The 52,563-nt window shown below is 40.1% G+C and overlaps 2 protein-coding genes across 3 annotated transcripts; both read left to right on the top strand.

Annotated features, from left to right (window-relative positions):
- Positions 1 to 12,145: 12,145 nt before the first annotated feature.
- LOC114107849 (zinc finger protein 266-like) lies at positions 12,146 to 31,109 on the top strand. Of its 2 annotated transcripts, XM_071602895.1 has the most exons (8): positions 12,146 to 12,385; positions 21,499 to 21,639; positions 24,132 to 24,277; positions 25,035 to 25,123; positions 26,091 to 26,217; positions 26,794 to 26,877; positions 27,916 to 27,974; positions 28,558 to 31,109. In XM_071602895.1, the coding sequence occupies exons 3-8, from the start codon at positions 24,172 to 24,174 to the stop codon at positions 30,415 to 30,417; spliced, it is 2,325 nt and encodes a 774-aa protein (XP_071458996.1). In that variant the 5' UTR covers positions 12,146 to 12,385; positions 21,499 to 21,639; positions 24,132 to 24,171; the 3' UTR covers positions 30,418 to 31,109. The 2 variants fall into 2 exon arrangements, with proteins under 2 accessions (XP_071458996.1, XP_027811117.2); XM_027955316.2 differs by lacking the exon at positions 24,132 to 24,277.
- A 5,442-nt stretch (positions 31,110 to 36,551) lies between these two features.
- Positions 36,552 to 50,956, top strand: LOC114107853 (zinc finger protein 266-like). The gene is given in 11 exon segments (XM_027955327.2): positions 36,552 to 36,604; positions 44,495 to 44,572; positions 44,762 to 44,914; positions 46,087 to 46,284; positions 46,970 to 47,096; positions 47,838 to 47,924; positions 48,642 to 48,724; positions 49,497 to 50,234; positions 50,236 to 50,313; positions 50,315 to 50,671; positions 50,673 to 50,956. Coding segments are annotated over 8 exon segments (1,755 nt in total). The 5' UTR covers positions 36,552 to 36,604; positions 44,495 to 44,572; positions 44,762 to 44,914; positions 46,087 to 46,236; the 3' UTR covers positions 50,910 to 50,956.
- Positions 50,957 to 52,563: the final 1,607 nt, after the last annotated feature.

Here is a 52,563-nt window from a genome sequence, read left to right on the forward strand (position 1 = left end):
AGCGTTTCCCCTTGAGGTCAAGTCTGTTCTTGCTTTGGTTTTTGGCAGGTCTTTTAAAAGTTTTTGTATTGTGTATTGAGTCCTGGTTCTTTTGTGCATGCTAGGCAAGCACCGTATCACTGAATCACTCCAGCCTTAAAAATTTTTTTTTAAAAATATTTATTTATTTATTTTTTAGTTTTCGGCGGACACAACATCTTTGTTTGTATGTGGTGCTGAGGATCGAACCCGGGCCGCACGCATGCCAGGCGAGCGTGCTACCTCTTGAGCCACATCCCCAGCCCTAAATTTTTAAAATTTTTAGGATAGAGTATTGCCAAGTTGTTTGGACTGGCTTAGAACTTAGAATTCTCCTTCGTTAACCTCCCAAGTAACTGGGGTTACAGAAGTGAGCTAGTGTGCTCAGCTAGTGGAATAGAGCACTCAGGTATTTTTACTCTTAACATAAAGAGAACAGGGCTGGGGTTGTCATTCAGTGGTAAAGCATGTGCTTTGCATAAGTGAAATTCTGGGTTTGATCCCCAACATCATAAGAAAACAAAGAAACCATACCCTCCTCACAGGCCCACATGTGGGCTTATTTTCTAGTGAATTTCTGCTAATGATCTCACACAGCTCTAATTAAGGTATTGGTTTGATTTCAATTGCATATGGCTTTAAGTAAGGGAGAATCAGAGTTTAAGTATCAAAAAGTGGACATCATTGTCATTTTCAGAGACTTCTTGCCTGCTAGATGCTATTTTTAACCTATTGGATTTTGGAGATTTATTTATTTGGTGATACTCATTAGTCTTTGCTAGTCAAACATTAGCAAAGCTGCAAAGTATGGGAGATGCACATGGTGTGCCAGTGTGCAGAGAGAAGTGTCCCAGAACCAGAGCTTCCAGATTGTCTATGAACTGTGTATTCTGGGCACAAATGTGGGCCAGGCACTACTGGAGCATCTTTCACCCTGCAGCAGCTGGTTGTATCAAGAGAAGTACCCGCCCCCCGCCCCGCCCCGCATGTCCTACCAGTGTGTCAACATATTGGCAAAATATGGTGTATGTAAAAGATAAATGCTTAAAGATAGTAGTAATTAATTCCTGAAGGTGAATTTGGAGTGAATTGAATAAATTGACAATGAACAGTGCATTTTTCCATTCAGCATGCATATGCACCCTTGTACGCATATTTGAATACCTTTATGTCAATTAAACAATAATTTCATTATGGGGATTGAACTCAAGACCTCTTATGTGCTAGGCAACCACTCTACCACTGTGCTGCACCCCCAGTCCACACATTTATATTTCTTACCCAATGAGGCTCAAAGGAAGAAATTCTCTTCCTTAAGTAAGGTCTAGGTGTTCCCATCAAAGGCCATATTGATTTCTATTCAAAAGTCACATTCTCATTGAGTATTTCGTTACCTGAAAGACTAACCACTAATAAGTTTTGTATAAAAACAAGCAGGAGTGAATGATCTGTTTATATAAACATTCATATAAAAATATCTGATATAACAAGTAAAGAGAAAATATGCAAAGTCATTACAGTTCTTTTTTCTGGAATTAGACTCTTAAGTTGCAATTTATATACCTGGTGTACTTTTTCAATGATCATTTCCTTGTTTCCTTTTCCCTCAGTGAAAACCTCAGCTATTTCCAAATCTTCATATTCAAAGGATCTACACCTTCTATATGCCTGCCTGTTCTCAGATGTAACTTCTTGTTGACCTTTTTGTGCATTATGGGTATACAAGGAGATTCCTTACTGAGATTATATAGCAGTATCTCCATTTTCCTTTGGTAATTGAATCTGTCAGTCCATAAGCATCCCTCCCCCACCCCCCACCTTTCCTTGCCTCTTGTTTTACTGTTATTTGAAACCCAGAATGGCTAGGGGGTTATCTTATTATCCAATGTATGAGACTATAATTGTGCCCACTAGAGGAAGTGTTCCTTATTAGGAACTAAGCTCTCCAAACTGACGGTGTTCTGTGTTGCTGGGGTTGGAAGTGGTAATTCTCTTAGGGAAGTCAGTAGATGAGTACACATGTTGATGCGCACAGAAGCATATCTAGGAGAAAAGCAAATCCATCTCGTGAACTTGAGTGTATTCCAGAGATGAAGAATTTTACCTATTCACTTTCATCATGCGAGCAGGCTGATGTTATAAGCCTGCCACCAGGTGGCTCCCTAGTCAAGTAGGGATCACTGACATTTGGATAGTTGATGGTTTCTACTTTTGGCTGATTAGGCACAGAGCAGTAGTGTCAACTGTGCCAGTGTTGGTAAATTGAAATCTATATGGTTGAGCCACAAATATCCTTCATGCTGACCTTATAGTTATTCCTGGGTCCATGGAGCAAGCTCTGGGGTGGCTAGATAAGGTAACTGACATGTACACACTACATCAGCCCATCTAATTATTTCTTTTGGTGGCTATTTACATGGGGCACAAGTACTTATACAGCCTGTCCTTTAATAGAGCTATATATCTATACCTATTCCTTTTCCTAACCTTACTTGTCATCAGTCTTGTTCCTAACAAAATTTTAAGCCATCTGGTAATAACTTTGGCAACAGCGATGGTTCATTTTGGGAATCAGCACTACTGGATTGAGGGGTGCTTAAAGAATTGGTAAAGCACACTTCTGGATGTTTCATTTTAAAATGCCTTCCTTCCTTCCTGTTTTGAGGTACTGGAGATGGTACCCAGGGCCTTGTATATACTAGGCAAGTGCGCTACCACTAATCTACACTCCCAGCCCACTGCTGGGTTTGTTTCATTGCCAATGTTTTTGAGAAAACTGGCCTGTCAATCAGTGAAGTGAGTGAGGAAGACCTATTCTCAGTTTGGGCAGGCACCATCCGTAGACTGAGGGTCCCGATGAACACAAAATTGGAGGAAGACATAGTCTCCCCCCACCTCTCTCCGCCCTTACCTCTCTCTTTCCCTCTCCCTCTCACCCTCACCCTCACCCCTTTTCTCCAGTTCTTCCTCTCTGAGCAGAGTGCATTTTCTCCTGCTGTTGCCCTTGAACTTAGATTCCAATTGCTTCCATCTTTGCCATCAGTGGCTCTCTGGCCTTTTGACTTGGACTGGAGGCTGTACCATCTGTCTTCTAGGCTCTGAGTACTCTGGCATCTGGACTGAGTTTTCACTGTGGTCTTTTTTGGCTTTGCAACATGCAGATGGTCATTGTAGAATTTTTTTCAACCTCTTTGGTGAGCCAATTCCCTTATCAGTTCCATCATACATAAAAAAATCAGTTATGTTTCTCTAGAGAAACCCTACCTAACACAGCAGGTATTCATGAATCAATATGTATGTGTGCTTCTGGCCATCTCAATGCCAGTATCAGAGGACAAATATACTGCTTGGTTCCCTGCTGCTGGGAAGATTTGCCATTAGTATAGGGTCATTGTTCAATAGTGCTTTAGTGCAGACCCATCTGGGAATTTGGCTTTGTGTTGGTCCTCTGGGCATCACGAATACCCCAGGAAGCCACAGGCATCAATTGATGGAGAAAAGTAGGGCAAATGGAATGTGTTGACCAAGTCTTTACCAACTGCTCATACAATATACTTGTACTCACAGAAGCAGTTAAGAGTTCAGTGATGACTATGCAATTTCCATTTCATGATAGAGTGCTATTACATATGCCCAAATTAAAGGCTTGGTGGGGCAGACAAAATGCAGTTCATGATGGGAGCTCACTTCCTTGGTCATTTGAAGTTCCATGGTTAGTTGCTTCATCTCTACAATTTGCCAGTAGTAACGTCTCTCATTGTTTATCTTATTTGAGTCTTCTGTTTTAATCTTAGGATAGCAGAATGTTTATCTTATTTTTTATTTTATATTGCTATTTTATTCAATAACTGTTGTTACTGAATTTTATTGAACCCAGGACCTCACACATGCTAGGGAAGTGCTTTACTACTGAGCTACATCTGGTTCTTTTTATTTTGAGAGAGGGTTTTCTTGCTAAATTGCCCAGGCTGGTCTTGAATTTGTGATCCTCCTGTCTCACCTCCAGAGTAGCTAACTACAGGTGTGTGCCTAGCTGGTTACAATTTTTTATTTGTATATCCCTTGAGAACTTTTAGCTGCTATTATTTTTATTTTTAATTATTAATTAATTAATGTTGGTACTGAGGATTGAACTCAGGGACACTTAACCACTGACCCACATCCCCAGCCCCCTTTTATTATTTTTTTTTTTGCATTTTATTTAAAGACAGAGTCTTGCTGAGTTGCTTAGGGCCTCAGTAAGTTGCAAAGGCTGGCTTTGAACTGGCAATCTTCCTGCTTCAGCCTCCTGAGCCACTGGGATTACAGGCTTGTACCACCACACCTGGCTATTATTATTTTTCACAACTTAGTCTTTTAGTCTTCATAATAACTAGATGATATTGGAACAATCACTTCTGTTTCCCAAGCCTAATTAATTTTTTCAGCATTCACGATAATGGTATCTGCTGTGGAGTTTTGTTAGGATTATTGTGTGTGTTTATCTCTAGTGTGAACTTTCAACACATAGAAATGCTCATTAAATAGTAGCTGTTGTTATTAATATGCATGTTATACAGTATACTGTTTTTAGTGGCTTCATCTTTTATTACCAACACAGAGCTAATGTATGATTTTTACAAATTGTTAGTATTTTGTTGATTAATGATCAATAACTATAGGAATCCAAATAATCCTATAGTCAGAGGAACTGAAATTGCCACTATCTACTTAGATTCCCATGACCCTGACATGTCCCTGTAATTACAAAAGGGGGTGTTCAGGCATATTTAGTCATCAATCTTACAGGATGGAGGCCATGGGTTTGTCACATGGCAAGTTCTGCTGATGCTCTTTTCAGAGAATTTGCTTGGGAGTCCCATTGCCCAGGATAGATTTAAATGGCCTGAATAGTCATGTTGCTTATTCATTTCAGAGATGCTGGAGTGGACCATACAGGTTTGTTTGGTAAGTCAGCCTCTGGTATGTGTATTTGGGCTTTAAATGCTGCATAATTTTAGTCATGAGTTCTATCACAGTGTGCAAAAAGTCATGTCTCTCAGGGCTTATGGTTCTTTACCTGTAAAATGCTATTATACTTTCCCTGATGGAAGCACAGCTCACCATGCCTTTTTCTGGCTCTAGGTGAGGCAGACTGCTCTGGCATCATATGACATAGTTTATGTTTTTGGGTTTTCCTAAGTGTGCTGGATTATATGGGAATTTCAAACTAGGATGGAATGACTTCCAGGCATATGATTGCAGAATTATGGTCAGTTTTGGGTTCTCAGGCCTTTTGCTTTTCCAGGAGGTTTACTTCCTAGAGATCCAATCTGCTTTCCTAAAGCAAAGACAGAGGCAGAAAGGAAGATGGCTGACTGCCAAATGATTATCAGGTATGGGGAACATGCATGCTTGTATGAAGTTATACTCTTGCATCATAGGTGGACACATTTCTCTCTACTTAGACTTTCCAGAGCTGCTGCTGCTTTTGTTATAACTAACTGCTTTCATTATCACTAAAGTTCCTGAGCCATGGAAAGAGTCACCATCTCTTACATGAGCCTTTTCCATGAATGCACCTTTCCTCATGTACAGGATGTCATCTCATCAAACCCAGCCTGATCTCTTGGTTAAAGGAAGAAGAGTTGAATATAGTGGAAGGATACATTTTCCAAGGTGTTTTTGGAAAATATTTCTTGTCTTTGAGTTGTTCAGTATGCTTGGAAGAATAATGAGGGAACTGTTTTAAATGCCATTTGCATCTGAAGGGTGAGGCCATTGGACTGGAAGTTTCAGGATATATCTAATTACTCATTGTTGATGTTTCTGTACATGAGTATACCTTTCCTTTCACATTCTTGCCAGAAATTATTTGTATTATTGAATATTGCCATTCCAACTGGAGTGAAATGGAATCTCAGTACAGTTTTGATTGTATTTCCCTGACTGTTGAGGATGTTGAACATTTTTTTCATATATTTGTTGTCCATTTGCCGCAGTCTGGCTGGGCACAAATCACGAGCCACTGAAGCAGGAACAAACTTTATTTTTAAACTGCAGGAAAACACTTCACACAGCTCCCGGGGAATCCTCCCAAACGCCAGGAGGCTTGTCCAGGAACCCCCAGCCGGAAATATCTCTCCCGGAAATCCCTCCTCCTGCACTTCCCCAACCAATGGGAACTCTCGGGGAATCCCCAGAAATCCCCACGAGAACTCCAAAATAGTGCGAGAACTCAAAAGTTGCAGCAGAGGCAGATAGTAATGCCTCGCCTGTCAATCAATACTGCTGGCAAAATGCCAGGGGCCATACAGACTCAGCCGTGGCTCTCAGCATCCATTTATATTTCTTTTTTCAAAAAATGTCTGTTTAGATCTTTTGCTCCTTTATTGTCTGGCATGTTTTAATTTCCAGAACATATAAATAACTAAAAAAATTAACACCTTTTAACTTCTTTAACCTACCATTTTGATGAATAAATTCTCACATATTTCTCTGTTTAATTTCACCATGAGAAATGTGCCTTAACACTAAAGGGACAACAAATAGGACTTTTTTTGGGGGTTAAAAATATGAAAAAGGGTTGCAAATGGTAAAACTGACAACAGATACTTCTTATTTTCCTCCTTTAGAGAAGACTTGGAATTCCATGATTGAAATCAGCACAAATGAGAGAAATTTGAGAGGAGTATCTTTCTCAAACAGAGAATAGTGTTTCTGGAGAGATCCCCCAAACCAGTGTTTCTACCAGGTCACATTGCCATCTTTATCATAGAACACTGAGTTTTAAAAACTATTTCATGAAAAGCTATGGGAATCTTTTCAAAATTACAGCAGATGTCATAGAATTCTTCATAGGACTTATGAGTTCACATTGAAAGAAATTCAAAGGGTAAGGACTTTGTGCATGTTATGAAAATGGGAAAAATCATCATTATTGCCATCATGTTTCTCTCCTGAAATGGGTAGAATTTATTCATCAGTCTGAAAAATCCTTTAAAGATTATTCATCTCTTTATTATCAGGGAAGTAGTCACATGGAGGGAACTTGGCAATCAGTTTGGAAAGTCTTTAGTGACACTCATACTTCTCACTACAAATAAATGTTCAAAGGATAGGGAACAGTTCTGAGTATAATCAGTATGGAAAAGATTTCAGTCAGGCTCCAAATGTTGCCTACCAGAAAATGTGCACCCAAGACAAATCCTTTGAGTACCATGTCTGTGGGAAAGCATTTGTCAATCAGTCACACCTTCAGGCCCACAGGAGAACTCAACAAGATAAAAAGAATTCAGATGGAAGTACTATAGGAAAACTTTTATTCATTCCACAAGCTGTATGGTGCATGTTCAAACCCAGGTAGTAAAACTATCGTACAAATGTGGGGAATTGGAAAATGTTTTAGATATTTTGTCCACCTTAATATTCATATGCAATCCCACACTGAAGAGTGTCAGACCTGTTGACAATCTGTAATTTCTGGTACAGCAGAGACGCTTAAGAAAGACACATGCACACACACACACATTCAGTAGAAAACGAGCACCGTCTTTACTTTTTTCTCTCCTTCTTTTATACAACATTGTTAATTAAAACAAGAGGAAAGAAAAAACATCCTTTCGTCAGCTTAATCCTTACAAGCATGGATAAACATTCTCAGGAAAACTTTGTTTATGGTCACAGTGCTCCGTATTTCTTATCAATTAACTTGTGGTTAGTTATTCCCAGGCAAACACACACACACACACACACACACACACACACACACACACATATATAAATTTTACACTTGGCAGAACATTCTTTTCTCCTATCTTCTTAAGACAGCAACAAGGACACAGTTCAAAGAGTTCATACTTTCTCACAGAACTCCTTGTTTTGCTAAGCACAGCAAAACTTAACTGTTTGTGTGTGTGAGCTCACAGTAGAGAAGCCATTTGAGTGTCCAGTGTGTTGGGAAACACTCATGCATTCCTCCCACCTTCACAGTCATATGAATATATAAGGAATAAGTCCCTCTAAATGCAGGACCTTTGGCAAGTTTTACTGGGTTATAGGGCTATGAAATCACACAGAGGAGAAACCTTATGAATGTAAGGAATGTTGGAAAGCCTTCAGTATTTTTGTCACTAAGTAAACATGTAAGGATTCACATAGGAGCCCTATAAATGGAAAGAATCTGTGAATGACTTTATTACAGCATTGTGCCTTAATGACCAGATGAGAAACATTTGGATATCACCAGGAAGGCCTTTGCTGCTTCTTCCTATCTTACTTCATATTTGAGGACTCATACTGGAGAGAAACCTTTTGTATGTACATGTGTGGGGAAACATTTACATGTTCCTACTGGCTTCACATTCTCATGTGAATTCACATCAAAGAGGAACCATGAATGTAAGAAATGTGGGAAGGCCTTCACTGTGAGCTCAGGCCTCAATAAACATGCTCAAACATATTGGGGGCGGAAACCCTAGGAATAGAGGAAAGCCTTCCCTGGCTTCTCTCAACCCACTAAATATTTGAAAATTTGACAAGGTTAGAAGCCCTTTAAATCCAACACATGGTCAAAATCCTTTAGAAAGTCATGTTTTAAGAAGCACTTGCAAAATCACACAAAACCATATAAACATACAATTGTGGAAAGACTTAACTGTATTGCCTTTACTACGCATATACTGACTCACGTTGTACAGATTCCATATGAGTGTAAGGGACATGGGAAAAACTATCAGTACATCTTCAGGTCTTATTGAGCATTTAAGTCATAACAGGAGAGAAACACTTTGATTATGACCAAGATGGGAAGGACTTTGCTTCCTCCTCGTGTTACTTTACACGTGATAACTCACAGTAGACAGAAGCCCTTTGAATGTAAAGTTATAGAAAAGTATTTATGTGTTCCTCCTACCTTCACAGGCACATGGGATGTAAGGAATGTGAGAAAGCCATTATTTGTTCTTTTTATCTTACTGAAAATACCAAAACACACAAAAGGATCCCCACTGGATGTAAAGAATGAAGAAACTCCTGTAGGAAGTAATACATTTAAACCCACAGTGATGACGAACATTGTTAGTATAAGCAATGTGTAAAAGCGTTAGATGTTCCCCTGTACTTTAAGGACATGAAACAACTTAGTCTAAAGATGCTTCATAATCTAAGGAACATGGGAAAGCCATTGGAATCTTCTCATAATCTGGAATGTAAGCATGCAACCCTGAATCCATATTATGTAAAAAACATGGGCCAGATGTGGTGGTGCACGCCTGTAATTCCAGCAACTTTGGAAGCTGAGGCAAGAGGATAAATGCCAGCCTTAGCAATTTAGGAAGGCCATAAGCAACTCAGACTGTGTCTCAAAAAAAGGTCTAGGGATGTGGCTCAGTGGTTAATGCACCTGGGTTCAATCCCTAGAATCAAAACAAACAAACAAACAAAATACCATGGAAAGCATTTGTTTTTCTTGATGCCATGGATTCCATAAAATGGCACAATTGGATTGACCAGGGAGGCATATTTCCTTATAGACAGACCTGTTTTCAGAGCTCCTTAGAGCAAAAAATAACTTTGCCAAGACTTAGTCCCTCACTGAATTTCTCAGATAGCCATGCCTCTTAGATTGGTGAGGGGTTACCTGAAAATTATTTCAGTATTTTAATAATCATACTAATCTTAACTTTCAGGGTGCTGATATTTATTTCTCTGGGTGTTCTGATAGATTGTAAAGAAAATGAAAGTATCCTTTCTCAAATAATTTATTCATATATTGCTATTTATCAAATCTTTGTAACATGCTCAGGAGTGTGTTGTAATATATAGAAATAGCACAAAAAGAGCTCCCTGTCTAGCTATGGAGAGATAAGTTCACCTATAAAAGATGCTAAAAAGCCCTACGATGGAGGAGATCCTCAGTGAGTAATTGTTTTCAGAGATGTCCTATGACCACTGAATATGGTAGAATATGGAAGACCTTAGAATCCTTTATAGACATTGGTGTCACTTCTTAACAGTGAACATTGGTGGACATATCACTGTGCTCAATTAGCATATGTGTGATCGTCTAAGAATTGGTTACCTTTGAGGATGTGGCTATAGAGTTCACCCAGCAGGGGTGGTCTTTAATTGATTCAACTCAGAGAAATCTATACAAAGATGAGATGCTGGAGAACTATAAGTACCTGGCCTCAGTAAGAATAGAATCATTTATTAGAGCTACAAAGGAACAGAAATATGTTATGCAGCATACCTGATCAGAAATGTAGTTTTTTTTAATCACAGGAAGATCTCTTACATAAGCCTCTTCCATTAATGTATCTTTTTCTGCGTACAGAATGTCATCCATTCAAACCCAGCCTGATCTCTTGGTTGGATGAAGAAATTAAATTGATGGCAACAGAAGAAGGCATTTTCTAAGGTGTCTGTGGAAAACATTTGTCATTGAGTATGTGTTGAAGTGTAATCAAGAAGATCACCTTGAATCTGAAGGTAGAGGTCATTGGACTGTAAATTTTGGGATATCTTCTGTTTCCCAGTTGTGTGCCTGTAGACCCAGTTACACAGGAGGAGGAGTCAGGAAGATTGCTTGAGGCTAGTTTAGACAACACATGTAGACTCCCTCTCTCCCCCTCCCCTCAGCATTGTTGTCATGAACTCAAGCATGGAGATGTCTCACGTAGTGACTTTATTTTCTTGATTGCATATCCAAAAGTGAGTTTGCTGGATAACATTATAGTTATACTATTTTTTTTGGTGGTGCTGGGGATCGAACCCAGAACTTCTTGCATGTGAGGCAATATACTCTTTAATATTGTAAAGAACTTATACACTTTTTCCCATAGGACTACCAATTTGTATTACTACCAGCATCATACAGGGTTCTGTTTCCTTTACCATTGTACCAACATTTGTCATGTGTTGATTTTTTTAATAATAGTTATCCTATCATGCATGGGGTTACATCTCATTATGGTTTTCATTTGCATATCCCTTGTGATCCCTGATGTACAGCATTATTTCATATATGCCCATTAGCTATTTATATGAATTCTTTGGAAGAATAGCTAGTCTGGTCCTTTGAATTTATTATTCATTTACTTACTTACAGGTGCTGGGGATCAAATCCACGGCCTTGTGCATGCTAGGCAAATGCTCTGCACTGTTTGCCATTTTTTTTCTAGTGCTGAAGATCAATCCCAGGGCCTTGCACATACTACAAAAGTACTCTACCACGGTGTCACCCCCACCCCAGCACTTCCTTTACCTATTTTTAAATTGGGCTATTTGGGTTTTTTTTCCCCTTCTCAGTTGTATGAGTTCCCTATTTATTTATTTTTGGCTATTAACCCATTATCAGATTTATGGTTTACAAATAATTTCTCCCATTTTTTACTTTTTTATTTGTTTGATAGTTTCCTATGCTTTTAGAAATTGTTTTAGTTTGATATAGCCTTACTTGTTTATTTTGTTGCTTGTGGTTTGGGTGTGAACTCCAAAAAATCATTGCCAAGGTAAGTGTCAGGAAGGTTTTCTTTTGTTTATTTCTAGGAGTTTTCTGGATTGCCTGGCCTGAGGTTTAATTATTTAATCCATTTGGGATGGATTTTCGTGTATGGTGTAAGATAACGGTCCAATTGCATTCTTTTGCATGTGTATGTTTAGTTTTCATAGTATCATTTATATGAGACTCTTTTTCCTGTTGTGTATTCTTGGTACTTTTGTTGAAAATCACTTGACTGTATATACATGGGTTTATTTCTGTGCTTTCTATTCTGTTTTATTGTTCTGCGTGTCTGATTTTATGCCAGAACAACAGTTTGTTTTGGTACTACCTTGCATTGTCAGGTTCATCAATATGAAGAATCAACTCTGGACTCTGTGGCTGTGGGCGGAGTCAGCATCCAGGCCTAGACCCGCCCCAGCCCCGCCCCCGAAGACCCTGCCCCCGGGCCTAGTAGTCACCTCACCTCCGCGCTTGGTTCTGCCTCCTGCCCCCGCTCTGAGTGGATCTCAGGCTCAGCCGCACTCTCGCGCGAGGAAGCTACCATTTCTCTGCCATTAGGGGTTCAGAGTGTCTGATGCCCGAACCCCGCAGTCAGTCTCCTCCGGCTGTAAGTCGCAGGCGGAAGTGACGTGGCTCGCTTCCGTCTTTTCCGGTGCTGACTTCTGGCAGCTGGGTTCCTTTTCACTTTAGTGGTCGTGGGGCTTCCTACGCCTTCAGGGCTGGGTGCGGGGCCGACCGGCGCTGGAAGGGGGCAGTGAAAGTACGCGTTTGACCCGGGACGCCGAGGAGCCTCTCGGGAGACACCTGGCTTGCCCCGCCCCCTCCCGGGCTACCGGGTCTGCGAGGCCGATCGGGCTGTCCAGAGCCACGTCGCGACTGCTGGTAAACGCGCTTCCTCGGGGTTTTTGCAGACACGGCGATTGCCTCTTCAGAAGCCCCCGAGATAGGCTCTGTGGATTATTCCCGGGGAGGAAAGAAGGTCCGGCAATTTGGGTCTTGGTGGCTGCGTCCCCGCGTCCCCACCTGGCGACCCGCGCGCCTGCGTGGAGTAAGCTGCGGGGGTGCTTGCCGGCGGCGTTGGCTTTGAGCGCCCTGTATCCATTTCTGACACGTTACAATTAGAGAGAAAGCCGCGTTGGTAGGTGTCCAGGGAGTGCGTGTTTTCGTCTGCAACCGTAAACGTGGGTAGATCGCGAGCCAGTCCACGAAACAAGCACACTCAGCCATTCTTCTCATTTGACTGCCGGGCTGTGCCTCCCGCAGAGCTTCGCGGTGGCCTGTGGAAGACAGGATGGAGACTTGATTGCACTTAATATTTCAGTTTATCACTTTTCTCTCCAGAAAAATGAACCTTTTTGACTGACCTATTTGAAAAGAAGTATTTGAAAATTGCAGGCATATTGAGCTCTACGTGCTTGGTAATGCGTCTCTTAGAAAATTTTTAAAAATGTTATTCATATATAGGCTGGGTAAAAAAGTAAAAGCATGGTTTTGGTTGTTTTTAGTTCTTATCTCTATTCGAGGTTCATATATTGTAATTGCTTTTTTATTCTCTTTGAAGCTAGAGTAGTGGCTATTGTTTTTGTGTCTTTTTAGGAATCACTCTTTCAGAAAGTCATACTTCTGATTGTATTCTCTTAGTATGTTTCAGTGTTTTTCATTTCTTGTTTTCCTTGTAGATTGAAGAATGCCTGAATGGCTGGCTAAGGCATAGTGACAAAAATTCAATGTAGAGCTGTTCTCAGGGAGCTTGTAAATTAGTGGAGGAGGCTAACATGTAACTAAGGGAATAATGGATTTTTACAAATTAACAAAGGTGGAGAACAGTGTTATTCTCTGATCCTCCTATGGGAGTGAAACTAAGAAAAGAATGATGATTAACCCTAGACCAAGACTACAAGATGCTAGAGTTAGCCATAACAGAATGGAGTAGAAGATGTGAAAGCTTTCTATGAATTGTTGGATTATGTTTTTTGCAGGAGAGAGGGACGTGCATCAAAGATTACTTCCAGGTTTGACACTACAGTTATTTTCTATGGAAAATAAAGCTGAGGAAAGAATTTACTCTTTAATATGTAAATGACAGGGAAACTAAGTTATACATATTCAGATGATATAAGGCAAGATAAAATAAAACATGAATGTGTGTGTGTGTGTGTGTGTGTGTGTTTGTGTTTGTGTTTTTTTTTTTTTCCTGTACTGGGGATTGAATCCAGGGCTTTACACATGCTAGGTAAGTGCTCTGCAACTGAGCTACAACCAATCTTTTAAAAAATTTTTATCCTGAGACAGGGTCTTGCTAAGTTGCCCACATTGACTTGTGATTCCCATGCCTCACCCTCTTGAGTTTTGGGGACAGGCATGTGCCACCACACTAGGCTCTTTTTGTTTGTTTTTCTTTTTTAAAAAAATTTTTAAAAATATTTTAGTTGTTGATAGTCCTTTATTTATTTTACATGGTGCTGAGAATCGAACCCAGTGCCTCACACATGCCAGGCAAGTGCGCTACCACTGAGCCATAGCCCCAGACCTGTTTGTTTTTCTTTTTGAAATAGAGTCTTGCTATCCTGTCCTTACTGGTCTGCAATTCCTGAGCTCAAGTGATCCTTTTGCTTCTGCCTCCTCAGTAGCTGGGATGTGGGCATGTACCACTGGGCACTGTCAACATACTCTTATTATCTTAGTTTCTTTTAGTCAGGAGCCTATACATGGTTAAAGTAGAGTCTCTGCTCAGGATTTCAATTGATTGCAAACAAGTCATTGTTGGGGTTGCAGTCTCATATTGCTTAGCTAGGGAAGCTTACACAGGGAAAAACCTATCTGTAGACTCACTCACTTACAGCTGTAGATTTTGTTGCTTACTGTCTGCTGGAGTCTGTCCTTAGTTCTTAGAAGCTACTTATAGTTTTGCCACATTGCCACTTCATAAGCTAGTTAGAGGAGTATCAGAATCTTAGTGACATAACCTGCACTTTCATTTTAGGGATTATAAAGTAATCATTTGGTAAAGTATTTGTAAAGTTTAGATGTTGTGTATGGGGGCTGGGGATGTGGCTCAAGCGGTAGCACGCTCGCCTGGCATGCGTGCGGCCCGGGTTGGATCCTCAGCACCACATACAAAACAAAGATGTTGTATCCGCCGATAACTAAAAAATAAATATTAAAATTCTCTCTCTCTCTCTCTCTCTTGAAAAAATAAAATAAACATCAGGGTCGGTGACCCTAAAAAAAAAATAGATGTTGTGTATAACAACATCTAAAGAGAGATTGTGGTTGGTGAGTCAAACCATGAGATGACGGGAGAAAGTGGGAGGAGTGTAATAGGAAAATGCAACATGTGAATAGGTGGTCCTTTCCTGGGCTGTGAGTTTGGTGATATGTGGGAAGGAAAACAGTAATCTCCATTAATTTTAGTAATACAGATTTTCCTAGAGCTGTATGGAGGTATACATTTGAGCAGAGAAAAAATAAATTTTGAACTGAGAACAATTGGTGTACCAGGAGCATGGCACAAGCAGACAGTGAGTTCAGGAGGAAAAGCAAAATTATTCTATGTCCATTTTGTGTTTCAGGTGACAGTCTGTGGGCATTGTTTTGTGGAGGTTTAAGTGTAATGGGAGAAGCCATCTCCAACAGCAAGTTCCTGAGTTGGGGCTATGTTTTCTGGGGTGATGTCATTTTTAGCAGTGATACATTGGGCTGAGGTGAAGTCATCAGGGGTGTGGGATTAGGGTATCCTTTTTAAGTAGGTACCCAATGGAGTTAATGTGACCCTCTGGTTGTAAACCAGTAAAGCACCCAAGCCAGTGGTAATAATACCAACGGTTAACAGAATGTTGTTTAGCTATACTTGAGAGAATTTTTTGATTGTGTTATTTTTTTTTTTTCTGCTGGAAGTTTAGATCCTGCTATCATATTTCTAACTCTGAAGAGAAAATGGATGTCCTGGCAAAGCCTTGTTTTATGGCCTAAGTGTATGTGGAAATGTGAGATTTTGATTTACATTTGGGTATCTATCAGTTAAGAAATTCCCAGAGGGGTTTTTGTTTTTCCTTGAATGGGACCAGTTTTTAGGTAATGGCCCAGTAGTTTATAATAAATGTAAGAGATGGGGGCGTTTGTTGATCAGGGCTTCCAATGCTAAGATGAATACCCCATGTTTGGCTACTTAGGTTGTTTCTTGAGTCCTTTCTAGTGGATGGAAAGCAGCAACTCTCCACTAAACTTCATCATGTATGATAGTCAGCAGTGCCCTAGTCTAAGGACTCCAATTATTCTTCAGTTAATTCCAAGGGACTTTTTAGGTAGTCATGGAGGACACTTTGGTAAGAGGCTGATAACAGGAGAAGCCACTGTCTCTTGCAGGTGGAGTATACCAGAGGTCCCATGTTCTGCTCCTTGCTGTCTTAAGGAGGCCTTAGTACTTATGCAAAGCTTGTGGGGTGGTGTTTCCATGACCCAAAGCATAATGGGTAGCTGGGTATGGGAGGTGATAGGCTCAGGGTTTGTGAGATCCTTTATTTCCAAGAGAAACTGGTAGGTGGCCAGTCATACCTATAATGCAAATAGCAGGAGGGCAAGAGGGGCAGTTCCTTACATTAGATGCAATGGGCAACCAATGGCCACCACAACTGGTCTAGAGACTCGAGGAGCATTAAAAAAGATTCCCAGAACCTCTATCTCAAGCTGAGTTTTTGTTTACTCTTTTTTTTTTTTTTTTAATTTGAAGGTGCTAATAGGAGTGTCTGTTGATTTTAGTTTGGACAAAAAGTTTGTGAAATTTTACAAAATGTGGACTATTTTGCCAGAACTCAAAAAAGAGTACTAGAAGATATTGCAGTTATTTGTCCTTCATGAGTGTGCCGGTAGAATCTCCTCAGGGAAAGATGTTATCATTATCATACCTATGTTCCTGCAGAAGATGTATGTCCTCTTTGTTTTCAAAGATATTGCAGGGATGCCAGATCTATTGGATGAGGAAAAGGTGTATTGCATGTCTTTGGAGGTGGGGGCAAGCTGCAGCCTAGAGGCTGTTGAAATAGGCACTGAACAGAACATATTAACCAGATTTATAAGAGGCCAATATTTACTGGGTGTTGAATGGATAGAATCAGAAATTTTAGATGGGGTCCCACCTTAGAGTTGTAGCAACCCATCATGAGGTGACCTTTATTTTCAAATTTAAAAATAGGCAAGGTTGAGCTGACAGATGGAACAGCAGTAGAGATAATCTCCTCTTTATGAACTGGGATTTATGTAAGTTTAAATCCTTGAGGTCCTATTTTAATTTACATTGGGCCATTGTTAATAAACTGTTTTTAATTAGGGATCCCTAGGCCTTATTTTGTGAAACCAGTTTGTGCTAAAGTCTTAATTTAATTATTTCTTATGTTTTAGTATGTTTATTACAATGTTTAGCTATCTAGAGGTACAAGCCATTTTTAATTTTTTTTTTTTTTTTTTTTTTTGGTACTAGGGATTGAATCCAGGAGTACTTAACCACTGAGCCACATCTTCAGACCTTTTTACTTTTAATTTTTTTGATACTGGGTGTTGAACCCAGGCGTGCTTAACCACTGAGAAACATCCCAGCCCTTTTTGTATTTTATTTTGAGACAGGATCTCAGTAAGTTTCTTAGGGCCTCACTAAGTTGCTGAGGCTGGCTTGGAACTTGCAATCCTCCTGCCTCAGCCTCCTGAATTGCTAGGAGTACAGGTGTGTGCCACCATACCTGGCTTATTAGTATTTTTACTGACACTTAAAACTATGTTTAGACAGACATATAATTTATTTGTGTTGGGAACATTCAGATTCCTGTTAATCACTTTGAACTATTCAGTTACTTGTTGTCTACCACAGTTATCCTACTGTGCTATAGAACATCAGAAGTTATTCTTCCTGTCCATCCATGTCTCTGTGCCAATCCATTTTGAAAGATTTTGTGCGTGAGTATAAGAAAAGGAGCAGGATGTGAGGAGAGGTTGCCCAGAGGCTTTGGCCCCCAACCCTGCTCCCTTTTTCCTTTATCAGCCAGAGACAGAAACTAAATACCTAGGCATCAGGTGGCTAAAAGCCTAGAACAAAATGAAAAAGGTGAGGGAAAAGACTGTCATCTCAGATGACTCCCAGCTGAATGGGAATAAAAAACTTAAGTATAGTGCAAATGCCAGTTGAACAAAGATAAAAGTGGCCATAGATTAATTAGTAATTTTATTTTTAATTTCTTTTTTTCTTTATTGTGGTGCTGGGAATTGAACCAAGGGCTTTGTGCATTCTAGGCAAGCACTTTTCCTCTGAGCCACATCTCCAGCCCTAATTAATAATTTTAATATCAAATCCCTAGGTGCCAGGGGAGAAAATACAAGTTAGTTGAATAGATATGAAAATATTTTATTATAAATAGCATGAATGGGGGGGATTGTGGCTCAGTGGCAGAGTGCTTACCTCATACGTGTGAGGCACTGGGTTCTTTTTTTGGTACTAGGGATTGAACCCAGGGGTTTGCTGTTCTGTTCCATTGGTCTCTTGTGTCAGCTTTTATGTCAGTAAAAGGTGATTATCTCCACTACTTCTCCATATGGCAGCACCACATAAAATGAATAAATAAAAAAAATAAAGGTATTGTGTCCATCTACAACTAAAAACAAATTAAAAAAAATAAATAGCATGAAGTAATTATATGACAGATTATACATATGAAAGAAAAATAAAAGAAGTTCCATAATTTGATCTTGTTGAAAATTAAAAATTTATATATTAAACTTTTATGTAACAAAATATATTAAAAAAAATTATTAGGGAGGTTAAGGTAGGAGGATCTCTTGAGTCTAGGAATTCATGGCCAGTCTGGACAACAGAGCAAGACCCTGTCTCAAGGGGGGGAAAAAAAAAGAGATTAAAAAGGGTGTTAGTTGGGATTTGGGCCTGCACAATGTAGGTTTTATTTTATCTTTAAAGTGTGCTAACGTGATCAATTGACAAAATTTCATGAATACATTAATAATGGGGACTCAATTATAGCTATACCTGAGGATCCCACTAAATTTAAATATTGTTCTCCTTACATTCCTAAAGTTACTCAATATGAGAAAATTGGTATGCTTCTCTTTTAACTGCAGGCTTGACTGGATTTCAGAGTCACATACCCACTGCCCTAAAATACTCCACCTATATCCTCTGATAGAATAAATAGTAATTTAAAACTAAAGTCAGTTTTTGTCATTTACAAATTGGTTTCATTTGTGGGCCCTAATTAAAGTAGTTAATATGGCCTCAAATTAAAGCCCTCCAGGATTAAACCTGGTTATATAAAACATAATAAATAAAAGGTGATTATCTCCACTACTTCTCCATATGGCAGGCCATTATTGCCCATTGTTAAATCTGAAAATAAATAAATGGTGCCTCATAATGGATGATTGCAATCTTGAAATAACATGGTTTCATCTAGGAAGGCCCCATAATTAATACTTGGTAGTAGTATTATTAACATTACTGATTGTATTTAATCAAAAACTAGTAATATTTTTTCTCTTATTACAAATTCTGTGTTTTTTTTCCCATTACTTATTTCAGCAGCCTTTCAGCCTCAGTGGGCCTCACCCTCCAAAGGGACACATTTCCTGTTTTACACATGACCTTTGGGGTAACTTAACAATGTTGTAATCACATATTTTCTTTGCAGACAACACTGACTGTATACACCTTTCTCTAGGACTTACAGGTATGACATTACATTAATAATATTCTCCATGGATATTCATTTAATATACTTCTTGATGACACATGAATTCAGCATCTTTTTGTCCTTTTTTGGGTTCTAATGGGAGGATATTCCTCATTTACAAATTTTATATACAAATGAAAATCACCAGGCATTTTTATTAATGCTCTGAGAAACCCCTTTACTCTAGAGGTTTCTACAACCTCATTTAGTTTCTCTTGGAGTTCTCTGGAATACTTATGATGCCCACTAGTTGCCCAACACTGTAAGAAATTGGCCCTTATCAGATCGATAGTTTGCAAATCAACTGACCATAAATGTATGGATTTATTTCTGAGTTTGCTGTTCTGTTTCATTGGTCTCTTGTGTCAGCTTTTATGTCAGTACATGCAGTTTTGCTTGAGATTTCCAGCTGTGTTCTTGCTCAGAGTTCTTTGGCTCTGGTGAGTCTTTTCTGGTTTTATGTGGATTTTAGGATTTAAAAAATATTTCTGGGGGAAATGCCATTGGAATTTTGGAAAGGTTGTCATTAAATCTGTAGATCACTTTGGGTAATTTTTTTTTCCACCTGCCCAAGCCCAAAGAATAGACTAAAAGATATAAGGAACAGTAAAAAATGAGGCTTTACTTTAATAGTAATCTTGCAAGATCAGGTGCCTAGTGGTCAGGGACCCCCACATTGGGTATAACTAGTGATTTATCCCCTAGAGTGCAAGATCCCTCCACTGGTTCCTCATTGGCGGAGTACTATAGAAGGCATAGTAATTTCGAATATCACCGAGGTTTTGCTGTCTCCTATTGGGTTTTTTAAAGAAATATACCTTTAGTTTTCCCCATCTCCCTTTGTTCTCTTGTGATGGGAAAGCCCCCTTGGATTGAGTGCACCCAGTTTCTCTCTGTTGGTCAGGTGGTGGGGCCTTCCTTCTCACCTGCGGTTTGTCAGGGGCCTGTGAATTTTTACCCTCTGTGTTAACTGCCTTGTGATTTTCCATTCTGATCTCCTCTCCAGCCACCTTTCTTACATCCCAAATAATTTTACATTTAAGGCTAAATACCTGTATTCTGAAAATGGACCATTGGGATTTTCTATTTTTCACAAATCCAAGGCCTTGGGCATGCTAGGAAAACCTTTCTACCACTGATCTAAACCCTAGCCCAATAAGGACATTTTAATAATTCTGATCTATGAATATAATTGTCATTTTATTTTTCTTTTTTTTTTGGGTGATACTGGGGATTGAACCTGTTGCCTCACACGCTAAGTCAGGCACTCTATTCCAGAGCTGCATCGCGTTTGGTTGTCATTTTCCATTTTTTGGGTTGTTTTCAATTCTTTCATCAATATTTTATAATTTTCAGAGTACATATTTTTGATCTTCATGAATAGATTTTTTTCTTCAGTATTTTTTTTGTAGTTGCTGTAAATGGGATTGTTTTCAATTTTTTTTTAATTTTTATTTTGAGGTGATTTCAAACCCATAGTCTTGTGCATACTTGGCAGGAACTCTGCCACTGAGCTACATCCCTAGCCCCCAACCATGTTTTTTTTTTTTAATTTTTGGTACCGGGATTGAACCCAGGGCTGCTTAACTACCGAGCCACATCTCTAGCCCTTTTTGTATTTTATTTAGGACAGTGTCTCAATAAGTTGCTTAGGGCCTCACTAAGTCGCTGAGGCTGGCTTTGAACTCATGATCCTCCTGCCTCAGCTTCCTGAGCTGCTGGGATTATAGGCATATGCCACTGTGCCTGGCTGTCGCCAGAATTTAAAAAAAGTATTTTTGATCTGAAGTTTGTTGATCAAACTTCAGATATAGTCTACGGCCACACCACGCTGAATGTGCCCAATCTTATCTGAATCTACTATGTGGAACCTGTGGATAGAGAGGGCTAACTGCATTTTGATGAGGATATTTGCATTTATGTTCATCATGCATATTGATCTATTTTGTTTTTTTGTTTTGTTTTACTTTTGAGTACCAGGGATTGAACTTGGGGGCATTCAACCACTAAGCCACATCCCCAGCCCTATTTTGAATTTTATTTAGAGACAGGTCTTACTGAGTTGCTTAGTGCCTCACTTTTTGCTGAGGCTGGCTTTGAACTTGTTATCCTCCTGCCTCAGCCTCCTGAGCTGCTGGGATTACAGGCATGCACCACTGCACCCAGCATCATACGTATTGATCTGTAATTTTCTTGTGTCATATTGTCCTTGCTTGATGTTTGATGAATAATAAGTAATGCTTATTGATAAATGGTTGATATCTACAGGAACACATATAACCTTCTATACAGAGGAACAGAGATTGCCACCATCCCCTTAAATGCGTAAGCTACCTTGATGTGTCCTTGGAATCACAGGCCTATTTCACCATCAGCTCTACGGGATGGAAGCCATTAATTTGTCCTGTGGTAAGTTCTGCTGATGTTATTTTTCAGAGTCTCTATATAGTATATTTCTAGTTCTCTGGGCTTGATGCTGCTGCTTGTTCATTTCAGGGATACTAAAGTCAGCAGAGAGGGCTCTTTTGTAAGTCAGCCCCCAGGTATGTTTGCTTTAGTTATAGGTGCTACATGATTTCATTATGAGTTCTATCACCATAGGCAGTTAAAGAGGTGTATTTCTCAGGGTTTACAGTTCTTCATCTGTAAAATGAGACCATTAAACTTTTTCTGATGGGTGGCATGGCTCAATATCTCTTTTTCTGGCTCTAGTTGTGACACATTGCTCTGGCATTGTAGCATTTATTTATTTTTATGTGGTGATGAGGATCATTGCCTCACATGTGCTAGACAAGCACTCTACTACTGAGCCACAACTCTAGCCCCCTTTTTTTTTGTACCAGGGATTGAACCCAGGGTGCTTAGCCACTGAGCCATACCCCCAACCTGTTTTATTTTTTTATTTTGAGACAAGGTCTCACTAAGTTGCTCAAAAGCCTTGCTAAATTGCTCAGGGCCTCTCTAAGTTGCTGAGGCTGGCTTTGAACTTGCGGTTCTCCTGCATCAGACTCTTGAGTTGCTGGGATTGATAGCTGTGCTCCATTGCACATTTTTACACAAATGCCTATAGGGATTTATTTATGACCATCAAAACTGGGAGTAATCTAAATGGGGCATTATCCATGTGCCTGGAGAATGAATAAACTGGTATTTCCATACAATGGAATCCTACTCAGCAGTAAAAAGGAATGGACAGCTAACATCTGCAGCCACATAGACAAATCTCAAATGCTTCTACTAAATACAAAAATGACAAACTCATGCTACATACCTTATTATTCCAATTACGCAACATTCTGGATCAGGTGAGTCAACACACTGGTTTGTGAGCCAAATCTAGTTCCATTTTTATACAGAATGTAAGCTAAGTATTTACATTTTTAACTAATTAAAGAAAAATAAAAATTTTAGAGGGGCTGGGATTATGACTCAGCGGTAGAGCGCTCACCTTGCATGTGCAAGGCCCTGGATTCGATCCTCAGCACCAAATAAATAAATAAATAAATAATAAATAAAGATATTGTGTCCATCTACAACTAAGAAAAAAATTATAGAAAATTCAGAGTCCAAAATATTGAAATACATCCATGTTCATTCTTTTACATTTTATATATTATCTTTGGCTACTTTCCTACTATAGTGGCAGAGCTGAGTAGTTGCTACAGAGATTATATAGACCAGAAAGCTTAAAATATTTATATGGCATTACCAGAAAGTTTGCTGGCTGATGCTACTGCGACAAAAAACAGTTAATTTGATTAACATTTAGTGCTCAGGGTTGCCAGGGTAAAGTGATGGGGTTGACCAGGAGGGCTTTGTTCAGAGGGTGACAAAAACATTATATCTTATCTGTGATAGTTACATGAGTACATTAGTTAAAAACTCAAAGCTTGACAAAAGTGGATTTTTAAATACTTTTAAAATAATTTTTAAAAAACAAGAGGAACAGAAAATGTCAGTGGTTGCCAGAGGGTAGGGGATAGGCAGCACAGGGTAATCTTTTGGGTGATGTGGCTGGCACAGTGATAGGTGTCTGTAATTCCAGCTATTAGGGAGGCTGAATTTGAGACTAGCCTGGGCAACATGAGATCCTGTCTTAAACAAAACACAGCAAAATGAAAATTCCCCCAAATTATACATTTGTCAAAATTCATAGACTTGAAACTAAAAAGGGTGATTTTACTGGATGTAAATGCAGAAGAAGCATTTCTGTGTTTCATTTGATAATTTGGGAGCTTCTCTGGGAATATAAGTGGGCTTTTGGTTTTTGGTACTGGGGAACCTATCCTGGTGCTGCTAAGTATACACCCACTGCTGAGCAAAACCCCCAGAAAGAAATGCTTGCTTTTAACTTTCACAAAACTCTCAGGTAATAAGCAAAGGATTAGAACAAAAGGATCCTAAAACTAGTTCCACAAAGCATGTTACTATAAAAATATGTACAGATCTTTAATAGAAAAGTATATTTCTTTTTTTATTTTATTATTTTTGAAAAATTTTTTTAGATGTTGATGAACCTTTCTTTTGTTCATTTATTTATATATTTGGTGCCAGGAATCGAACCCAGTGCCTCACACATGCTAGGCAAGTGCTCTACCACTGAGCCATAACCTCAGCCCAAGAAAAATATGTTTCTTTACAATAAAAAAATAAAATTTGAATAGTCAAAATTTAAAAAAAATACATAAACAGAGGTGAGAGGCAATGTATGACTTAGGAACTACATATTTAGCTAAAACTAAATCCAGTTCTTTATAAGAACTAATTTCAGAATATAAATCGTATATAAATCCACAGCTTATCCAGAAACTCTTCAGAATCTGTCTGCAAGTTCAAGGGGAAGTACAGTGGTGTCAGCTGCAGGGTGGCCTGTCACTGCAGTTGCACTATTTTCCCTTCAGCTTTTCATGGCATAGATGCAGGAGATGCTCAGTCTTAGCCATGAAGGAATATGCTGTACTGGAAGTTTCTGGAAAAGGAGACCAAAGCCACATGGTGATGTGCTTGCTTCAAAGGAACAGGGCTCACCCAGGAGGGTCCTCGCCAGGTGATTTCTAGATTTCACTTCCATCATCATTGTCCTCATGCTCTTCCTTTTTAAACATTTTCAGGTACTTACTAGCTAAAATCTTCTTTGGTAATATATCTGCAAGAAACTGAAAAGTTTTTGACTCTTCTGCAGTATTTGCTAAATTGCTGTTAAGTCAGTGTTCTTTCTTTTCCACGACTATATTGGTAGGATAGGTGGCTAGGTACTGAACAGAGACCCCCTTTAACCATGCACTGAACTAGTAGGGCGGAAACCATCTAGAGAAAGTTGAAGCAATTAACTGTGTGACTTAAACACCATCCAGCCTTGGCACAGGAAGGCTGTGGTCCTCACTCATCCACACAAGTTGCTCCAGGACCAGCAGGGGCTGGGCGAGCCACACACATCCTGGCTCCCAGCCATTCTGCCTACATGTGGGCAAGGCGAGCCCTGGGGGCTGTGGTGGCTACCTCAGCCCCTTTGCCACCAAGCAGTGGGCAGCAGAAAAATGGACTGAAGTCTTTTTGGCCTGGTCAGGGAACAGTGGACATCCTCTCCAGTCTGCCCGTTTGACTGTGGGACCCTGTGTACTGGGGTCAGCAGGAACGGCGCAGTGCCTGTGAACATGGGTTGTGGCGGGGCTAGCGTGTTTTCCTGAGTGGGCTGGCTTATGTGGGAATTTTGAACTAGAATGGAATGACCTTTAGGCATGTGAGTGTGGGAATAATGGTCACTTCTGGATTTTTTATGCCTTTTTTCCCCCTCTTCCTACTAGGCTTATTTTCTAGGGGCCCCATCTGCCTTCATGAAGAAAAGACAGAGGCAGAAAGGATGGTGGTTGATGGCCTGACAAATTGTTACCAGGTAGGAAGAATGTATTATCCTCCCAAATGGCATACTTCCTAGCTCCAGGTAGATATTTTCATCTAGGTGTTCTTGTCTGCAGGGATTCTTAAAGCATATAAAGTCTCCCTGAAGGACTGAGTCCAAGTTGAATTTCTCCTGAGAATGCAGCCTCTTATATTGGGGAACAATTATCCTGAAAATCGTCCTGGGATTTCTTTTTTTTAAAAAATATTTTATTGTTATTTTTTTAGTTGTAGATAGACACAATATCTTTATTTTATTTTTATGTGGTGCTGAGGATCGAACCCAGGGACTTGCACATGCTAGGCGAGTGCGCTACCATTGAGCCACAATCCCAGCCCGTCCCGGCATTTCTTTGCACCAACTGCATGTCTCACATTTTGCTGAGGGTTGTGATAGATGATAGGAAGGTGAATGTTTCATTTTATGAAAGACTTTATTTATTTATCATTTATTGAATGTATAAAATGTGATATATGTGTGAATATATATATATTTTTTAAAATTTAATTTAATTTTTTATTTTTGGGTACTGGGGATTGAACCCAGGGACACTCAACCACTGAACCACATCTCCAGCCCTTTTTGTATTTTATTTAGAGACAGGGGCAATCCTCTTTGAATTGGCAATCCTCTTGCCTCAGCTTTCCAAGCTGCTGGGATTACAGTATGCCATGGCTCCCGGCCAGGAGTATATTTTAATAGAGGAAAGTAAGATGAGAAAGAGCTCCTGGTCTGGTTGTGGTGAGATACATTCATGTTTTCAGTGTGCCATTCAAGCCATATGAGTGGAGAAGATGAATAGTGGGTGAGTGTGCAAACAAAGAGTCTCTAGAACCATGAAACTCTGAGGTAGATATTGGGAGAACTTCCAACTCTGTTTAGGCATTGGGTTATCCATTCTCATTCTCAGTGAACTTTATGGAGATGTTTCTTGGCTCAAACTGGAATGTGTGTGTTATAGGAGTCTGTGACCTTTGAGGATGTGGTTTTAGACTTCACCCAGGAGGAATGGGCTTTACTGGACCAAACTCAGAGAAACCTGTACAGAGAGGTGATGCTGGAGAACTACCAGAACCTGGTGGCTGTAGGTAAGACTGCCATCATTACTGCATCTCATAAAACAGAAGTATAATGTGTTTTTACTGTTTTGCAATATCAGTGATGTCAACTGTGAGGAAAATAACTGGCATAGTCCCAGTCCCAATATGTTGTTATCTACTGTGGTGGTTTTTAAGATGTGGTCCTAGGATCAATAGTTTCATTATTATTCTCTCATAAAAGTGCATCTTCAGCCTCCATCTTTGGTGTACTGAATCAGAAACTCTTCAGTTGGGACTCTGTCATCTGTGTTTTAACAGTTCCTCCATAGAATCTGATACACTGTAAGGTTTTAAGAATGACTTGTGTAGATTTTCCCCATGTTTACAAAATCTTTTTGTTTCACTTTATTTCCTATTTGATTAACATTTAGTGCTTTGTAAATGTCTACATAATCATCAGTCTGGGTTTCAGGGATCAGATATTAAGAGGGGGTATTTGCATATGAAGTCTTTTTTCAGTAATCATTTCACTTCTGTCTTTAGAACCATAGATCCTAAATCATGGGAAAGTTTATGATCTTTTGAATGAGCCACTTCCATTAATGCATCTTTCCTCATGTACAGGATGTCAGCTCATCAAACCCAGCCTGATTTCTTGTTTGGAGGCAGAAGAAGAGTTGAGGACAGTGGAGAGAGGTGTCATCCAAGGTAAGTATTTGTGAAAAATAGTTCTGGTCAATGGGAAGTTCATTATGTTTGCAGTATTAAAGGAATTTTCTTTTTTATGATGCCAGGGGTGGAATATAGGGTCTTGAACATGTTAAGCAAAAGCTCTACCACTGGGGACACTTTATTTTTTGCAGTACTGGGGTTGGAACCCAGGGGAGCTCTACTATTGAGCTACATCCCCAGGCCTTTTTTAAAAAAATATTTATTATTATTATTTTTCCAGTTTTAGGTGGACACAATATCTTCATTTTATTTTTATGTGGTACTGAGGATCGAACCCAGTGCTTCATGAATGCTAAGGCGAGCACTCTACCACTGAGCCCAAACCCTAGCACCCCCAGCCCTTTTTATTCTTTATTGTGAGACAGGGTCTTTGCTAAGTTGCTCAAACTGCCTCAAACTTTCAATCCTCCTGACTCAGCTTTCAGAGTTGCTGGGATTATAGGCCTGTACCACTGCCTAACCAGAGGAAACTAAAAAATACCCTTTGAGTGAGAAGGCCGAGGCTATTGGACTTGGAAGCTTTGGGATATCTTCACATTCTAGTACTCCATTACTTCCCGTTTATTCCAGACATTCTTACAGTCTCAGCCAGTGACTTGCTCTTTCTTCTTTGAGTTTATGTTTTTCACGTATGGTTTTTGTTCATACCTTTCTTAGTTTCCTTTCCTAATAATACTGTTTCTGTTTAACAGGACATTTAATTTTCAGAATAAGTTATTAATTTCTAAATTTTGACCCATGTCCTTGTGACTGTCAAATTTTATTTTATTTTAGTTATTATTGTCATTATTTTGTTACTGGGAATTGAACCCAGGGCCTCATACATGCTAATACCAAGCTGCTTCCCTTGCCCCTTGAATTTTAGATATAGCCAAACTACTTGAATATATTCTGGCTTTGTTTTTTAGCATATTAATATGAAAACAGGTACAAATGAGATGTATCATTTTTAACTTTTCCACCTGACTATTTTATCGTGGAAACACTTTTATATGTTTTTCTGTTTTACTTCAGAATGGGCAGCACTTCGACAGGATGTGTTTTGGTTAAAAATGACAAGTGGGATACAACTGGTAAGATTCACAATGGATATTTCTCTTTTATTTCTTAATTGTAGATGGACAATACTTTTATTTTATTTATTTATTTTTATGTGTTGCTGAGGATGGAACCCAGTACCTTACATGTGAGGCAAGTGGTCTACTACTGAGCTGCAACCTCTGCCCTGAATATTTCTTATTTTCCACGTTTAGAGAGGAATGGGCATTACATGATGGAAATTAGTGCCAGCGAGAGATATTTGGGAGAAATAACCTTTACCCATAGGGAGCAGGTTTCTAAAGAGATGCCCAGAACCTTAAAACTTCAGAGTTTCCTCATGGATATATTACCACCCACAGAACTGGACATTGAATGTTTAAAATAATCTTAAGAAAACCTACAGAGATTCTTTCACGCAGATGGCATGGGGTTTTTGCAGTAGGGTTCCTTTACTCATAGGCAGTGAAACTCAGAGGGCAATAACTATGTACATATTTTTTGAAAATAACAAAAATCATAATCATCATAATGTTTTTGTCTTGACATGGGTGGAATCTACAAATAAGTTTGAAAATTTTCTTATTCACCATTCATTTTTTATTTTCGAATCAATAGGCAAGTTGCCACAATGGAGAGGAGCTGTATGACTTTAAGCCACATGGAGAAATCTTCAAAGGACACTCACACTTTCTGACAAACATGGGTACTCAAAACAGAGGGAACACTTGGGATTATGATCAGTTTGGAAATGACTTTCCTACTCTGCACAAGGAAACTTCTGCAGAGAAACTCGCTGTGTTCAGTCAATATAGAAAAGATTGCAGTGTGACTCCTAGTGGCGCTTATCAGGCAACTTGTATGCAAGCCAGAGCATTTGAATGCAGTGACTTTGGGCAAGCTTTTGTTAGTCAGTCTCACCTTCCGTCACAGGGTAGAATTCACAGTGAGGACAAACTGTTCCAGTGGGAGCAGTGTGGTGATGCCTTTAGCCACTCCAGGAGCCGAGGTACACATGTGCAAACATACACTGGGAAAAAAGCCTATGAGTGTAAGGAATGCGGGAAAAGTTTTAAATATTCTGCCAATCTTAACATTCATATGCGAACCCATACAGGAGAGAAACCTTATCAATGTAAGGAATGTGGGAAAGCCTTTTCTAGGTGTTATCCACTAACTCAGCATTTAAAAACCCACACTGAAGAAAAGCCCTTTGAATGTAAGGTTTGTGGGAAATGCTTTAGAAATTCTTCATGCCTTAATGATCACTTTCGAGTTCACACTGGAATAAAACCCTACAAATGTAAGGACTGTGGCAAAGCTTTCACAGGGCGCTCCGGCCTTAGTAAACACTTACCGACTCACACTGGAGAGAAACCATATGAGTGTAAGGAATGTGAGAAAGCCTTCACTTCATCCTCAGGCCTTATCAAACACATGAAAAGTCACACAGGAGAGAGACCCTTTGAATGTGACCATTGCGGGAAAGCTTTTGCTTCTTCTTCATCCCTAATTACACATTTGAGAACACACACTGGAGAAAAGCCCTTTGAATGTAAGGTATGTGGGAAAGCATTTACGTGTTCTTCTTATCTTCGCATTCATATGCGAACTCACACTGGAGAAAAACCCTATGTATGTAAGGAATGTGGCAGAGCCTTCACTGAGCGCACAAGCCTCACTAAACATTTACGAACACACACTGGAGAGAACCCCTTTGAGTGTGACATGTGTGGGAAAGCGTTTGCATGTTCCTCCTATCTTCACAATCATGTGCGAACTCACACGGGAGAGAAACCTTATGTATGTAAGGAATGTGGGAAAGCCTTCACTGTTTCCTCACACCTAAGTAAACATGTAAGAATTCACACAGGAGAGAAACCCCATAAATGTGAGGCATGTGGGAAAGCCTTCACTGTGCGCTCAGGTCTCACTAAACACGTACGAACTCACACTGGGGAGAAGCCCTATGATTGTAAGGAATGTGGGAAAGCCTTCACTACATCCTCAGGCCTCATTGAACATATAAGAAGCCACACAGGAGAGAAACCCTACGAATGTGACCAATGTGGGAAAGCCTTTGCTTCCTCCTCATATCTTATTGCACATTTAAGAATCCATACTGGAGAGAAGCCCTTTGAATGTAATATGTGTGGGAAAGCATTTACGTGTTCCTCCTACCTTCACATTCACATGCGAACTCACACTGGAGAGAAACCCTATGAATGCAAAGAATGTGGGAAAGCCTTTACTGTTTACTCACACCTAAGTAAGCATGTGAGAATTCACAATGGAGCAAAACCCTATAAATGTAAGGATTATGGGATGGCCTTTAGTAGTTCTTCTCATCTTACTGAGCATATGGAAACACTGGCGAGAAACCCTTTGGATGTGAGGAACGAGGAAACTGCTTTAGGAAGCCCTCTTGCCTTAGTAATACGTTCAGATTCACAGTGGCAAGAAACCTTATCAATGTAAGCCATGTATAAAGTATTCATCTGTCACAGTTCACATCAAAGTCCTGGAAGAACTCACATTCCAAGCTGCCCCATGATCTTAAGAAGTGTGGGGAAGTCATCAGAAGCTGCTCACAATCAACATGTAAGAACTCATCTTGAAGCTGTACCATGTCAGAAACATAGAAAGCTGTCAACTATTTTTTGGGATCTCCTGTGGAGAGAAACCTTATAGATATAAGATATGGAAAAGTTGTAGTTCTGCTAAGTGTTCTGATGGTCACCTACGATACCCAATGGAGAAAGAATTCATGAAAGTAAAAAGTATTTGCAAGTCATTTTTTATATTACATTATTCTTCAATTTTTAATAAACGTGATATTCACACTTAAGAGAAGTTGTTCATCTATGGGATATGAGAATTGCTTCCCTGGATCCTGAAATGCTGTTGGAGATGTGGTTTTCTTTGTGGCGGTATAGATTTCTTTTGAACATTTGGCAGTTTCAGTATTTCAAATATTTTGAATATTTGTGTACTCTTATGACTTTTCAGTTTTAAATGTTTAATTACTGCTCTTTTACTTTTTCTCCAAATATTACTGAGATATGACTGATAACTAAAATTGTATATATTTAGGGTATAGAATCTGATGTACAAAATATGTTTGTGAAACGATTACTACAATCAAGCTAATTAAAATGTCCCTTATGCGATATGGTGATCTTTTATTTTTGGTGTTGTGTAACACTTCCTACTGTCTTAGCACATTCAGTTTTACAGCACATTTTTTTATTAACTATATTCACCATGCTGCATATAAGGTCTCAAGAACTTACTCGTAACTGAGAGTTTTTACCATCTCATTTATCCCTTCCCCTAGCTGCTGGTTACCACAATTGTATTTTTCTTTCTGTGGGTTTTAGGTTCCTTTTTTGTTTTGTTTTTATTTTTTTTGTTCTTTTTATATATACATGACAGTAGAACGTATTTTGACATACATACATGGAGTATAACTTATTCTAATTAGAATTCCATTTTTGTGGTTGTATTGACTTTTATATTCTGTATTTAAGTATGATCACATAGTATTTGTGTTTTTTTATCTGACTTATTTCACATAGCATAATGTCCTCCAGATTCACCCCTGTTGCCCTAAATGGCAGAATTTTCTTCTCTTTTTAAGGGTAAATATTCCCTCCTTCCTCGCCCCCCCCCCCCAAAACAACATACAATTTCTTTATCCCTTCATCCATCAAGGAACACTTAGGTTGTTTCAATACCTTGGCTATTATCAGTATTGTTGCATTTAACATTAGGCACTAATTTCCTTGGATATATATATCCATAATGGGATTGTGGGATCATTTGGATGTCCTATTTTTAATTTTAAGAGGAAACTCCATAGTGTTGTTCTCCAGATGGCTACCAAGTTTTGTTCCATTCAGCTGTGTACAAGAGTTTTGTGTGTAATCTCAGTGATTCGGGTGGTTGAGGCAGGAGGATTGCAAGTTTAAAGCCAGCCTCATCAACTTAGTGAGGACATAAGCAATTTAGCAAGACCCTGACTCGAAGTAAAAAATGAAAAGGGCTGGGAATATGGCTCAGTGGGTTAAATGTCCTTGGGTTCAATCCCTGGTGTTAAAAAAAAAAAAAAAAGTGTTGTGGTTTCCTTCTAATACTATCTTGATTTTTTACAAAAGCCATGAGGTGATATTTCTTTGTGGTTTCAATGTTCATTTCCTAGATGTCCAGTGATTTTGAGCATCCTTATGTATCTGTTGGCCATTTCTATATCTTCTTTGGAAAATTGTATAGTCAGGCCCTTTACCCATTTTAAAATTGGATTTTTCTTTTGCTATTACATTTAATGTACATTTATTTCCTTATGAATATATAGTATTGTTAGCTTATAATTGCATATGTGGTTTACAAATATTTTCTCCAATTATAGGGTTGCCTTTTTAATTTGTTGTTTCCTTTGCTGTGAAGAAAATTTTTGTTTGATGTAGCTTGCTTGTTTATTTTTACATTTTGTAGACTCTGCTTTTGATGCGAACTCCAAAAAATTGCCAAGACCAGTGTTATGATGCTTTTCCCGCTGTTTTCTTCTAGGAGTATTATGATGTCATGTCTTCAGGTTTATGACTAATCGATTTTGAATGGGTTTTTAATTTGGGATGACCAGCACCCCACCAGGGTAGGTTTCTGCTCAGGAGGTGTGAGCCACCTGAGAAAATAAAAAGTCTGAAATAATTAGTAAGTTAATAGAGACAGAGCCAGAAATTAGGTAAAACAGAGCGCCTAATAGGACTTCCAGTCCTGATAGGAGCTGGAACTGAACAACTGAAAAATGGCCCAGATTCTTTATTTAAGAGGGCATACATTAAAGGCAGGGATAAGGTCTCATTGGGAAAAGTCTTGCTTCTGGGTGTGGCAGGGGTTTTGCCACAAACAGGTCGATTGGCATTATGGCAGCCACACCTATTTCCGAGAGGCTGTGTGACTCCAGTGGGTCACCCCATCTCTAATGCTCTGCTGAACTTATAATGGAGCTGGGAAGGAAGTCACATGAACCAGGTCTTCTCAAACCAGCAGGGTTGCTGCTGGGAGTTCCTGGTACCAGGCTTTCTTACCTAATGGCTTCAACGTTGTTTTAGTTCATGCACAGTTCACAGATGGGTCATGGATGGCTTCCGGCAGGTTTTTGAGTGTGGTATGAGGTGGTCCAACAGAATTCTTTTGCATGTGGATATCTAGTTTTCTCATTACCATTTTTTGAACAAAGTATCATCTGCATCTTATATTCTTGGGATGTTTGTCAACATTAGTTGTCCATGTGATCATGGGTTTCTTTTATGCCAATATCATACTGTTTGTTTCCCAACCTCCCACTCCCCAGTACTAGGAATTGAACTGAGTGGTGCTCTACCATTGGGCTGTTCCTAGATTTTTATTAACTGTGAGGCAGGTCTCATTAAGATTCTGAGGCTGGGCTCAAACTTGCAATCTTCCTGACTCAGCCTCATCACACTTTGAAAAGTGTGATGCTTCCAGTTGTTGTTCAAGATTTTATTTATTTGTTTGTTTATTTATTTTGGCCTTTTGGAGCCTCTTGTGGTTTGGAATGAATTTTAGGAATTTTAAAATATTTTTGTGACAAATGCCATTGGTATCTTGAAGAGGATGGCATTACATGCCTAGATCACTTTTGGCAGTAATGGGTATTTCCACAATATTAACAACTCCAGTACATGAACATCTGTTTACTTGTATCTTTAATTTCCTTCATCAGTGTTATGTTGGTTTCAATTTATGAACCTTCCATCTTCCTAGTTAAGTGTATTAGTATTTTACTATTTTTGATGTTATTGTCAGTGAAGTTGTTTTCTTAATTTTTCAGATTGTTAATTGTATAGTAACCACTGCTGACTTTCTGTATTGATTTTGTATCCTGTCACTTTCCCGAATTTTTTTATTATTTCTAACAGTTTTTAAATAGGTTATTAGGATTTTATGTATTCAAGATCATGTCATTTGTAATTTTCCTTCTTTCCTACTTTAATGCATTTTATTTCTTCTTGTTTAGTTGCTGTGGCTAGAACTTGTAGCATTATGGCAAATAGAAGTTGCAAGCATGGATACTCTTGTTCTTGATCTTAAAAGAAAGCTTTGAGCTTTTTGTCATTTAGTTATGATGGTAGCCTTGTTATATATCGTCATTATGATAGGTACATTTATTCTATACCCAATTTGTTGGTAACTGGTAACATGAAAGATGTTGAATTTTGTTAAATGTTTTTTTTTTGTTTGCATTGATGTTTTTTTCCTTTCATTTTGTTATGTGAAGTGTGACATTTATTCATTTTTGCATATGTTGAATTACCCTTTCATTACAGGCATAAATCCCTGTTGGCCATAGCATGATACTTTTAAAAAATGCTTCGAATGTGAATGGACTGCCAGGCATGGTGGTGTATGCCTCTTCCCAGTGATTTAGGAGGCTGAGATGGAAGGATCTCAAGTCATCCTCAGCAACTTAGTGAGACCCTGTCTCAAAAACTAAAAAGGACTATCAATGTAACTTAGTAGTAAAGTTCCCCTGGGTTCAATCCCTAGTATCCTCCCCTCAATGTAAATGGACTAAATTCGCCCACAAAGGATATAGGGACTGATTGCATCAAAATCTAAGACACATCTGTATAGTGCCTACAAGAGACTCCTTTTACCTTTAAGGATATAAGTAGATGGAAAGTACAGGGATGGGAAAAGACATTCCTTGCAAATGGAAACAAAAAGAGAATGGGGTATCTGTATTTGTGTCAGTCAAAATAGACTATGCTAAAAACTGTAATGAGAAAAAAGGAGATTATAGATGGTGAAATGGCTATTTCGTTAAGAGGATATAACAGTTGTGAGTCAGCTTTTGGTCACTGTGATAAAAAACTTGAGAAAATTTACTTAAAGGAGGAAAGTTTTATTTTGGCCTATAGTTTCGGACTTTTCAGTCCATGGTCAGTTGTCCCTATTGCTGTGGGTCTGTGGTGAGACAGAACATCATAGCAGGAGCCATGTGGAGGGCAGAGTTGCACATCTCATGACACCTGGAAAGTAGAGAGAGAGAGAGAGAAATGAAGGGTCAGGGACAAGATATTGAACCTTGAAGGACACACCCTGTTACCTACTTCTTCCAGCTGGGCCCCACCTGCTCAAGTTTCTACCATCTCTCAGTAACAGCAGTAGCTGGGGTGGTGTTCAACATGAGAATTTGGGGACATTCCAGATCTAAAACATAAGAAATTGTTAGGTATATATGTATTTAACAGCTAAAGGAAGTATAGAGCTGGGTGCAGTAGAATCCCAGCGGCTCAGGAGGCTGAGGCAGGAGGATTGCAAGTTGAAAACGAGCCTCAGCAAAAGTGAGGAACTAAGCAACTCAATGAGACTGTGTCTCTAAATCAAATATAAGAAAGGGCTGGGGGTGTGTGGCTTATGGACAAGTGCCCCTGAGTTCAATCCCTGGTACAAAAAACAAAAAACAAACAAACAAACAAACAAACAAAAAACAGTATAGAAAGCAAGAAACAGAAGTTGAGAAATAGGTAGCCACGCAATAGTAGTGTCTTAAATACCCCACTATTCAACAATGGATAGACTATCTGAAGTGAAAGTCAATAAGAAAATATTGGACCTGAACTTGACTGTATATTAAATGGATTTAATTGAACTTTACAGAACATTACATCCAAAAGTAACAATACACATTCTGTTCAAGTGCACAGGGGATATTATATGTTAGATCTTATCATTTTATCACTGTTGTCCTTCATTAGGATCAGAATTCAACTCAATCTTACATTGCCTTGATCTTGAGCCACAAGACCCACACTAACAGTGCTTTTTTAATAGGTAATAATGCATATTATCTATTTGTATGTCATATAATTACTGATGAGTTTGATTTAATTCAATTTTTTTTTTTTTTTTTTTTTTTTGTGGTTGTGCTGGGGATTGAACCTAGGGCCTTGGGCATGGTCGTCAAATGTATACCACTGAAGTACATCCCTGGCCTACAACAGTCATCTTAATGATTTTAATTTTTCCCCCTTTAAAAAAGTAATTGATATCCCTTGTTTTCTTTAAATTTTTTTTTTTTTAGTTGTAGATGGACACAATATCTTTATTTTTATGTGGTGCTGAGGATCGAACTCAGTGCCTCACATGTGAGAAGCAAACGCTCTGCCACTGAGTCACAACCCCAGCCTCCTTTTCTTTTTTCCCCAACATTTTTATTGTTTCATTATAGTTGTACATAATGATGGAATTTGTTGTTACATATTTGTACATGCACACAATATAATAGTATACCTTGGCCAGAATCACTCCCCAGTACTCCCACCCCTTTTTATTAATGGATTTTTTTTTCTCATTATTTTTATTCTTAAAGTCTGGAATTTATGTGCTTCATTACCTTAAGACCTTTCTACTTTTAATTCTTAATATCTTTTTTTCCTTACATAGTATACAATTTTGATCAGTCTTTTCTATGCTCACACACAGACTCCCTCCGGCAGAGGGGCGGAACGGAAGTGACGTCACTCGCGGCGGTCTCTTCCGGCGTAGGCTCCGCGCGACCGTTCATTTTTTCGCGTAGTCGTGGTTGCTCTCGTGGCTCTGGGGAGGCGGGCGGAGGGAAGCTGGACCGAGTAGTGTAAGTGCGAGGGCCACACGGGCCTCGGGAAGCGGCGACCGTGCGGCCCGGAGCCGGTGCGCGGCGTGCGGCGAGGCGCTTCCTCTGGCCGCGTTCGAAACGGCTCCCGCTTTTCTTCCCACGCCTCCCCCGCGGTCCCTGTGGCTTACCCCGGAGGAGAGGAGTTGCGCGCGGTGACGTGAGGTGGGCTCGGGGCCGCCGCGAGCAGTGAGCCCCGGGCGAAAGTTGGCGTCCTCCTGCAGTGCGAGCCGGCGTTTCCCCTGAGCGGCGGGCCCTCGGGCACACCCGTTAGGGGCAGTGGGGGAAGGTGGAGAGTGGGGCGTGCACGTGTCTGCTCGCGGACGCGCGCGGCCTGCGCGGCGGGGGTCGCTGGAGAGGGTGCCCAAGGGACCACACCTTTGCTGAGGCTCTGGTATTACCCGCAGGTTTCCCGGAGGGGGCTTGGGCGGTCGGTTTGAAGGAAACACGCCCAAGGGAAGAACTTACTTATTTGACTCTGGTGTTGGCCACTAGTGTATCTTGTTTTCCGTGTGGTCCTGGGGTCGAACCTGGGGCACTCGTGACTCCGCTACCTCCCACTCCTTCCCATTGTTTTACTGAGACAGGGCCTCGCTAAATTGCTGAGGCTGACCTTGAATTGGGATCCTTCTGTCTTAGCATCCAAAGTCGCTGGGAGGATTACAGGAGTGTTCCCCTGCGCCTGGCCCAGCAACTCAGCCAAACCGTCTCAAAAAATAGAAGGGACTGGGGATGTTGCTCCGTGGTAAAGTGCTCCTGAGTTTAGTTCCCAGTGTGCGTGTATGTTTGTATGAATAACTACACACAAATTAATACACAGATACACATATGTGAATAAATACATCAATCAATCAAATAAATGTTCCAAAATCTGAAAATTTTGAAATTTGAAACCCTTCTGGTCCCAAGCATTTTGGATACAGGGTTTTTGACTTGAAACATCTAACTTTTAAGGGAAAAAGACGTGTTTTATTATGGTTCTAATGTATGTGAAGAGGTTCGGTTTTGTTTTATATTTTGGGTATCTGTAGGAGATTCCCTAGAGGATTTTTTAAAAATTTATTTATGAAACCATCGTCAGAAAAAGTGGAGCAATATTTATTGGTTAGGGCACTTAAAATGGAGTTAAGAGGCCATGTCAAACCAGGAATTAGGCACATCCACAGCTGACCTTTTGAACTCTACTTCCTGCCCATACCCATCTGAATACATGCTGGACTTGGCTGAACTGCAACTTTGGAAGGAAATACACTGGCCTTCCTAACAGTTTGTGAAACACCCCCTTTGATTTCCTGAGAGTGCCCAACTCCTTTCTTACAAGACAGTTTGATTCTTGCTGCATGAGCGTGTAATTAACAACCTCCTTAAGTTTAAACTATTGAATGCATCCACTACATCTCAAACCTAGAAGTACATTTTCAAGACCGCTTGAATTTGGTATCTCCCTAATTCAACCCTTTACCACCAAATAAATTCTTTTTTTCCTCCGCTAGGTTGAATTTTCACCTCAGTGAACAATTTGAAAGGAATGGTTTTCAGATGATGGTCCAGTAGTTGACAGTAAACCCACACATGGGACCTCTGGATTGCCTAAGGCTTCTGTTGTTTCCTGGGTCCCATCCTTTATTAGACCAACCTGGTTAATGGATGGAGAATAAGCTTCTTCACATATGATGGTTAGCAGTGCCCTTTTCATAGTCTACACACTCCCATTATTGTTCAGTTATTCCCAAGGGACTTTCCCTGTAGTCAGTGCATCTGGGTGAGGAGTGACTTCCTTTAGTATTCTGGCATCTGGCAAAAGACTGAGGAAGCCACCCTGGTGGCTGGTAAAATACATCAAAGGGTCTATATTTGTCTCCTTCCTGTTGTGAGGTGGCCTCTGAAGCAGTGCCAAGCTTATGGGTTGTGGTTTCTGTGACCCAGAGTGTAATGGGGAGCTGGGTGTGGAGGGAGGGTTACAGGCTCATTTCCAGGAGAGCCCACTAGGTGGCTAGTTTTATGTTGTTACTTGGTGAGTAGCTGGTGGTCAATAGGGACAGTTTCTCGAATTAGAAGCCCTGGAGGAAGTAATAGCCACCTCACATGGTTCAGAACTCCAGGATGCATTTAAAAAGGTGGTCAGAACTTCTGTCCTGAAGGAGTTTTTTCTTGAAGGTACCAACAGGAATGTCTGTTGATTTTAGTTTGGATGCCAAATTTCTAAATGATTATGTTGCCACAAGAATTCAAAAAGTACTAGAAGATACAGGAGTTCTGTGTCCTTCCTGAGTGATGCACTCAGAGTCTCCTTGGAGAACGATGTTATCAGCAATGTCACACAGTGTTCCTGCTGAAGGAGATGACATTAAGATCTTGTTTGCAAAGATGGTGCCTTTGTGTAGTCCTCAAATCATGTATTGTGTCCTTTTGGAGGTGGGGGCAACTTATAGCTGTTAGGCCTAATATTTACTGTGTATTGACTGAATAAAGTCAATAAATTTTAATATTGGCCAAAGGAGTCGGGCACAGTCGTGCTCACCTGTAATCTCAGTGACTTGGGAGGATCTTAGATCTGAGGTCAGCCCAGGCAACTTACCAGTTCAATCCCCAGTTCAAATCTAATTCTGCCCCCCTTTGTTTCCCCCTCCTGGCTTTCTTTTTAAATCAGTAATCTAAGAGCTAGAGGCCTACATAGCACTGGCTTTTGCTCAGTACTTAAGTTCCTCTTCTTTTTTTCCCCTCTTGAAGTTGTCGCTGCCTAAAATCCAAGGCTTCACTCTCTCCATCCCACTTTTCTTTTTCTTTTTTTCTTTGAGCTTCCAGAAGTGGTGGTTCTTGGTTTCTGTCTCTGGCTGATAAGAGGAAAGGGTAAGGGACCCTGCCCTCTAGGCAATTGTCTCTGGGTTGTCCAGACTTTAAGATAATCAGTCTCTATACCTCTACCCCTTTCCTCCTTTTTAAGAAAAACCTTTTAAATGGTTTTTATCTTTAGGATGGATAAATACTTTTTCCTCTCTCCTTAGGTGTTAAGTGACAAACTTTTGGTAGCCCCACATGGCCCTTATATTGTGCATTGCTTCCCTTTGTGGTTTCTGTTGCCCCATTTTTAGGCAGCTCCCTCTCTAGTGTGTCCCAGCTGACCTCTTTGGGGTTGGGGGTGTAAAGCAACTGATGCAAATGACAATAGAGATGACAAGCGAGGTGACATCATATTCTCTGTGAGGTTGGGAAAGTCTAGTGACTGTCTAGGTGTTGCCCACTGACTCCGGGGGTAATCAGCTTGCTAGTCTCCCCATCCTACTTTGCTAACCCTGCCTTAAAAGTGGTTTCCACTTCTCCCCAGTAGGTCAGTCAGCTTGAGCAAGTCGTGAGTGTGGTCAGCTTCTCTTTGACACTATTTCCTTTGGGCAGCAATAGTGTTACAGAGCATGGGCCTTCTGCCAACCTGGGTCAGCTTGCAGACCATCTCTTCATCCGGATTCTTTTGCATTCATGCCAGAAAAATATCAAACATGTTGCTCATTGTTATAGACAGGCATGAGTTTATTAGAAGGGATAGAAAAGGGGAGAAAGGGACACTTGAGGGTGAGGGGGTCATCTCTGAGAGAAGAGGGACAGAGCCCCCCCCTCCTGCCCTCAAGACCAGTAGGGTATTTCTTTTTCCTTAATGCATAGTTACTGTAGTAAATGGCTGCAGGTCCCGTTGGGGGAGGCGTGAGGGAAGCTTTTTCATGTGGATAGTTCTGATTATTATTTCTTTTCATGAAGGTGTCCTAGGTTTGCGAGTGACCTGAGTGTAGAAATTGGGTGAAAGGCTGTGACTTTTCACTGTGACTCAAATCAGGTTTTTGGCTATCAGCATTGAGACTTTTACTTAGATAAATTATTCAAGTACACAGGTTAGCAAACAAAAGACCCCAAAGAAGACTTACTCCCCCACCCCCACTTACAGAACAGTAATTCATACTCTGATTTTCACTTGAAAAACTAGGTGACACTGAATTGACTCTGGATGTAATTTAACCTGTTCAATTAAATTTTGTGTTTGATTTTCAATGATTATAAACAGTCTTGTAGCAACTGAAAATTAGCTTTAATAGCTGTCTTGGAAGCTGTTTGATTGTCAGACCTTAAATTGAACTGCAAGTCAGAAGATCTGAGCTTGTTATATTCTCACAAGTCTGCTCAGAGGAATCCATCTCTTACCACAAAATCTTGTAATTATGTAGTTAGTTCTGTAATGGTTAAGGATAGCATTTACTTGGAGAACTTCTTTTTTTTTTTCCTCTTGATATTGGGGATTAAACCTAGAGGTGCTTTATCACTGAGTCATATCTCCAGCCTTTTTTACTTTTAAACTTTTTTATCTTGAGACAGGGTCTCACTAAGTTGCTTAGAGCCTCACTAAGTTGCTGAGGCTGGCCTCAAGCTTGCGATCCTCCTATCTCAGCCTCCAGAGCCATGGGATTATAGGCCTGAGCCATTCTGCCTGGCTTTGTTTGTTTGTTTGTTTGTTTTTAGTATCAGGGGTGTTTAACCACTGAGCCACATCCCAAGCCCTTTTTAATTTTTTTTTATTTGAGACAGGGGCTCTCTAAGTTGCTGAGACAGGCTTTAAACTTGCCATCTTTTTGCCTCAGCCTCCTGAGTTGTTGGGATTACAGGCATGCACCACTGCACCTGGCTATTTACTTGGATTTCTAAGGCAAGTTCTTTATCACAGTCTACCACAGACAGTACCTTGGTTGATATGATCCTGCCAAATGCTTTTTTGGGCGGTACCGGGGATTAAACTCAGGGACACTCAACCACTGAGCCACATCCCTGGCCCTGTTTTGTAACTTATTTATTTTTTAAATTTTGTAACTTATTTAGAGAAGGGTTTCACTGAGTTGCTTAGTGCCTCGCTTTTGTTGAGGCTGTCTTTAAACTTGTAATCCTCCTGTTTCAGCCTCCCAAGCTGCTGGGATTATAGGCATGTGCCACCATGCCTGGCTCTGCCAAATGCCCTTTCTATTTTAAGAAACCAGCTCTAGGGCTGGGGTTGAAGCTCAGTGGTAGAGCCCTTGCCTAGCATGTGTGAGGCACTGGGTTTGATCCTCAGTACCACATAAAAATAAATAAATAAACTAAAGGTATTGAATCCATCTGTGATGAAAAAAAGGAAGAAGAAACCCAGTCCTAACCAGATATGGTGGTGCACATCTGTAATCCCAGTGACTTGGGAGGCTGAGGCAGGAGGATTTAAAGTCCAAGGCCAACCTCAGGAATATAGAGAGGCACTAAGCCACTTAGTGAGATCCTGCCTCAAAAACTAAAAAATGGCAGGGAATACAGCTCAGTGGTAAAGTACAAAGCACCCCTGGGTTAAATCCCTAGTACCAGAAAGAAAGAGAGACAGACAGACACAGAGGGAGAGTAAGGGAGAGAGGGAAGAGAAATGAAGAAAAGAAGAAACCAGCTATATGGTCAGGCCCAAATGCTTGACTGACCACTTCCAAATTCTGATCATTGGATGTCCATCTTTGGCAACATTGTATCAGTTCTGTAGGAGGAGGGTCCTGTGAGGAGACAAAAAATGTCACCTTGATTTATTAGGAAATATAAAATGAACTCTAATAACATATATCCTCGAGTTTCTAAAGATGGCCATACTGGTAAGGAGCCTTTTCCACAATGCTGGAAATGGTGTCATTGCAGCCCACTGGCAGGTGAAGTTTGGTGGGTTGCCTGGGCCAAGGTAGGCAGCAGCCCTCTGTGATGCACACAAGCCCTGGCTGTTGGACTCGCAGACCAACCAAGGGAATCAGGGTGCAAGGGCACTTCAGGAGGTCATGGGAATGTTAGATGAGCTGGGACTGATACGTGAGGGCACAGGACACAATGTCTGTGTTCCTACCATTCGCACTTTCTACCCTTGCACTTTCGAGTAATTTAATACATTTCCTGAAAACTGAGATTTACATTGTCATTGACAGTTATTTAGGTATAATCTAGAGGATAGAACCCAGGGCCTCTCATGTGCTAAGCCAGTTCTCTACCTTTGAGCTACACCTGCTGCCCTTATAATCTAGGTATACTTTAGCAGTGTTGAGAAGGATCTCAGTTGTTTGTCCAACAGTTATTGGATGCCTTGCATGACTTAGGTGCTATGCCAGGTCAAGGGGGACATTGGTGTCCAAAGGGGATACAGTGCTGTACTATGAGATGCAAAAACTCTCCAAAGGAAAGGTGATTGCTATGTCACATGACATCATCCAGTAACATTCTTAGAGAAATAGAGTTCATTATGATGCCAGATTTTTTTTCCCTCAAAAATATTAAAGTTCAATGTGTATCCACCAAATAATTTTGTTACAAGATATATCAAAGTTCTTTGCAGACATCAGAAATAGACATGAACATCATTCCAGTGGGAGATTTTAATATTTTCTCCCAAAATGTTTCTTTAAACAATAGAGAAATGTCAGGATGTACATTTGAGATAGATGAGCACAGCACCTACTGTACATATACCGGATGTATGCAGCATGCAGAAACTGAGAGCACAGGAGATGATGTGTGAGAATGGACTGGAAGGTGCAAGAGGGTCTTCTAGGGAGATGAACATGTTCTGTATCTTGTAGGCTTTTGCTTACTCAAATGTATGCAGTGGTCAAAGTTCACCCACTGAATGTGTGTTTGCTTATATATTAATCTCAATTTTTAAAAGGTCAACTATTCTTTGGAGTGCCATCAGACTACACATATTTGGGCCTGTTTAGCCTAAGGATCTCCAGGTTGAGACTTGTGGTGGTTGGTACAGTTTATACTAGGAATCTGGGTAGGTGGTCTTTGTAATCCAGTGTCATTTCAGAGTTTCTGTCTTATAGAACAAGCTTTGGATAATTTTTGTGAGGTTGAATTTGGTTCTTAGATAATGAACTATGCAAACTTCATTATTTGTCATCATTTGAATACCACGTAAGTCAGTATGTGGGTTAATATTCTGTGCTTGACTTACTCATGATTGTATTTTTATTAAAATTAAATGAAATTTTAGGGGCTGGGGATGTGGCTCAAGCGGTAGCACACTTGTCTGGCATGCGTGCGGCCCGGGTTTGATCCTCAGCACCACATACAAACAAAGATGATGTGTCCGCCGAAAACTAAAAAAAATAAATAAATGTTAAAAAAAAAAAAAAAAGAAATTTTAAAATACGGTTCTTTAGTCCTAGTTTCATATGAAGTGGTCAGTAGTGACACATGTGACTAGTGATCATTGTTTCACAAGGACATGTCTAAACTGACTTCTGGTTACGTTGAGAATACATGTTGAGCATTCCTAATCCAAAAACCTGAAATCCAAAACTTTGTGAGCATATGGCTGAACCCAGCCCCCCACAATTCTGAAATCTGAAATACTTCTGGCTCCAGATATTTAGATAAGGAATACTCAACCTCTAACAACAGCTGTAATAGATCTGGTTTCAGAGACAAACGCAATTGCATTCAAGTCCTCATTCACTACTTCCTAACTGGATAATACTGGACATTACCAGCATTCTCTAAATCTAAGTTTTTCAGCATTCAATAGAGATGATAAGGCCAAATACAGTGGCACACACTTGCCATCCCAGCAATTTGGGAGGCAAAGGCAGGACGATTGCAAGTCCACGGACAGTATGGGCAATTTAGCAAGACCCTGTCTCAAAATAAAATTTAAAGTTAAAAGGGCTTGGGGTGTGGCTTAGTGGTAGAGTGCTCCTGGGTTCAATCCTCAGTACCAAAATTGGGGAAGGTAATATTATCTACAGGATTGTTAATGATAAGTGATCGTTTTTTTAAATTTTTTTTTTTTTTTAAGTTGTAGATGGACACAATACCTTTATTTTGTTGATTTCTTTTTAGGCAGTGCTGAGGATCGAACCCGGTGCCTCACCATGCTAGGTGAATGCTCTACTACTGAAGCACAACCCCAGCCCAATGGTAAGTGATCTTATATACATAAAGCTGCTATTATAACTTCTGAGGTCTAGTCTTTAATAAATAGCAATTGATGTTACTAATACTATTGTAATAGATTTTTTTTCAGTCTTTCACATATGCCATCTGCAAAGAGAGCTAATGTTTAATTATTAATAATTAATATTTGTTGATTGATGATGATGTGAACAGGACTAAGTTAACCCTGAATAAAGAGGAGTGAAGATGGCCACTGTTGGTGTAGCTTCATAGCTGTCCTGCAGTGTTCTCTGAATCAAGGAAAGAATCATTCAGGCACATAACACCACCAGTGTCACAAGATGGCAGCCATTGATTTGTCCCATGGTAAGTCCTACTGATGATCTTGTTCAGAGACTCTCCTTCAGGTTCTCCCTGTATGGAGTCCAGTGCTCTCTCAGGAAATGTAGTGGACCAGGGAATCCTATGTTTTCAGTCAACCCCCCTGGTGTATATATTCTGGGAAGAAATGCTGTAGAAGCTTCTTCATGATTTAAAAAAAAATATTTATTTTTCAGTTGTAATTGGACACAATACCTTTCTTTTATTTATTTATTTTTATGTGGTGCTGAGGATTGAACCCAGGGCCTTGCACATGCTAGGCAAGGGCTCTACTGCCCCAGTCCCATGATTTTTTTTTAATTGGTACATTATAGTTGTACATAATGGTGGGATTTGTTCTTACATCTTAGTGCATGCACACAATATAACAATACAGTTTGGCCAGTATCACTCCCCGGCACTTCCCCCCCTCGCTCCCCTCCTCCCACTCTTTCATGAGTTTTATTGCTATGGGCAAATAGTCAATCTCTCAAGGCTATAGCTTTCCTTATGTATAATGAGACTACTATCCTTTTCCTGTTTGGGCAGCATGGCATATGGTCTCCTTTTCTGGCTCTATGTGAGGCAGACTGCTGGCCTCATACAGGAGTAGTGTGTACTTAATGTCAAGTGTGCAGGGTTACGTGGAAATTTCAAACTAGGATGGAATGACTTCTAGACATGTAAATTGTGGGAATTATGGGCAGCTCTGAGTTCTCATGCAGTGTTAGCTTTTCATTGCTATAATCAAAATACCTAGCAGGAACAATTTAGAGGAAGAAAAGTTTATTTTGGGCTCACGGTTTCAGAGTTAATCCATGGTTGGCTGGCTGACTGCATTGCTGTGGGTGCAAGATATGGCAGAACTCCATGGTCAAAGAGTGTGGTGGAGAAAGTGGCTTAGCTCATGGCAACCAGGAAGCAGAGAGTGTGCAGGGAGCTAGGGACAAGCTGTAATCCCCAAGGGCATGCCCCTCACCTTCAAGAGACCTATTTCCTCTGTCCATGCTCCACCTGCTTACAGCCATACCTAATTGTTTATTTAAATTATTAATCTATCAAATGGACTAATCTGATAATTTCACCCCTGAACATTGCCACAATTACCTAACACATGAGCCTCTCAGGGGATACCTCATATGCAAACCACAACACATACCTTATTTCTTTTCCCTGAGGTCTTTTGTAGAGGGACCCAGTTTGCCTTCATGAAGAAAAGACAGAAGCAGAAAGGAAGATGACTGTCTGCCTGCCAAACTGTATGCAGAGCATGTATCCTTGTACAAAATCCTTGTACAAAATCTTGATCATGCGGCTAACAAGGTGACATGTTTTCTTCTACTCATAATCATCTTCAGAACTTCTTATTTTTTGAGGTGGGTTCTGAGAGGTGTTTCTCCCTCTGGAATTTTTTGTGTGTGACATGTTGTCTAAGCTGATCTCAAGCATCTGGGCTTGAGCAATTCTTCCATTTCAGCCTCCTGAGTAATTGAGACCACAGGTATATACCACCATGCCTGACTTCCAGAACTTCTTAAAGCAAATAAAGCACCGCTCAATGACTTAAGTCCCTAGTTGAATTTCCCCAGGGAGTAGAGCCACTTATTGGCATGAAATCACCCTAGTATTTCATGAAATCACATGAAATACTAGGAAGACTAGTATTTCATGTGTTACTAATTAATGTTCCCTTATGGTGCTGACTACATGTTTCATATTTTGCTGAGTGCTCTGACAATGATAAGCGAGATGAAAGTGTTGTTTATCTAATATTTACATGGTACTCAAGAGTGTGCTACAGTAGAGGGAAATAAGATGAGCACCTACTCTTGTGTTGAGAGAAGATCACATATAAGAAGTGCCATTCAAGCCATATAACTAGAGGAGATGGACAGTGAGTGAGTGTGCATAGAGAGAAGAATTCCTAGCATCATTGAACCCTGGGGTAGACAGTGAGAGACCTCAGAACTCTTTTTAGGCTTTGGTCTCATTTCCTCATTTTCCAGTGGCCATTGGTGGATGTGTTACTTGGCTCAAACCAGCATGTGTGTGATGGTTTAGGACTTGGTGACCTTTGATGATGTGGCTGTGCACTTCACCCAGGAGGAGTGGATTTTACTGGACCCAACTCAGAGAAACCTGTACAAAGACGTGATGCTGGAGAACTATGAGAACCTGACCATAGTAGGTAGGACTACCATAATTCTGTGTAGCCTCCTAGAAAATATATTTTGTATGTACTTACTGTGTTGCAGTATCAATGAAGTCAACTCTGAATATAGTAGGAAATAATAGAGACACAGCCTTTATCATAATAGCTTTTAATCTGTGTGGTGGTTCTCAAAATGTGGCCTAACATACATTACCTCAGTTTCCACCTTTCATATACTCAGAAACACAGTTAGGGCCCTGTCATATGTGTCCAAGAAATTCTCCAGGTGACTCTTACACGCTGTAAGGTTTAAGGATCACAGGCGTACTACCTGGGAGTGTGGCTCAGCCTAGCATGCACAAGGCCCTGAGTTCCATCCCTACTACTGCAAAAAAAAAAAAAACACCAAAAACAAAAACAAACAAAAAAACAAAAACAAAAAACAAAACAACAACAAAAACAAAACAAACAAAACCAATCAGGTGTGATTTTCATTCCCTGTGAGAATGAAGATCACTGTTTCACTCTATTTCCTATTTGGATTAAAAAAAAAAAAAAAGAAGGTCTTAGTGCTTTGTAAATGTGAACATAAGCCTGAATTTGGAATTTTAGGGGTCAGAAACAACTAATTTTTATGGGACACAGGCAGAGAAGATACTTGTATTTTTAAACTTTTTGAAATAATTTCACTGCTTTCATTAGAGCTGTGGTTCCTGAATCATGAGAAGGTTTATCATCTCTTCCATTAGCTTTTTCCATGAATATGTCTTTCCCTAGGTACAGAATGTCAGCTCCTCAAACCCAGCCTGATCTCTTGGTTGGAGCAGGAAGAGTCAAAGATAGTGAAAGGAGGGGTTCTCCAAGGTAAGTGTTCATGGACAATACTCCTGGTCAGTAAATTCACTATAAGTATAAAGAAGAAACTTTTAAAGATGCACTTGAGGGCTGGGGATGTGGCTCAAGCGGTAGCACGCTTGCCTGGCATGCATGCGGTCCGGGTTCGATCCTCAGCACCACATACAAACAAAGATGTTGTGTCCGCCGAAAACTAAAAAAAATAAATAAATATTAAAATTCTCTCTCTCTCTCTCTCTCTCTCTCTCTCTCTCTCTCTCTCCCCCCCCCTCCCTCCCTCCCTCTCTCTTTAAAAAAAAAAAAAAAAAGATGCACTTGATCTCAGAAGCATCAGATCATTTTTATCAGAAGTTAAGAAATCTTCAACCTTCTATACTCTTTTACTCTCTGCCAACTTAGACTTTTCTGTAATCTCACAATATAACCTGTTGCATTTCTTCATTGTTTTGATGTATACTTCTTTATGTTTGTCCCCTTCCAAGATAAATGTTCTTTGTGTTCACCACCAATTTTAACTTTCATAGGATCAATTGGTAATAAATCATAAAATTTTGATGCCATGTCCTTATCTTTGCCAGATTTTTGACATAGTGAAAATTGTGAAATCTTTTTTTTTTGCTTTATTATGTTTAATTTGGAAATAAGTGCAAATGATCTCTACCATTTTCACCTCCTATCTATCATTTCTGTGTCCAGACCCTTATATTTCTTTTTCTCTTACTTTAGAATGGAAAATGGGACTTAAAATCAAAGGGGCTTCACTTCAGCAGAATTTTTTGAGGGAACAGATCTCCAGTGAGATACTTAGGGTAAGACTAACAAGGGGGTATTTCTAATTTTCTATATTTAAAGAAGATTGGGAATTCCATTATAGAAAATCAGAACAAGAGAGATTTGAGAGAAGTAGCATTGACCTAAGAAGGAGCAATGGCTCTAGAGGCAAAATAGGAATATGAATTTGGGGGTGCCCCAAACCTAACATGAAACTTGTTGCTCCCAAGTTCCCACAAGTACACATTTCCAGATATGTAACTAGATAGTTTTTAAAAGGTTGTCACTAAACTGTAGAGGTCTTTTCAAGTTTAGAATAGATGGCAGAGTATTCTGGCAAAGTAATCCCAGCAAGAGACCAAGGCAGGAGGATCACAAGTTTGAGGTCAGCCTTGGAAATTTAGTAAGATTCTGTCTCAAAGAATTAGAAGGGTTGGGAATATAGCTCAGTGGTAGAGCACAGGTTTAATTCCCAATACCATGGGGAGGTGGAGAGGAAAAAGAAAATAAAAATAAATCAATAAGCCAGAAGTGGTGTTCACTTATAGTTCCAGCTACTCAGGAAGCTCAGGCAGAAGGTCACTTGAACCCAACATTAAAAGCCAGCCTGTACAATATAGAATCTGTCTCTTAAAAAAGAGAGAGAGAGAGAGAGAGAGAGAGAGAGAGAGAGAGAGAGAAGCAGAAACTGTATGCAAATAATGAAAATTGAAGAAATGGAGATCATCACAATTTTCAGTTTTCAGGTGCATGTAATCTATTAATGAGTCTGAAAAATACTTTAACCATTATTCATCCCTTTATGAACAGGCAAGAAGGCACAATGGAGGGGAGCTCTGTGACTGTAAGCCATGTGGAGAATTTATCAGTGGACGTACTTGCCTTACATCACACATGAGAATGCAAAATACAGGGACCACTTCTGATTGTGATCAACATAGAATAGACTTCTTTCCTTTGCACAAGAGAACCTCTCCTGAAAAGAAACTTTTTTTGAATCATTGTAGGCAAACTTTCAGCTTGCCTCCAAAAGCTGTTTACCAGAAAATATGCACTCAAGATAAACCCTTTGAGTGCAATGATGGTGGGAAAGCTTTTGTTGATCCACTACACCTTCAGGCCCATAGAAGAACTCATAATGGATACAAACTCCTTGAACTGAAGGAATACAGGATGGATTTCATTCACTCCACTAGCCTTGCTGTGTGTATACAGACACACAGTGCTGAAAAACCCTACAAGTGTAAGGAATGTGGAAAAGACTTTAGATATTCTGCATACCTAAATATTCACATGGGAACCCAAAGTGGAGATAACCCCTATGAATATAAGGAATGTGGGAAAGCCTTTACTAGGTCTTGTCAGCTTACTCAGCATAGAAAAACTCACACTGGAGAAAAACCTTATACATGAACAGAATGTGGGAAAGCTTTCACTGTTTCTTCTTGCTTAAGTCAACATGTTAAAATTCACATTGAAAACAAACCCTGTGAACGAAAGAAACATGGGATTGTTTTAAAAATGTCTTCATACCTCACTGAACATGTAAAAAAACCACACTGCAGAGAAACCTTTTGAATGTATGGTATGTGGAAAATCCTTCAGAAATTCCTCATGCCTTCATAATCAACCTTCAAATTCACACTGGAACAAAACCCTTCAAATGTAAAGACTGTGGCAAAGCCTTCACGGGGCATTCTGGCCTTAGGAAACATTTACCAGCTCACACTGGAGAGAAGCCATATGAGTGCAAAGATTGTGGGAAAGCCTTTGCTAGATCCTCCCGCCTCAGCGACATAAGAACCCACACTGGAGAGAAGCCCTTTGTATGTTTCAAATGTGGGAAAGCATTTGCTGTTTCCTCAAATCTTAGTGGACATCTGAGGATTCATACAGGAGAGAAGCCCTTTGAATGCAAGGAATGTGGGAAAGTATTTACACATTCCTCCAGTCTTAATAATCACATGCGGACTCACAGTAGTCAAAAAACCATACATATGTCTACAATGTGGGAAAGCCTTTAAGTTTCCCACATGTGTTACCCTTCACATGAGAATCCACACTGGAGAAAAACCTTATGAATGTGAGCAGTGTGGGAAAACCTTCAGATATTCAAATTCATTTCAGTTACATAAAAGAATTCACAGTGGAGAGAAATCCTATGAATGTAAGGAGTGTGGGAAAGCCTTCAGTTCTCCCAGTTCCTTTCACAATCATGAATGAAGGCATGTGGAATAGAAACTGTCAATATAAGAAATGTGGGAAAGCTTTATGGTGTCCCTGTTTACTTCAAAGATTTGGGGAAAAAAGAAAACTATGAATGTAAGGAATTTGGAAATATCTTCACTCCTATTTCAGGTCTTAATGAACATGTAAGGTGTTGGGGTTTTTAGTCCTTGTTCCCTCCTGACCTGCAGGAGAGATAGGGAGAACACACCCCAGCCAGGACAAGCCAAGAAAGGAGACGGCTGACTGACCTCCCGCACCCAGCCCTCCCTTGCTGGAGGACAATCAAACGCATCAGGGAGACCAGTCAAGGCTGGAGCTCATTTATTGAGGAAGCACACACAGCTAATATAAGGCACAGGAGCCAATCAGGATAAAGATCAGCAGGGTGAGGAGAGTTCAAGTGTACACCCATTCTACAGGCAGTAAGGGGAGACACGAGCTGTCCACCAGGGCAGAAGGGTTCTGAGCCTATCCTAGAAGTGGTCCGATTTTTCATCACAACCCACGGTAATGCCTTCTGGCTGATCACCAGGTGCCATCTTAGCCATGTGCAGCCCCAAGACCAGGAAGTGAGCATCAGTCTGCAAGTTAGATTCCCTTTTCTCCATCATAGATTTCTATTTCTTTGATGTGACATGCCCTACATCTCCCCGTGCCCTACATCTCCCCCTTTTTGTTTTATTGGCGGGTGTCTGCTTTACTCGAGAGTGTGCCTGTCTTAGGTTGTCCCCCTCTGGGGATCTTATCCGTCATTGACTACCACTCTGGCTCTTCAGGCAGTTCACTGCAGGGTCAGCAGACCCAATGGGACACCTCAAGGAAAGGAAAGGAGATGACTTAGGCCTATGAAGAAAAACCCTCTTGCCTCTGACTTACACCTGCACGTTCTGGTAGGGGCCATGGCCAACCTCATAGGGTTCCTAGTCAGTATCTTGTAAGACAGCATATCGCTGCCGGACCACCATCAATTGAACAGCTTTGGCTCGATCCTTGAGAAACTGGAGGAGCCTGTTGTTTATACAAGGTCCAAATGTAAATACAAGAATTATAGTAACCAAGGGGCCTACCAAGGGGAGAAGGTAAGGGAGCCACCCATTTAGCCCAGTCCATAGAAGGCTTGATTACAGCTCATTCTGACGGTTTTCAAGGTCCTCCTGTAACCTTTTAATCTTATCTTGAACAATACCAGAGCGATTTGCATAGAAGCAGTGCTCCTCCTGTAGGAACAGGCATAATCCTCCCTCTCTGGCGGTAAGCAGGTTCAGGCCACAACGGTTTTGGAGGACTATTGCAGCCAAGGAATTGAGATTGCAGGTCCAAGATAGTGCCGGCAACATGGTGCGTATCATCTTTCATCTGCTGAGAAAGCTTATTTTACATCTGTAAAGAAGTACCAAGGCCAGCAAGACCAGTTCCTATCCCGTGGCCACCCCCAGACCCAACAGCAAAGGAACAGCATGAATGACTCTTCGGGGCCTGGAAAAGGAATAATCAACAGCAGGTATGGGCAGGGACTGGTTATTAGGGAGGACCCCAATGTTAGGGAGGAGGAGGACCACAATGCAGATCAATCCAATTACCCGGTAGGACACTGTACGCCATATCCCCACAGAAGAAGGCAGTACCATTAGGAGGACAGAGCATACCA

Source organism: Marmota flaviventris, chromosome 1, assembly GCF_047511675.1.
Source record: "Marmota flaviventris isolate mMarFla1 chromosome 1, mMarFla1.hap1, whole genome shotgun sequence".
Classification (NCBI taxonomy): domain Eukaryota; kingdom Metazoa; phylum Chordata; class Mammalia; order Rodentia; family Sciuridae; genus Marmota; species Marmota flaviventris.

What these genes read in the sequence shown, in the direction of transcription:
- LOC114107849 (XM_071602895.1), top strand. Translation starts at nt 24,172, where the DNA reads ATGAAGGAATATGCTGTACTGGAAGTTTCTGGAAAAGGAGACCAAAGC. An exon ending in GCCTGACAAATTGTTACCAG is followed by an intron (nt 25,124 to 26,090) that starts GTAGGAAGAATG and finishes TGTGTGTTATAG; the next exon opens with GAGTCTGTGACCTTTGAGGA. An exon ending in GGAGAGAGGTGTCATCCAAG is followed by an intron (nt 26,878 to 27,915) that starts GTAAGTATTTGT and finishes GTTTTACTTCAG; the next exon opens with AATGGGCAGCACTTCGACAG.